This window comes from Helianthus annuus, chromosome 16 (assembly GCF_002127325.2).
Source record: "Helianthus annuus cultivar XRQ/B chromosome 16, HanXRQr2.0-SUNRISE, whole genome shotgun sequence".
Classification (NCBI taxonomy): Eukaryota; Viridiplantae; Streptophyta; class Magnoliopsida; order Asterales; family Asteraceae; genus Helianthus; species Helianthus annuus.
The window spans coordinates 30,958,660-31,030,748 of NC_035448.2; the positions used below are offsets into that span (position 1 = coordinate 30,958,660).

The window sequence follows — 72,089 nt, forward strand, 5'->3', positions numbered from 1 at the left end:
ACTCGCCTCCGCTAACAATTCATTCAGTGAAACTTCACGAATAACAATACTGAATATCCAAGAAAGCATATTAGCCATCTTTGATTTTTTTTTTTGGCGTTTTACAGTGAGTGGTATTTAGTAGTATTGCCGTTTGTTTTTTTTTTGGGTTGATCAAATGGAAGTTGCTGAGACGTATCATTTTATAGGATCTCTTTTTGGCGCCTAAGTAAGGCGGTGCGTTATTATAATAAAGTATTCGTCTTTTCAGTTACTGTTTGTAATTATTGTTTTTGACAAGCTTTATCTCTGAAGTCTGTAACACGTCCCATCTTTCAAGTTTTGCGTTTTAGATTCTAATATAATAAATTTTCCCTATCTTCAGTATTACTGATTTGAAGTTACTGTTTCTAGTTACATTTTCAAGTTTGTTTTTTATTTTATTTTATTTTATTTTTTTTTTTTTGGTTTTTTTATAATACTTGTCCAAAGTAATTTTATGATGGTTTGATAAACGCCAAAGATGTAAGACATTTGGCTTTTTGGCGTTTTTATTAGATATGGCGTTGTTATTAAATAACAATCAACTGAAAAAGAAAATTAAACAAAATAAATATTGATCTTCCAAATCTTCACTGTCACCAGTCTCTTTCTTCTTTTGAAGCATCTTCACTGGCTGTTTCGACTTTCGTATGATTTTTTTTTTATTTTTGTTTTTTGAAGTAGTTTTTTTTGTCGCCGTTTGGAAACCCAAAGTCTGAAATCAGCCTCTTTTTCTATAATTTTTGTCCATCTCATGCAACAAAATGTTATTGAGTTTACACCCTTTCAGCCAAAATGTTTTATCTTTTTTGGCGTTTTATCGAGAAATAGAACGCCACAAAATAAACCATCTTAAAACTGTAAATTTGATCATGCTAAAATCAATAAAGTGTTGCTGTATGGTGATGGATAACATTGTTAATCCTCAATTAAGAAAGATAACTGACAATGTTGTCCACACCATACAGCTACACTTTATTGATAACAATATATTTGATATTTGGGTTTTCTGGCGTTTATCAGACGAATGGTATATATTAAATATGGCATTTGGGGTTTTTGTGTGTGTCTTTTAATTGAAGGTCTGAGTTGTTGTATATATAGGATTTTTTTGGCGGGACTTTACTATAATTAAGTTTGACGTTTTATTTCTAATGGCGTTTTCAGTTAGAATGGTGTGTGATTTTTGTTTGGCGTTTTATTTTCATGAGATGGCGTTTTGTTTGGAGTAGTCAAAAGACGCTTTTACCCTTAATGAAGCGCGTCCATGTAATAGATTGATATTATTTACGAAAATGTCACCGCGCCAATCTATCCATAAGCGTTCTCACCGTTCTCACATTTTCCACCGTTTTCTCTAAATCCCGACCCTATATATATATATATATATATATATATATATATATATATATATATATATATATATATATATATATATATATATATATATATATATATATATATATATATATATATATATATGTTAGTTGCATTTTTAGACATGTTTTTATAGCATATTTATGTTAAAATTTCACCACATTTCATGCATATTTCATAGTCACACCTCATTATTCTGCGAAACACTTGTTTTTTTTGGAACGGAGTCTACTTTGGACCTTTTTAATAATTTTGTAGGTGCGGAGCGTTTGCGAACGGTAATGAGCATTAAAGAGATTGATCGATCAAGAGGAACATGAGCTAAACAAGGAATTCAATAAAGTATGGGCTCAAGTAAAAGTGGATAGCATGGATTTTTAGTTGGATGATTTACAAGGGCCTGATCATTGCAAGAATAAAAAGAAGTTTATTTGTTCATCAAATGAACTAACTGGAGATGACATTGGGCTGAAATAAACTTCCTAAGTTTGGGCCAATTGATGACACCGATGGGCTGCACATTGAGTCATGGACTAGAAAAAAAATAACAATCATCACGAAAAAAAGGGGATTGGTTTTTGGACGGCTGAAAGTGGACAAAGAAAAGAAGGGAATCCATCTTTTTTGTGTGTGGCTGGCATTCGAAATCAAGAAGAAGAAAAAAAGTGGCATTTTTTCTTTGGTGATTTTTTTTTCTAGAACAATTTGTTTTCGTAAGTTTTAAATTGTGGTATGCTTTATTTCGTATTTGTATTGATTGAATTAGCCACCATGTCCGGCTAGACTTTTATAGTTTCGACATCGGGGCGTATTTTCTTTGATTTGGTTCATAAACTTATGTGAAACGGTTATGTTAGATCCAATTATTTTAGTGGTTTGTTTGTATGATTCTTGTTTTTAATACGGATTCAATCCGGAAAATATTAGATTGTTAATAAACCTGATCAACTTATTAATTTTTCTAATAAAGTTCAATCAATTTTTAGAACCCTAATAAAGTTTTAATTTTTGATACAAGGAACAAATAATATTTTGAGTTTGTCTATGAACCCAAAATTATTATAGAATCATACGATATAATTAGGCACTCCGAACGGCGTGAGTGTTTGATTGTAATTGATACTTCTATCACGCAACCCGCACGCTAAAATCCGAACGGCGTGAGTTTAGAGTAGCGGGTTGGCTCTAATCAACGAACTGCGCTTGGTTAGACATTAGATAGAGTGGATGTCCGAACTGCGTGACGTCTAGTGTCGATACAAACTATTATTTAAAAAGGATCATTGCACCGTGACCGTTAATGATCGTAAGTCGAACCGAGTCAAGAAATTGCCCTGGTGTTGAAATTAGTTTTTAACATCTGAATTTTTCCAACCACTTTCATTAGCTTTTCTTTTTTTAATCTAAAGAATATAAATTGTTTTTTTTTTTTTACATTTAGTTAAATTTAAAACCCCCCTTTCAAAACAACCGTATTTGTGTTTAAAATATTTTGGCATAATCCGTTAATCTGTATCCCTGTGGACACGAACCCTACTTCCATTTATACTATTTTTAGTGTGTTAGTGGGTTTATATTATATTTATTTGCTGGATTCGACACCCAACAATATATATATATATATATATATATATATATATATATATATATAGGGGACCACTAGAATGAGAACCACCTCGAGTTGTAAGAACCGCGAGAACCACACCGTACGGGGCGAGGTGGACCAATTTTTTTTTTCAAAAACGTAGATGCATGTATTATAAACACATTCGTAAAAAAAAAAATTTAAAAAAATGCCGTGCGTGTAGTTTTTTACACCACAAGTTTGTGGTTTACAAGTTCCGTAAATTTACGGAACGGAACTCGTAAACCACAAACTTGTGGTGTAAAAAACTACACGCACGGCATTTTTGTTTAATTTTTTTTTTTACGAATGTGTTTATAATACCTGCATCTACGTTTTTGAAAAAAAAAATTTGGTCCACCTCGCCCCGGATCAAGTAGTTCTCGCGGTTCTTACAACTCGAGGTGGTTCTCATTCTAGCAGCCCCCTATATATATATATACATATATATATATATATATGAGTGGGGATCCTACAAAAAGTGTGTTTTTCCTAGAAAGTCTAGGAAGCGATCTGGGCCATCAAATGGGTGTGTTTAATGGTTGAGATCATCTTGGTGGTATTTTGGTAATATGTGTTTCTTAAAAATAGGATTATTTAATTAGTCAGGGGTAGATATGTCATTTAGCGTGTTTTAAATATGGAAATAATTGTCATTCCATAACCACCCCACATTTCTTGCGATTTCCCCTCTCTCTCTCTCTCTCTCTCTCTCTCTCTCTCTCTCTCTCTCTCTCTCTCTCTCTCTCTCTCTCTCTCTCTTTCTTCCTTCTATCCTTCATGAAGAAACACATCAAGAAAACACATCATATTAATCTGCTTGCTGTTAAAACACAGCGTCAAGAAATCCTCCAGCATTACCAGCATAGATGGTAAAACACAGCGTATGAATCTGCTTGCTATTAAAACACAACTGTATGAATCTGAATGCTAAACTACAACTGTATGAATCTGAATGCTAAAACACAACTGTATGAATCTGCTTGCTGTTAAAACACAACTGTATGAATCTGCTTGCTGTTAAACACAACTGTATGAATCTGAATGCTAAAACACAATTGTATGAATCTGTTTGCTGTTAAAACACAACTGTATGAAGCTGAATACTAAAACACAACTGTATGGATCTGCTTTCTGTTAAAACACAATTGTATTAATCTGAATGCTAAAACACAACTGTATGAATCTGCTTGCTGTTAAAATACAACTGTATGAATCTGAATGCTAAAACACAACTGTATGAATCTGCTTGCCTGTTAAAACATAACGTCAAGAACATTCTGGTGGTTTCCAGACATAATTAAAAATCGATACAGACCAGATAATAGTAAATAGAAAAAGAAGTGTATTTGCCATATCCGCAATCAAGAATTGTGTTTGAAGCCATAACTATCTCTCACGTAAAAAATGATTTACGAATAAAGTTGATCAAGATTGTGAAAGGAACGAATGAGAATTTGATTGATATTTACATCTGGTAGTAATTCGCAAATCATGGAGAATCAGTTACTATAAAATCGTGCATAGTTAGTCAATGAGATATAAATTCCAAAATTAAAATAAAATGTCAAATTACACAATTGCCCTTTTAGTTAAAATCCTTCAATGCCACATGTCACGTTCTGATTGCTTCCTAGACTTTCTAGGAAAATAAGGCTTTCTACCCAACTCCTACTATATATATATATATATAGAGAGAGAGAGAGAGAGAGAAACGGGATCAGGAGAAAACGCTCAAAAGTGTGAGAACGGTGAGAACGCATCCTACCCCAACACATGTCACGCGGCATAGAGAAGGGCGGAGGGGTTTTTTTTGTCCTTTTATCTTCTCCTTTTCCAGTTCCGCTTTTCACAATATTGTTATTTTTGGGGTTTAACATTTTTGGCGTTAACCAAATTCAATAATTAATGGCGTTTAATGGTTTCATTGTATTAACATTTTGGCGTTTATGGCGTTTTCAAATCCTATGCCATTGGAACCCCAGGGGGTGGGGGTCAGGAAATCTATCTGAATGGCGTTTTTCAAGGCGTTTTTATATACATTTTGGCGTTTGTGGTATCTTGGCGTTTTACAATTGTAAAATTATATTTCAACCACAGGGAAAAAAATAGAAGCCAAGAAAATAAATTAAAAATCCTAATCAGATCTCTTTTCACAATCTTCACTATCATCGGTCTCTCTCTTCTTTAATAGTATAAGAACAGTCACCAAATATTTGGCGTTTTATGTAAAACTTAACAAACCCATCGGTTTGATTATTTTGCCTGCTCGTCTGTTGAAGTGGCCTTTTGTGGATGTTTGGGGAGATAGATCTATGACGTGTGGGTGGGTTTTTCGCTTTTTCTTCATCTTGATCTTCATATTTATAATCATCCCACTCTTCAGTGTCATTGATCTCTTCTCCTCATCCAAACGTTATTCAAGAACAAAGAACACAAAATGACATTCGATTGTCATCAATATCTTTTTCTTAAAGATTTGTCCATCTCATGCAGCAAAATCTTTCTGAGTTAGTCCCCTCAGCTAACAATCCATTCAGTGAAACTTCACGAAGAACACTACTGAATATCCAAGAAAGCATATTAGCTATCTTTGATTTTTTAATTTTTTGGCGTTTTACAGTGAGTAGTATTTAGTAGTATTTGGCGTTTGTTTTTTTTTTGTTTGATTAAATAGAAGTTGCTGAGAGTTATTATTTTATAGGATTTCTTTTGGCGGCGTAGGTTAGGCGGTGCATTATTATAATAAACTATTCGTCGTTTCAGTTACTGTTTGTAATTATTGTTTCTGAAGTCTATAACACGTCCCGTCTTTCAAGTTTGGCGTTTAGATTCTAATATAATAAATTTTGAGTCTCTTCATTTTTACTGTTTTGTAGTTACTGTTTCTAGTTACATTTTCAAATTTGGTTTTTATTTTTTTTATTTTTAGGGTTTTTTATAATACTTTTCCAAAGTAATTTTATTATAGTTTGGGAGTTTTTGGGGCGTTTTACGGCATGATAGCGTTTTAACAAGCATTTGGTTGTCTGGCGTTTTTATTATATATGGCGTTCTTATTATATAACAATCAACTGAAAAAGAAAATTAAAAAAAAAGAATATATAAACAATTGATCTTCCTAATATTCACTATCACCAGTTTCTTTCTTCTTTTCTGAATCATCTTAACTGGCTGTTTTGACTTTCGTATGATTAATTTTGTTTTTTTTTTGTTTTTAAAGTAGTTTTTTTGTCGCCGTTGGAAGCACAAAGTCTGACATCAGCAACTTTTTCTTGAAGATTTGTCCATCTCATGCAGCAAAATGTTATTGAGTTTACACCCTTCAGCCAACAATCTTGAATTTTCCAATGAATGATGTTTGATTTTTTGATTTTGGCGTTTTACCGATAAAAAGAACGCCACTAAATAAAAGCAGCTTAAACCTCAAAATTTTATCATACTAAAATCAATAATGTTTTGCTGTATGAGATGGACAACATTGTTAATCCTCGGTTAAGAAAGATAACTGACAATGTTGTCCACCCCATACAGCTAAACTTTATTGACAACAAACCTCAATAATGTTTTTGTATGTTTTGGCGTTATGAATTGGATGGAAGTTGAGGATAAAGTCAATAAGATTTTTACTCAATGAAATGGGCAAAGTCCTCCCTTAAGGATTTTTGTCCATTACATTGAGTGAAACCCTAAAGACAACCAAACTGAATTTCAAATAAACGTTTTGGGTTAGAAGATATTTGATGTTTGGGTTTTTTGGCGTTTCTAAGATGAATTGTATATGTTAAATATGGTGTTTGGGGTTTTGTGTGTGTTTTTAATTAAAGGTCTGAGATGTTGTATATATAGGATTTTTTTGGCGGTTTTTTATGGCGGGATTTTATTATAATTAAGTTTGGCGTTTTATATCTAATGGCGTTTTTAGTTAGAATGGTGTGTGCTATATGTTTGGCGTTTTATTTCATGAGATGGCGTTTTGTGTGGAGAAGTCAAAAGACTTTTTTACCCATAATGAAGCGCGTCCACGTAATAAAATTGATGTTATTTACGAAAACGCCACCGCGCCAATCTAGTCCATAGATTGTTTTGATCGCACGATTCATAAGCGTTCTCACCGTTCTCACACTTTCCACTGTTTTCTCTAGATCTTGACCCTATATATATATATATATATATATATGAGAACCAATGTGAACACAACAAAAATACCTAAAAATAGCTAAAAAACACATAACTTTTTTTAATATTTTTTTATAAAAAAATCGCTGGATTTCGTTACCAAAAATAAAATAAATTTTTTTTTTGCTACTAAAAGTAGCGATTTTAATGTAAAAACTATTTAAAAAAAATTTGCGTGTTTTTTTTTAGATTTTTTTAGGTTTTTTGGGGGTTTAGTTTTTAGCATTTTGGCTTGGGTGGGGGTGGGGGGGGGGGGGTTAGGTATTTTTTAGGTTTTTTGGGGGTTTAGTTTTTAGCATTTGGCTTGGGGGGGGTTAGGTTTTTTTAGGTATTTTTTGTTGGGTTCACATTGGTTCTCGCGGTTCTCGTAATAAAGGTGGTTCTCGCATGAACCTTACCCTATATATATATATATATATATATGTAGTGAACGGCAAAAGATAATTTATTCCACAAAAACTAGCAAGAAGCTAGATACAACGCAACAAAACACCAAGAAAGTAAAAAACACCGGGAAACAGCAAGCCAAAACTAAAGCTCGAACACCCAAAGAAACAAACGCCAACATCCTAAGAACACGCAATGCTAACAAAAACCACCACATAAGGCAGAACCAATAGGACCACACGCATATCAAGGCGGATACGAAGGATGGTACATGTACCTCGGCTTAGGAAGCGTTCTTGAAGCCGGGACCTTACCATCCTTTGCGCAGCTGGATTTTGCTTTCCTTTTCGGTTTACGAACGGGATTGCCACCACCTTTGTTACCTTCGCCTTTGCCATAATCATAATCTCCCATTTTTTTAGACTCCCCCAAACCATTTATTTTGCAAACCTTGAGAGAAACTTTAGATTGATTAGGAAGGGCCTCCACCTGCTTCTTTGATAAACTACTTTGCAGGCTCAGATTCGGGTCAGAAAGCGAATCCACGGGCTTAGGAGTGTTGAGATCCAACATGATCGGGTTATGTAAATTCTTGAGGCCCAAGAGCTCATCAATAAGAGAAGGGTCAGAATCGATCCTTGATCTTTTTTTTTTTTGATTGAGGAATAAAAGATAGTGTAAAAGGGTTTAAAGGACTGCTACAATTAGTTGGGCTACTAGATTTGGACCTAGCCCTTTTAGGATTGGATGCGCCTGCACAAAAAAATAAAAGGGCCTGGGGTTTTCGATGGAGTTGGCATCTTTTTTCCTATAGGGCCTCCTACCTTCTTTTTAAGTTGGTACATCTCCCCATCCCCTTTTGACGGTTGAGATTCAAAAAAAGAATGTTCCCGAGGAGATATGCATGTAGGCTGAATTTCAACTTTGTTTGCTAGATCACACTTAGATGCCTTTCCCAAGTCCCCATAAGGCTTTTCACTCGCTGAACCAATCAAATTCCTAGGACCACCGGAAGAAGAAACGTTCGCCGCCCCATGTTCCGTTCCAGAATTTTCGACCGGCAACGATTGCATCCGATAGCAATCTTTAGCATAAGGATCCTTAGGCGTTGTGATCGGCTGAAGACAATTGGGTATCCACTCTCCCAGTTCTTCAATAATCCAAACCCGATAAGAATTGTCCCTCCAAGTTAGCTCAAGTTCTTCTCTAATTTGCCGACCATCCCGAACAAGAATTCCAATACCTCATGTGACCAGTTGTTGTCTTCCCATGAAATCTAAGCTATATATGAACGGGTCTAGCGTTGAATCGACTAATTTTTTTGAAGTATTGGATTTTTAATAATCTCAACTATTTGGCCGCCAGCAGTTTCAACTTAATAAATAATTAGTGGCAGTCTCAACTATTAACATATTGGTCTCCAATGGACCATGACTAATAGAACCCTAATTCCGATCGCCGGAAAAACATTTTTGGCCGGAAAACTCAATCTTTTGCCCTAAACCTCTTTGTAAATTTAGGGCTTAGATCGTTGTTGGACCCAGTTTGGCCTTAACAACTTTTTTTTTACGTAATATGGCAAGTGATTTTAGTAGATGTGAAAAAGATGCGCGGAAATGGAAATCAGACTTTCAGAAACAAGACCTACAGAATTATCAAGTTTATATCACTTTGAAACAAAATAGTTTACAAGGTGATTGTAAGATTATTATCTAATACAAATGACTCTTGAATTCTGTGGGTGAGAGGGCAATGGAGTTTATGTAGTATATATGAATGCTAAGCTTCAAACTCAAGTATCATCTGCTTGGTGCGCCTTATATTTATAGAAGGCTGGGTACATGAATAAACAATAGTTTATTCATGCAATAAGTCCTGCAAAAACTAGCAATTTGACATATTCATTGAATCCAACGTTCAAGTTACCTTTGTAATCATTATATCCAATAATGTCAAGTTGCTTCGGTCATTGTGGCAGGATAGAGTTGATTTTTAGACAAGTGGGGTATTCATCAGAATTTCTGATAAACCACTTCATCAGAAATTCTGGTGAACAAATCATCAGAAAATCTGATGATCCGAATCGTCAGAAACAGATGATATTTCTGATCATCAGATCCATCAAAAGTGACCTTCTCTGATAATCGTCTTCAGCTCTTGATCAACTTGTGATTCTTTGAAGTAGATGCTGTTCATTTCAGTTGTCCTATCTGATCTTCTTCTTCTTGTTGTGATCTTCAGGACTGTTGTCTTCTTCATAGATCCAGTTGAATCTGATTTTCTTCAATACTTACAAATAAAGTTTCCTAACAGTAGCAATTTGACATATTTATTGAATCCAACGTTCAAGTTGCCTTTGAAATCATGATATCTAATAATGTCAAGTTGCTTCGGTCATTGTGGCAGGATAGAGCTTATTTTTAGACAAGTGGGGTATTCATCAGAATTTCTGATAAACCACTTCATCAGAAATTCTGGTGAACAAATCATCAGAAAATCTGATGATCAGAATCGTTGGAAACTGATGATATTTCATCTGAAATATCATCAGATCCATCAGAAGTGACCGTCTCTGATAATCGTCTTCAGCTCTTGATCAACTTGTGATTCTTTGAAGTAGATGATGTTCATTTCAGTTGTCCTATCTGATCTTCTTCTTCTTGTTGTGATCTTCAGGACTGTTGTCTTCTTCATAGATCCAGTTGAATCTGATTTTCTTCAATACTTACAAATAAAGTTTCCTAACAGTTTCCCCCTAAGTATTGTAAGAAAATGAACTACCTCATGAACAAAAAAAATTTCCAAAAGTGGAAACATAACATTTGCAAATTTAAACCAGTTACTGATGTTTTGAAAAACAAATTACATAAAAGATGAAAATTCAAATAAACAAGTTCTTCAATTCAGCTTCACTTTCTTGTGCACATATCCTTTCTTTAACTGCTTCTTGTAGGAGATATACTTGTTGCAGATGACATACATATCTTTGTACCATGTTCTTGCTTGGATCCATTCTTCAATCATTTGCTCAATTTCTTTCCTGTGACCCTCCAAGTTCTTTCCTATCTCCTGAAGGTGTTCTTGTCTTTTGTTCATACCTTTCATGATAAACCTCAAAGTCTGATTTGAGTACTTGCAGATATCAACACTTCTGAACAGAGCTTTGTTTCCATCAATATCTCTGAAGATGACACCATAGTTGTGACTATCAGTTTTACTTGATAGTTCAATAATATCTCCAGATCTTGCATTTTCCAATATCTCTGAGGGGACTTTTGTCTTGGGTGATCTGACATACACCTTTTTGTTGTGTACATGCTCATAGTTGATGCATAAATCAAAGTCTAAAAAAGCCATTCTTTCAAACAGCAATATTCCAGCCTTTAATATGCCATTCAATGCCCTTCTGACTTCTTGGGTATTTTTATTTTCCTTTTCATAGTGATCCTTCATATACAGAATGTCTAAAGGATGCAATTTGTCAGCTATTTCTTCGTCAGACACCTTTTGTTCTTCCCCATTTTCTCTCAGAAGTGTGTACCTGTTTTGCACATGAGTTCCTCCAACATCATCGGTTGCAACTTTTACTTCATCCACTTTTAAAATTCTCTTTACTGGATTCTCATTCTTGGAGTGAATGCTACCTGAACCTCTTTTTATCCTTTCATCTCTTAAAGCCAGTCTGACAGGAGTCAGTGGTCTTGGTGGTACATCTTCTTTTGTTAAAAAATATTTCACCAGATTGTACTCAGGGAATATCATTACATCCCTGTCAATCTCTTTAACCAAGAAAGACTGAGTTTCAAAGATTTTTCTTTTAACAATGTTTGGTTTTCTTGAATCACCTTCTTGTTCCCATTCATTCATTGATTGCAGATTCATAAGTTTACTCATGGCAGAGTCATCAGACAATGTTGGTTTTGGGACAGTCTGAGAAGTTGTAAGTTTCAAATTTTTAACAACTTGAGGTTTTGAAGTTGCTAACCTTTTCAGCATTTCATCTCTTGAGACATTTGGAGGTGGACCCATCAGTAAGGTTCCAGCCTTGGTGCTTGGTGTAGCTGATGATTGCTGTTGGGTTGACTTTTGAGCTTCTTGGTGTGAACTTTCAGCAGGAATTTCTTTCATGATTTCTGTGGGATCCACTTTGGCCAATTTTGCAATGTTGAAAGACATTTTCTTCACCAGTTGTTGCACCTCTTTTACCTGATTTGAGTTGCTGGCTATGTTTTTCTGAACTTTGGTAAATTCAGTTTGAGCTTTCATCTGAATTGCAGCCCTTTCTTTTGACAGCTTCTCAAGGGCATCAGTGATACTGTTATTGCTTGCCCTTAGTATGGTAACTTCCTCCAAAACTCTGTTTGCACTGCTTGATTGTCTTGATTCCACAGCATTTGCAACTTGTGTCTTGATCTTTTCTATTTCTGTGAGAATCATCTGGATTTCTGATTTTGATGTAGAGATGTTGGATTCTGGTGCCTTTTCTTTCATCTTTTGAAGAGACTTTAGTGCTTCAGTGTTTTCTTCAGTTTGTTTCTTTATCACCTACACTGATTCTGACAAATTCTTCATATCAGCCCTTTGACCTTGTATTTCTGACAGCAACATATCAAGTTTTTCTTCTACTGGATTTCTTTTGCAGGCTTTGTAAACATTTTCCAGCACAGTTTCCAGATTTTCTTGGTTCATGGGTGTTTCAGGGATATTTGGAACAACAGATGTTCCTGCTAACATTCCAGCTGCAAACACATTTGCTGCTGTTTTGGAAATGATAGGGTCACTTTTGGCTTTACCAGATTTTGGTGCAACCTTAAGTGTACCAGAATCATCTCCACCAGTGGTGAGTAACATATTCTCATCCTGGATTTCCTTATGTCCTTGAATCATATCAATATATGATTCTCCATAAGTTTTTGAGGTAAACAGATTACCTTTTGCCAGATTTCCTTGATCAGTTTCCTGATCTCTATCTGTTTGGATCTCATACTCTTCCTCATTTTCTGATTCAGAGTTGAGATTAATGGAACTAGTAACCTCTTCATCAACATCAATCTTTTTATGTTCTAACTTGTAAGAAACATGAATTGAACTTTCTGATTTTGTTTCTTTTGAGTGAGTATCAACTAAAACAGTTTTTGAAAGAGATGTACCATCAATCTGAGATTCATCATGATGTATAATTTCAGTGGCTTCAATTGCAGCACCATCAAAGTGAGTTTCTTCATAATGTTGCTCTTCAGTATCTTCATGAATTCCTCCAGCAATGTGTGATTCTGCATAGTGTTCATGTACTTTCTCTTGATGAATATCAAATTCATGATGAATTATTCCTTCATGAATCTGTTGACTCTCAGCATGTTCTGTCTTGTTTTCTGGTGAGTTAGGTATCTCCAGAATTACTTCTTCTCCTGCAGCCTCTGTTTCTGATGACTCAGACTTCTCAACTTCTTCTTCTTCTGGTGATGAAGAACAGTTAACAACTTCTTTGCTGGGTTCTTCTGTTGGAGAATCTGATTTGGTCAGAAGTTCTTCATGTTGTATTCTGTATTGTGAGTCTAGTGCAATGAGGCATAGCATGCTTTCTGGTAACTCAGGGATATCTTTGTCAGATTCCCATCCATGATTGGAACTCTAGGCCTTCATGGTATTTGAACTCCGGATATCTTCCAAAATTGGAATTTCCATGTCTCTTTCAGTAAATGTTTCAGAAATAAAAATTGAGATTAACCTTGGATATGGCAGATGTGAGGTTATTCTTCCATTTCTGGTGAGGATTGATCTTTTGAGTAGGTTAAAGATTTCTGACTCATAATCAATTTTAAACCTAGTTATGAGTCCATGCATGATTGTCAGAATAGCTTGACTGACTTGATCAGTTCCTCCTATCTTTGATGTGAGACACTTGTTTAATACTTCCATCATCACTTGCCAGATAGCTGGCAATTCATTTCTTCTTATTGCTCCAATTTTATTGATATCCTTTTTCTTGTAACCAAGCTTAATGATAAAGCTTATCAGCTCTTCTCTGCTTGGTGCTTCAATGTAATTTTCAAGTTCTGGAAGTTCAAGCCATTCTCTTACCCTAGTAGGGGTTAATGTTACAAAAACATTTCCCCATACATGAGCAAAGACCTGATTTTCTTCAACTTCATCAAAAGTATGAACAAATTGCTGTAGTAGCTTTTCTGGTACTTCTCTACCTTTTGTTAGTGCTCCTGAGATTGGATATTTCATGAGATATTCTACCAGAAGTTGACATCTTACATCATACTCCGAATGCTTTGTATTCATCTGCAGGTTGTTTTCTTTCATTGGTAGAAATTATATATCTTCAACAAAAGGTACTTCATGTTGAACAATTGGGATGTTGAGGTTTACTTCTACCATTGTTGAATTTTGTGAATTAGGGTTTGAAATTTAGGGATTTTTGGATTTTGAGTGAGGAACAGGGGATGTTTCGGTTTGAAGTTTTTTTTTGTGAAGAAGGTGTGTGATTTTTGAATTTCTGCTAAGTGTGAGTTATATAGTGAGGGTTTTAGCAGAGAATTGTGTGTTTATGGAGTTGAGGGGATATGGAACGTGCCATGTAATGGCGGTTAAAAGATCATTAATTGTCTTTATTACCGTTAGATCGTGTGATGTGAGTTTTGGTTCAGAATGTAACCGTTGGATCGTGGGTATCAAGACATTAATGATGGTTGATCGTGTAATCGTGGTTATGCCCTTTCAACTTGTCCTTTCAATTTGTAGTTTCTTCAGTCATTCCTTCATCAAAGTGTTAAGCTGGATTTTGATTGGAGAAAGCTATCGGTTATATGACACCTTTTCATCTTTGTGGACCCCATTTTGTGAAGAGGTCCAATTAACTTTCTTCATCTGCATCCTCTCTTTCTTGTAAGTTAAAGTCCCATTATGATGATGTCATCAGAAATTCAACATAAATTCTGTTAAAAATATGTATTTCCTTTTGTTCTGACTTCTGTTAACCTTTTAGATGTGGTCAACAGAAAACAATTTTCAACAGAATTTCTTGGTTGTGTTTTCCCCCTAAACTTGTGACCCTCTTCAGCAGATTTTGAAGTTACTCTTTTGATTGATATAGAGGTGTACTGGCACCTTTTTTTAGATGAGAGGGAATGAGATAAGATCAGAAGACTTACATGTGATTCTCTGGTGCTTTCCAAGTCTCTTTGGCTTTTTCTGATATTTTCTAAAACTTTTTATTATGTTGAAGTTTTAACAGAAAACTAGTTTGGATTACCAGATTTTATCTTCTGTCATCAGAAATTCAGAATTTTGTGTCAAATATTTTTGTTTTCTGATGATCATGTTTCTCATTTTTCTTTACCCATTCTCCTTTTTCAAACCATAAGTCAGACAACAAAGCAATATAGGAAACATACTATATAAACATATTATCATGCAAAATTTCTACACAAACTAGGATTAAACAAATAAAAACCTAATCAATATCTACCCCTTCTCCAAGATCCATTTCAAGGAGCACCCATAGATCAGTCACCAAACCAGAGTTATGATCAGTAGGTCTGAGCATACTGAGATTCATGTTTTGTTGAAGTCTCATCTCAGTTCTGAGATAACCTGCAGGAATACCTCCAAAGCCTAGCTGGCTTGTGATTATCCTCATTAGAAAACGAGGATACATCAAGAATGGCCTGTCGGACCACATATTACTTGTAAAATCTTTCATTAAGTAATAAGAGAAATTGTAAGGAATGTCTAATATGAGTGCCTGAACATTCTCCATCAACCTATGGGATGCTTCATGATGATTAATGACCATCTTTGAGAAGCATGCACACATTTGTGTTTAGGATTGTAACCCATCTGCTGCAAGGTTTCTTCTATTTCAGCATTTGTGAACATCAGAACATCACATTAATCGTTGAGTTGTAGAACTGTCCTGATGATACCTTCATCTACTCGAACTTTTTGGTTGAGCACAATACTTTCAATAAATATATGTCCTCTATTCTCATATTCTAACAAAGTTGCATTTTGCCAGAACATTTGAAGAATTTCCGGGAAGACTATTATATTGGCTATGAGGGCATATTTCAATTTACTTCCCATGAGCAGATTTACCATTGTTTGGCATCCTTCCCAGTGAGGACCCTCAAAGTTGGCTCTTAGTTTGAGGTTGTGGTAAGGATGGTGAGGAAGTGGGAAACAATCAGCTTTTATGGTAAGCATTTTTGTGAGTGTGAGAAGATGTGAGTTAAGAAGAAGATGAAGAAGTTTTCTGGTGATTCCTTATGTGATGGTGACAGTCTTTGCTTAATGTGGTGATCATATATAGTAAACTTAAAGTTTACCATAAATGACATCTACCTACTTATAGATTTTGTTCACCACAATCTTTGTTATTAAATTTCTATCAGGTGGCATAAAGAATAACTCAGATAAAACTCTCCTGCATTAAATGATTTAGGCGGCCAGTTTCAGATTATCTATCATGATTACCTACTAATATGTCACTTCAGTGTATTTAATGAAGGAGAAAAAGCTTTGCACCCACTAACGAGTTCCCAGAAAATCTTCTGTCACATGACGTTATCCAACACCAAGGAGAAGAAAATTTGCAATAATAAAAGAGAAAAAAGAAAAGAAAAAGAAATAGACGCTTAACACTACAGATTATGAATATGCAGATATGAGATTTAGATAGAGATGATGACATGCATGAATATGTTCTAATGATCAATCAATGATTCTGATTTTTCAAAGTGTTTTCTGATGAATTACCAGAATTTCTGATGATTTATTGGATATTCTGATGAATTATCAGATTTTCTGATGATACATCAAATTTTTTGATAATTTATCAGATTTTCTCGTGTTTTGTCAGATATCAATCCTTTTCTTTTGATTATCATTGAGACAAATTATTCAGCATTTTTCTGGTAATAAGGTTATTTGAAACACCTTTATCATAGAATTGACCAAGATTTAGCAGATTGCACCTTAAGCCTACAACAAAGGCTACTTTCTCTATGGTCAAACATCCATATCTAATGCATCCATATCCCATAATCCTCCCTTTCACTCCATTTCCAAAATTTACCAATTTACCCAGCTTTGAAACAAAGTTGCTGAGTAAGCTCCTGTCCCCAGTCATGTGCTTGGAGCTTCCTGAATCGCAGTACCAGATCCGCTACACATGATGGTCCTGAAATGGAAGAGTTAGAGGGTTTTTGGTACCCAAGCTTGCTTGGTTACTCTTTCTGATGAAATTTTAAACAAATTATTTTCCCTTGTTGGCTTTTCATTAGAAATTCTGTTATATGCTGAGCCATAAACAGATTTTACATTTTTTTTTGGAGATGGTGTTGAACAAGCTTCAGTATGTCAACACACATACAAGATTTATCAGAAATTTATGATATTCTTTCTTGTGATGGAATGAGTGGATAATTTTGAAAAGATGAGTGAACTACTTCTGGAGTCTTTAAAGATTCTTATTTGCATTCACTTCTGTTTGGTTTAAAGTTGGGTTTTTCAAAAGAGTATTCAGAACAGGTTGACTTGCAAGATTCAGAATCAGATTCTGATGAAAATTTATCAGAAATCTGGTGAGTTTCTTTTACAAAGACAGTGGGTTTACTTTCTCTTGTTTTTACATATCCTAAACCCTCTCCTTTGTTCTTTGGTGTGGACTCAATGAAGTTTATGAATTCTTTGGCTTGTTGAAAACCTCTTACATTAATTTCTTTATCATTGATTTTCTTGTAAAGATCTTTTCTTTCATTTTCATAGAACTCCATTTTAGCTCTTTGATCTAAACTTTCTTCTATTAGTAATTGGTTTTCAAGAATGATTTTGTTCATGGTCCTTTGCAACTCATCAGATTTTTTACTATCTGATTGATGTTTATTTTGCAGATTTAGAAAATCTGACATGAGCTCATTTAGCTTGTGTTCAAGATCAAGATTGTCTAAATTTACCTGTTGTCCTGAAGTTTCTGGTATGTCATCAGAAAGTGCCATGAGGCAGAAATTGGCCATTTCTTCTTCTTCTTCTTCATCAGATAGCCATGTATCTATCCCTGCAATTAAGCTGACTTGCTGCTGCTTCTTAGCTTCTTCCAGCTTCTTCTCATAGTAAGCAACATCTTTCAGCTTCTTGGTCTTGCATTCTGATGCATAGTGACCTCTTTGCTTACACTTGTAACACACCACTTCAGCCTTCCCTTTATCCTTAGATCTACCTTCTTCCTTAGATTTTCCATCCATCCTCCCTCTGTCACTTCTCTGGTATCTCTGGCCTCCTCCCCTCAACCTCTGCTCAAATGTTTTGGTGAGCAGTGCTATTACTTCAGCAAAAGCTGAAAAATCTGATGAAGTATCATAATTTCAAAATTTTGGCTGTTTGATGGTTGTGGATCATTGGTAGGTGTTGTTCTTTGTGAGTTTGAGATAAGAGCTAAAGATCCCCCTCTTTGAATGGTTTCTTCAAATATTTCTTCCTCTCTAGGGATCAAGATGCTGTATAAGTCATGAAGACTCATATTCCCTAGTTCTAAGGTTGAGGACAAAGTCATGGTTAGACTTCTCCATTCTCTAGGTAAAGCATCAAGAAATTTTATGTTTCTTTCATCATTTGATTTTGTTATACCAAATTTCTTTAGCTCGTTTAAAAGTTTTGTAAATCTTTGATATGTATCATTTAATCTTTCATAGGGTAAACTTTTAAACCTATCATATGTGGAAACATTGTTTGTTCTCTTATTTCTTCTCATCCTTTCTCCTCCTTCACAAAGATTTTCCAACTGATCCCATATTTCCTTAGCTGATTCACATGCATCAACTTGTGAAAATATGTCATTGGGGATGGCCATTATTAAAAGTGACTTTGCCCTTTCATCCCCAGCCACCAGATCCTTGTCTTCCGTGCTGCAGTTTATTTCACTTTTGGGAGCACGGGAGGCAAGGATTCCTGGTGATTGGTCAGTTGCTGGAATAGCTAGTATTTCAGTCATTGGTATATGTGGACCCCTTTCAATGGATTGAAACAGAGCTCGGACATGACCATTTAGGAAATTGACCATCCTGATTTTCCATTGGAGGTATTCCTCTCTGACCAGAGTCGGAGGTTTAGACATAGAACCAATATTAAAAGCATTATTCCAGGATTGAAAGCTGGCCATATTTAGAGAAAAGAAGATGAGCGATTGATCGTTTGAAAATAGTTTATTCAATCTGCTCTGATATGAATTGTTAGACCCAGTTTGGCCTTAACAACTTCTTTTCACGTAATATGGCAAGTGATTTCAGTAGATATGAAAAAGATGTGCGGAAATGGAAATCAGACTTTCAGAAACAAGACCTACAGGATTATCAACCTTATATCACTTTGAAACAAAATAGTTTACAAGGTGATTGTAAGATTATTATCTAATACAAATGAATCTTGAGTTCTGTGGGTGAGAGGGCAATGGAGTTTATGTAGTATATATGAATGCTAAGCTTCAAACTCAAGTATCCTCTGCTTGGTGCGCCTTATATTTATAGAAGGCTGGGTACATGAATAAACAATAGTTTATTCATGCAATAAGTCCTGCAAAAACTAGCAATTTGACATATTCATTGAATCCAACGTTCAAGTTGCCTTTGTAATTATTATATCCAATAATGTCAAGTTGCTTCGGTCATTGTGGCAGGATAGAGTTGATTTTTAGACAAGTGGGGTATTCATCAGAATTTCTGATAAACCACTTCATCAGAAATTCTGTTGAACAGATCATCAGAAAATCTGATGATCAGAATCGTCAGAAACTGATGATATTTCATCAGAAATATCATCAGATCCATCAGAAGTGACCTTCTCTGATAATCGTCTTCAGCTCTTGATCAACTTGTGATTCTTTGAAGTAGATATTGTTAATTTCAGTTATCCTATATGAGCTTCTTCTTCTTGTTGTGATCTTCAGGACTGTTGTCTTCCTCATAGATCCAGTTGAATCTGATTTTCTTCAATACTTACAAATAAAGTTTCCTAACAATCGTACATTTAGGAACCCTTTTATGGTAAAAGCCTCAATTGTTGAGGTCATCGGAAAACTCCTTTTTAAACGGAAAACTCAACATTTTCGAAGCAAGCCTTTTTGTAACCTTAGATCGGACCTTTAGGAACATTTTTCTAGTAAAAACCCCAATTCTTGAGATCATCGCAAACCTCCTTTTTGGCCTGAAAACTCAATATTCATGTCCCAAACCTTTTTATAACATTAGATCGGACCTTTAGTAACCCTCACCCGGCCAAAAATGTTTTTTTTCCGGTGACTAAAGGCGTTAGGGTTCCATTAGTTAGGGTCTATGGGAGGGCCAATATGTTAATGGTTGGGACTGCCAGTGGTTATTTTTTAAGTTGGGACTGTTGACGGCTAACGACAAATAGCTGGGATTATTAAAATCTAAAACTCTTTAAAAAAACTCATTAGTTGTATTTAACAACGTTAGTGTCTAGTTCCGTTACCGAAGAAATGTTTTATTTAGATACACTTTAGGGTGAAGGGAGTGGTTAAACACTTGGAATTGGTAAACTCCCAAATCACCCAATCACATAGCGCCATGTCAATTGTTTACCTAATGCAAAAAAACGTTGACGGTGGTTTACCTAATGGGGTTTAGGTAAACTATTTAAAAAAAGAAAAAATGTGTGATTGGTGGAGAAAAAATGGACTCCACCACACACCCTCTCTCTCCCTATTTCCCTCCCTTCACCGAGTCGGTGAACCTTCACCGTTTCGCCCCCATTTCGGTAATCTCCATGCTTCCCCGATCGGTAAAAATGGTTGACATTGGAGGGGGATCAGTACCGAGTGGGTTTACCGCCCCCACTCCGTTCACCCTTAAACAAAATAAAAAAGGGGAGATGATCAACTCATCTTAATAGCATATCATCACTCACAACTTTGATAATTGGTTATGTTGAACGAAAACCACATCACTTCTTTTTTTCAATAACATAAACTCCTATAAGATAAAATATTTATCTATCATTATTTACCCCCTCTTTCTCAATATTAGATTTTAATGCAATATGCATTTTTTTTCTTTTCAATGGAAACACATGTACACAACACACACAACCGACTGCATGAACAATAAGTGACCATGGCACTTCACCATAGTCTAACTTCGTATGATCATATCTCAAATACCGAACAACTTGACAAGATTCTCGTAAGCATCGGCCGCTGCTTTGTTTTTCGCTGTCGTTTTCTTTTTCTTGTAGTTCCCTTTGCCAATTAATTCATTGTCTTTATATATTTCTATATCTCCCGTTTCAATCCACAAGTTTTTGTATTCTAGTTTTATCCCCATCTTTTGGCATGTTTCATTTAACTTCGTCATTGGGTTCAAACTAAGGTTTTCCGGTGTCGTCAAAGGTTGCAACAAATTCTTCACAACCTGGCAAATTAAGAAGTCCATCACCAACAAAATTATTATTGCTGTTAAAAAACAAAGTAACAAAATTCTTAAATTATCTATTTCTAAAATACTAGCAATTTACTGAGATTTTGTACAACCACTTTTGATGGTCGCTTAATTAAACCCTCGTTGATTTTTTAATACTTGCAACCAATTCCTTTGTGGACGACTTAATTACGTAACAGGGTATTATATATTACAGATTGGCCTTAAAATAAAACTTTTGCAACCGACTTTAAGACAGGCTAATTTTTTCCTTTCTTCAAAAATATTTGCGACCATTTTTTGATCAACTCAATTTACTTTTAGTTTTTGTTTTTATTTTAAAATACAACCCAACAGGGTATTATATATGACTGAGTGGCCTTAAAATAAAAATTCTGCAACCGATTTTAAGAAGGGCTAATTTTTTCCTTCTTTAAAAAAAATTGCCAACGTTTTTTGATAAACATAGTTTACTTTCTTTTTTTTTTTTTTTTTTTTTTTTTTTTTTAATACTGCGACCAAACCAACTTACTTTTTATTTTTTTCTAATTAGCGACGGCTTTGCGACCAGTTTAGTATTTGTCACTGTTTTCGCCACCATTAGGTTCGGTCGCTAATCCAATCACTAGTTTTGACCGGGTGTAAATTGTTGGTCAATTTTTACCCATTTTCAGACATGAAATGGATAACACTTTTGTTATGTATTTGAAATATCAGTTGACTTTATATATCTTTTTATTATACCTGACCTAACTCGAAACAAACTGAAATAATTTAATATATAGTGATAGACAACCAACCCCAAAGCCAAAAAAATTCCCGAGCTTGCCATCGGATTTACCTCCCATGTATCGTCGATTGATAACCCGGTATCAACATAGACCGCACCAACGACAGCTTCAACAATGTCCGCGAGTATTTTAGGAGAATTGATCAAACCATGAGAGTGCAACGGGTGTTCTTTGATTCCTTCCATAAGTTCTTGTACCTGAAAATCTTTAATCAAATAAATAAAATGATGAATTATTAAACATGTTTATACAATAAAAAAAAACATAATTATTACTCGTTCATTTAGTGAAGGATCTTCATGTCTAAGAAACCTATGTAACCCGTGTTTGAATGCAACACGAGCCAAGGCTTCGGTGTCCACATTGGCTGCACGCAACCGAGTCAACTCACCAGAGTTCATTTTTGGGTACGAAAAGTAATGTTGTTTGGCGAACATGAGATTCAAAACCGAGTCTCCGAGGTACTCAAGCCGCTCGTAAGATACTTGAGATTCGTTGTCTTTAAAAGAGTTGTGAGTAAAGGCTTCTTTTAGTAACTCTTTGTTTTTGAAGTTGTATCCGATGATTGTCTCCACCTCGTTGAGACTCGGTAATAACGGCAAGTTTGACTCGGTGATGGAATCGTTCATTTGTTGCTTGCTTGCTACTAATGTAAGACTTCCAAGTTTTCTGACTTAATTATTCTAATGGTGGGGGTGTGTATATATAGAAAGATATATGAGAGAGATACATTACAGAAAGAATATATTAACACCAAATAAACACTTTGTTAATTAAATCATCTATCATCATACTCGGTAAATCTCACCAATAGCGTAGCTGAGGTAAAGTCTGAGGAATACAATACTTATTCATTTTTTTAAGTTAAAAATAAATATATTGTGTATATATACAATTGTCAATACGTGTAAGTCATATGTAGGTTGTTATGCCTACACATATGCATGTAAATAACTAAAACAACAACAATCGTATCTAGTAAATATCACTAATAGCAAAACTATTGGTAGAGTCTGGGAGTGTATAATCGATGTAGCTTGAAATCGAGCTATGTGCACGTAAATAACTAAAAGTTTCAAAACGTATAAATAAATTAGTTTGATGATATTTATGTAAATAAACACAAGCATTTCTATGAAAAAGATGTAAAATTTTAAAAGTATTAACCATTGATCAACAGCTTATACGTTTGTTCATTTATTATCGAAATAATTTACTTTAGTGTTATATCGTCGTCTCATCATTATACTCAGGAAATCCCAGTAATAGCAAAGCTAAGGTAAGGTTTAAGAAGGGTAAGATGATGGCAGTCTTACCTCTACCCCGTAGGAATAGAGATGTTGCTTCTAGTGAGACCCCCGGCTCGATAGTAGTTTTGCATCAAGCCTTGGACATAAGACACATAACACTTAGCAATTAAGACAAAGGCCGATTAGTGCATGTACTCCCTTGTCTTTCGGCTATCAACGCCACCACATGATGCATGATTAACCATCCACCTCTTTTAACATTATTTTCACGAAATTAGTAAAATAACGTTAAAATTCATGCACTTTCACTTTTACCCCTCAAGCGTCCACACATATATATATTATATGCGCATACCGCAAGCGGGACATTTATTTTAGTGTTATTTAATAAACCTAAATAAATAAACAAAACATTCTTGTATTGGTAAACTTTTTCCATAAGCTATGTTTCACAGTGAAATTCACTAGCAATACGATGAAAATTTCAAATGCTTTTCAGGCCGCAATTTTCACGCCTGTTCATATTGATGCCGCTAATTGAGTCATGCCGTGTCAATCATGCCATTTCCATGTAATTACGTAAAATAAAATTATAAAAATCATATTGAAAACAGATATTTTTATGAATAAAAAGTTTTCTTTCAGAATCAATCTATATTGATTGACTCCCTCTATTATGTTGTTGCAAGCAAATAATTTTTATTTTTGGCTCTTCCAAATCATTCCCTCAAGAGATCCAGACCTTTTTTTCTAATCCTTGGATAAAAAGATTCGTTATCTTCATATAAAATAGGAAATAAAACCTATAAAGATGTCGTTTTTCCATTCATACCTAGGGTTGAATACCCCATTCAAGAATGGAGGATTTTTCTTTAATATATAGAACTTTGTAAATTGGTTAGTAGATGTAAAACATCTTGTGTAAATTTGTAAGTAGATGTAAAACATCTTGTGTAAATTACCACACAAATGTCATACGTTTTATGTTGGCGCCAAAGTTAAAAATACAATATGTAAAATGTTAAAATACCATCTTAAGAAGCCTACTTTTTTTAAAGAATATACCAATACTATACTAATATTAAAGATAAAAAAAAAACTCTTTTTTATGATATAAATTTATTTAAAAAAATAATGAGGCATAAAAAGATTACCAACGTTTTAAAAAATTGGTGAAAGTAAGTAAAGTCAACATGCCCATTTTATAAAGACCAGCATGAAGAAACTGGTCAACACAACACAATTACGCCCAATGTTTTAAATACCGGTATGGACCGGCCGGTTATACCGGTTAAATCAGATATCGGACACGAGTCCGGTACGATAAACGCCGGTAAAACCCAAATACAGTATTTCTTATGTACCGGCGGTAAATCCGGTTCTACTGGTTCAAACCGTTGTACCGGTTTGCATTATCTTAAGACTTGATTTCTTAATTTTGATAAAATACAATATTAAGGTAATATTGATCTTACATATTTCTGGAAATTAACTTAGTGTCTTCTATTCCAATATTTCATCGGTTGTTGAAATTGTTACTCAACTCGTACAATGCAATATTGTTTATAACTAATTAAAATATTCTTAAAATGCTTAATAGTTTACAATAAAAATAGTTGTTTTTAGATAAAACTATGATAAGTTACATAAATCCTAGGTGAGATTGAATTGTTTTTTTAGATGAATTCGTATTTTATGGAATTTATAGGGTTAACTAGTAACCCGGTTCAACCGCCCGATCAACCCGGTTCAACCGGTTGAACCATTTTAGAGCCCAACCCGGTATGACTTAAAAACCGGTTTTTAAAACATTGATTACGCCAGTAACTCTCGAACAACACTATAGGATTTTTTGACTTTTTCGGACAACACTACAGGATTTTTTGACTTTTTACCCTATCACTTGAATATGTTTTTTTTTTTTTAAGTAAACTTCATTAACACCAAACCAACCTAAACCAGGCCAGCCGAACACAACAACAAAAAATTACATATTACTCCCCCCAATTTATCGCTTTGTGTTTAGACCTATTAACAAACCAAAGAAACCCAATCGCTTTCACTTCACTAAGAATTTTGTCTATCCTAACCGGGGTATTAGAGAAAACCAAGTTGTTTCTAGTACGCCACAAACTCCAACAAGCAATCATAATAATACCTTGGACCGTGTCTTTCTTCCTTTCTGAAGCCCCGAGATCCTTGAAAATGCAAAAAAGATCCTTAATATCAAAAGCGAAGATGTTAGGGATTTTACACCACGAACTAATGCCATTCCACACGTTTGACGCTATGATACAAGCAGAGAACAAATGTTCAGCTGTTTCTTCTTCCGATTGACACAACCGACACGTAGTATCACCGACTTGAACATTTCTATTCCTTAAAGCAATAGCGGTAGCATTCGATCCATTCCCAGTCTCCACGCGAGGATATTACACTTCGCGGGGACCCATTTACACCAATAAAATGAATAGTTGTTACCTCTTGGGATGTCCGAATAGAGAAGCCTTTTCACACTTTTGACAGAAAATTCTCCATCCGAATCGAAAGTCCATTTCCATTTATCTCCACTATCTGATATCTGGGCCGATACCAAAACGTCACGAAGCTGCTGAAAGTTCGATACGAGCTCCGAGTCAGACAACGGCGACTTCCAGTTCCAAAAATACTCGAGATCAGCACCGTTTCTTCTTATCCGATTCGAGACTAGACATCTCTTCTCTGCTTCAATTCTGAACAAGTTCGGGAACTTCTGTTTGAGCGGCTCGTCTGTGATCCAGACACCGAGCCAGAAAGAAATTTTATTGCCGTCTCCAACCTCTCCTTTCAGGAAGTTCCGAAGGGGTAATACCTTAGCAATATTATTCCAAACACCGTTAAGAGACTTCTTGAAGGGAATGCATTCCCAACCGACCCGACAAAAATGAAGGGCGTCAATAATTCTTTTCCACAAGTTATTATCCTCAGATTTATAGTGCCATCCCCACTTAGATAAAAGAGACTTATTAACCTCATAGAGTTTGTTCAAACCTAAACCACCATCCTTTTTATGACAAGCAACCCGATCCCACGCCACCCAATGCATCTTCCTTTCCTCAATGGAACCTCCCCATAAAAACTTTTTAATCATTGCTTCCAAATCCATAATCACTTTTTTCGGGGCTTTGTAAAGCGAAAAATAATAATTTGGGAGACTTTCCATGACCGATTTGATAATGACCACCCTTCCCCCAATGGATAAAAAATGAGACTTCCATTTATTAAGATGGGCTCGGAACGTGTCATACACCGGTTGCTAGTTGATAATCTGATTCATGTTAGCTCCCACCTTTAAGCCGAGGTATTTGAAAGGAGGCGATTCCGGCTTACAACCCACTTCGTTAGCCATTTCCCCGATATCTTCCATTCCAACACCAATGCCATATAAATTGGATTTATCGATGTTAATCTTGAGACCCGAGCAAATATAGAAACACCTAAGAATCCGCACAATATTTACTACTTCACTTTTAGACCATTCCTCCATAACGATGGCATTGTCCGCATACAAGAGATGACTAATGACAGGCCCATTATTAGGAGTAATAATGCCTTTAATCACCCCCGCCTCTTTAGCACTATTTAGCATACAAGATAAAGCCTCCATAACAATCAAGAAAAGGAAAGGTGAAAGCGGATCTCCTTGCCTCATACCTTTCTCACAATTAAACTTAAAAGTCGGAGCCCCGTTCACCAAGACCGAGGAACTCGCGGAGGAGAGAACACCCATTATCCAATCACACCACTTTTGAGGGAATCCCATTTGACGAAGCATATTAATCACGAACCTCCAATTCACGTTATTGTAGGCCTTTTCGAAATCTATTTTGAGAAAAAACGCTTTCGACTTCCTTTTCTTAATCCATGAGATAATCTCGTTAACAATGAGAGGACCGTCTAAAATGAATCTACCTTTAAGGAATGCCGACTGCGAATCGGAGATCACTCCATCCAATACTTTCCTTATTCGATTGGCCAAAACTTTTGAGATCGTCTTACTAATGACCCCAACCAAATTAACTGGCCTATAATTGTTTAGCGAAATCGGATCATGAATTTTGGGGATAAGAGCAATGAAAGACGCCCTACTACCATCGCTAATCGTACCATTATTGTAAAACCAGGCGAAAATCCTTGAGAAATCATCTTTGAAATCCTCCCAGAAATACTTTATGAATCTAAAGTGAAACCCGTCGGGACCCGGGGACCGATCGTCTCCACACTCAAAAACGGCGTTTTTTATCTCTAGCACAGAGAAAGGCTCTAATAGCATACAAGACTCGTCATCCGAAATCCTTTTTATGTTGTGACAATAAAGATTCGGCCTGATCCGAATAGGCTCTTTGAATTTATCTCGGATGAAGGCAAATACTTGTTTCTTTATCTTGACCTGTTTACTACACCATTCACCGTCAATTGTAAGGTCGTGTATGGTATTCGATGCTTTCCTATTATTAACAAAAGCGTGAAAAAATTTGGAATTCTCATCTCCGTCAACAGCCCACTTAATCCGCGCTCTTTGTTTAATGTCCAAATTCTTCCTATCTTCAATGTCTTTCAGAATTTTTCTATTCTCCACCATCGACCACTCTTCCTCTTCCGATAAATCCCTCGATTCCATTTCTATCTCTATCTCCTCCAATTCCGTCAAAGCCAATTTTTCTATTTCATTCTCTTTGGACAAAAAATCATCTCTCCAATTCTTAAGGGTTGATCTAATGCAAGCAAATTTAGAAGTAAGACACAAATCCGGGGGATCAAAAGGCTGGAAACCCTCCACCGCCTCCTTCACAGTTTCCTCAAACCCCGGTTTCCCTATCCAAGAATTGTACACCTGAAACGGACGAGGACCGAATTTTAAATCCACCGTCTCCAAAATGATAGGACAGTGATCAGAATGCCGAGGAGACAAGACTCTCACACATACCGAAGGCCACTTATTAAAGAAATCCGGACAGACGAGAAACCGATCAAGCTTACTCAATTTTTTCCGTTGTCCCTTATACAAGTGAACATCCTTCCCTGCATCGGATATTCCAGCAATCCATTATGTGATATAGAGTTTTTTATACTTGGATAACAAAAAAATATACATTTTATAAAAACTATTCTGATATGTTTGTTTCATGTTATCTTTTGGTTTTTTTTAACGGAAAAAAACTTTTGAGTAAACTGCAATTTTACCCCCTGAGGTTTGGGGTCATTGGCATGTCTACCCCCCTAAGGAAATAATTGCAATTTTAACCCCCACTGTTCACCCTTATGTCGCATGTTTACCCCCGGACCAAGTTTCCGTTATTGTTACCGTTAGTTTGTAGTGAAAAGTCCAAACTACCCTTCATCTTCCCCATTAATAGGTTGTATCCTCATCCTGCCCTAAATCGCTAACGTTCTGCCCTCAATCCCTCAATTCACTGCCCTCAATTCTTTGCCCTCTGATTAGTGCCCTGAACATGTCTTCATCTTCGTCATCTGTGCTTCGATTGAAGGGCAAAACTCAACATTCAAACATCATATGTTTATGTGGTGCGAAAACAGTGATGAAACAATCAGAATCGACAGCTAATCCTGGTCGTTGGTATATTCGATGTGTAAGTTTCTTCTGTTTTATGCTTATTGAATCTTAACTTTGTTGGAAAGTCTTGATTATGATGTCCGATAATAGGTTGGAGGATGTGGATTCCTAAGATGGGCTGACAAAGGTGAAGAACAGGGATGTCCGGTTTGCGGAGAGGTAATGCCTGGTTTAATTGATGAGCTGGCTAAGTGCAAAGAACAGTTGGGTCGGTACAAGAATGGAGATGTGTTGAAACTGAAGATGTACTTTGTGATTACTTGGGTGTTCATTGTTCTACTGTTTTTGGTTAAGTAGTTTAAAGTGGACAAGAGTCTGAATTGATGTACTTTAAGAGATGATTGTTCTACTGTTTTCAGTTAATTATACTTTGTGATGCAATGGTCTTGTTCAAGTTCTTATTATATGTTTGTTTGGTGGACTGGTTGTAATTCTGTAGGTAAGGATGTTGACAATGAGAAAGATGTTGGTAAGGATGAAGACGTCGTTGCAGCCAAAGAACCAAACAGTTATGTCTACTTTGAGGATCAAGAGTCTGAGATACTCAGACCTTACATGGAGCAAGAAGCTGATTATGAAAAGATATTCGGAGATCCGACAAAGGATTATGACCCTGAAGTGCTGGAACATGCATGGGATTACACATATTGGGATGAAGATGATGATTGGTACTTTGACCCATATGAAGGGGAGCATGGTTCTGATTCGGATTGGTCTTGTTTGGATGATTGTCACTGGAAATAGGCTAGATTTTGTTTGGTTTTAAGTTTGTATGTTGGACCTCTTATTTGTACTAAATGTTGCAATGTAATGTAGTCGATTCACTTTCTGCCTCTTATTTGTACTAAAGCAGCCAAACATAAAGATTGTAAACCAACATGCAGCCATATTTGTATAGAACCCAAAATACAAACTTAACAAACCATACATAAAGGTACAAACCAAAGTTGACAAACCTAACATTGTCTTGAACAAACCATACATAAAGGTAGAAACCTAAGATTGTCTTGAACAAACCAAACATAAAGGTACAAACCAAACATTGTCTTGAACGAACTTGACAAACAAACAAACATAGTCTAAACTTAGAAACCATCCATCACTCATCAAGATTGTAAACTGGTGCACTTTGAGTGGCAGTGTGTGATTACTGTGAAGCAATGGATTGTTCAGCCCCTTGTCCTTTGTAGCTCCTGACATTGTGACCCATATTCCCACATTTACCACACTTGATGCTACTACCCTTTCTGGTCATTTTACCTCCTTTGTCGAACTCCTGCTCAAGCTCTTTTTCACCATATGCCTTCTTTCTTTTCTTCCTTGGCCTTCCAACTTGTGTATGATGCTTTGGTGGGATGAGTGTTGTTGGACACTCTGAAGGAGTCCACATCTCCGGCCCGTTGATTGGCTCTATGACATTGTAATAAACTTTCTTCCATGTTGAGAGCCAATACACTTCATCCACCCACTCTTCAGGTATGCCAGCATCAATGCTATTCCTTGACATATCCCATATGGCTGCAACTGCATGTTTGTAAGGCATCTCTGTCAAATCTCACTTCCTGCATGCACAAGTTTTATTTTTAACATTCACAACACACTGTGATCTCGGACCTGTGACTTGATACTTGTCCGAATCAACCATTAAAACAGACATTTCAGCAGCCTGTTTCTTGATCTCATCGAAGACCTCAGTGGCATGAGGAGTGAGGGGCCCCATACACTTTGCTTGTAATTTCTTGACATTGACTATTCTCTTGGTCATGTACTCCCGAATGAATTCTAGGCATGTGATAATCGGCTTGTCCCTTGCTCCGACGATTTGTCTGTTAAAAACCTCACATATGTTGTTCAGCAACATATCACATTTAGCTCTTCCAGAAAAATATGCTCTTGACCAAGCGGTGAATTGGATCTCATTCAGCCAGTCATAAATAGCTCGTTCTGTTGTCTTAATTTCTTCCATAGCTTTGTTATAGTATGGAATAGATGTCTTCCTTCCGGCTGACCAAAGCAAATTCTTGTAAAGATCTCCGCGCCACTTGGATTTCATGTTCTCATGAATGTGCCTCAAACAAAATCTGTGCTCAGCATTAGGAAAAACAGCTAGCATAGCAGGAATCAGACCCTGTGATACAAAATGCAATTAATGACAATATTTTGCTACAAAAGTTTTTTGCAATGTTTTAATTAAGACAATATGACCTTAAGAAGTTATTACCTTTTGTCTGTCACTGATGAAGGTGAAACAAGAGTTAACCGTACACCCTAGGTCATCTCTCAACAGTTGCAAAAACCATTTCCAGGTTTGTGTTGTTTCTGCCTCAACAAGGGCATAACAAACTGGATATATGCTATTGTTCTCATCAATACCAACAACACTCAAGATCTGTCCAGGAAATGGACCTTTCATGAAACAACCATCCACACCCAGCAATGGTCTTCCAATCATCTTAAATCCTCTCATCATAGAGGCAAAACAAAAATAAACCCTCTGAAACTGCCTTGTAGGACTAGCTGAGTTCCCACATGGCTCCACATCAATTTTAATTGTACTACCTGGGTTGGCTTTTAGAAGTTCATCACAGTATGACCTTAGCAGACCATACTGTTCTTGGTAATCACCATAGATCTTCGTAGTTGCTATCCTTTTGGCTCTGAAGACCTTATGTAGTGATATTTCAAGTTGATGCTTCCGAAGCAGTTGACTTTGGATTTCTTGAATTGGCATGTCTGGATTGCTTTCAATCATAGGTTGGATCTCTCTGGCAATCGAACTCATTGTATACAAAGAAACGTCCCTTGTTGTCAAACAATTGTGTTGATTATGAATGGTCTTCACACACCACTTATCCTTGTCTGTGTTCCTTGAGATGTGAACTGCCCAAGGACATGTGGGCTTGGTATGCCTTTTAAGGTGCTTGTATTGTTGCCCTACTTTGGTGCATTTACTATTTTGCCCCTCTTCTCCCTTTCCTTTTACAGGACCAAGTAGTGGTGGATTGCTTCCAAAACATACTACCCTATACCTTAACAATTCATTTTTTAGAATAAACACATCCCTCATTGCCTTAAGAGCATAATCTTTCACCATCTGATTCATCTTTTTCTTGTCATCAATAAGCTGACCAATATAGAATGGCAGATCATTTGGACCTTTTGAAGCACTCGTTTCTCCTCCTTATCTTCCTGGCAACCTTATCTCTAAGGGTTGAATTTTCATCCGATCCACTTTCAAAATCCTCCAGGTCTACAGGCACATGACCTTCTTCGCTTCTGTCATCATCATGATCCCCATCACTTGAACCATCCGGCTCTTCCCTAGTAAAATCAACATTAGCCCTAAACCTCTGCATATCCACCTCTATTTCATAAACCAAATTATCTTCCTCAACATACTCATAATCAGGATCACTTCCTTCCCTCTCTTCTTCATCTTCATTCATACTATGATTCTGATTATTTATTGTAAATGATGCTGGAACAATTGCTTTACATGCCCCTACAGGACCTTCACTTGTATTTTCCAATATTGTTGACATCCCGTGTTCAACATACATGTCTATCATGTTGGCTCCTTGACGCACATTAGCAAAGACCCCTAGTAAGTCAACATCACATTTTAATGTCCTAAGACCAAAATCCAACGAACAGTACGGTTCCTTGTAATGAATGCAGAAAAACAAACCATCATTGTATCCTAATTTCTTAACCATCTCCTCTAAAACATCAGTATTCAACACTCTACAATCTACATGATCAATGTAGTTCATCTTCCCACCAAGGTATCTCCTATTTGGGTTTCCTACAAAACTACCTCCATGGTGAATTTTAATGGTAAATTGAGATGGGGTTTCTCCTGTAAACACAAATCAACAACAAATTAACACATAAAAAGTTAAACTTTTACCTAATTCAGACCTCTTTGAGCTTGCATGTCACTTACGGTACATTTCACCCGGTTCGAAATACTGATCTTCAGCTCGTATCTTCCATAATCGAAGATCCATGCTCGTAACAGACTTCTAATCTGCTGTAATTGTTGAAGAATGCCTGATCGCCGGTGCAGAGGTCTTCAATTTTGATTTAGGTTTACTTCAGGGTTTCAAAGTGATGAATTGGTGATTAAATGAGGTTGCAGGTCAACACTAAAGAGAAATTACCTAATTGCCCTTTGACCATTAACAGAAGTCGCTAACATCTAACGGAAACTTGGTCCGGGGGGTAAAAGTGCGACATAACCCCAAACAGTGGGGGGTAAAATTGCAATTATTTCCTTAGGGGGGATAGACATGCCAATGACCCCTAACCTCAGGGGATAAAATTGCAGTTTACTCAAAACTTTTAAATATAACAACTAAAACTCTACCAAAAAGATGGAACAAACATACAAACACCAAACTTTCAAGCTGTTACTTAGATTAAAACGTAATAAAATTGAAATTACACCATATTTTTCATTCAACGATATTATATTTCGTCCGATTCTCATCTAAAGATATGCATGTGTCTTTATCATGTGAGTCGTACTTGTTCGGTTTTCTATTCAAGGATATTGCATTTCGCCCTATTCTTAGTTCAAAGTATACAAACAGCTGCAAAGTAAACAGTGATGTATCCAAGATTTTTTTTCTAATGAGTTCCTTTTTGTAAGTTTTTTTTAATTCTCACTAATTTTTTTTTCTAAATTCTATTGGGTTCTCACTATTTTTTCTCCATTTTTCCAAACACACTGAATTCTTGAGAACCCACAAACGTGAGCTGGATCCGCCCCTTAAAGTAAATGAAATGAAGTGTCTTCTTCACTGTTCTCAAGTGATTTAGTAGTAATTATAACTTGGAGTTTAAGGGTCAAGTTATTCTACAAAGGCTCCTAATTATAAGAAGTGTAAGAAAGATTTATAGAGTGACAAGTGTCCAATAACCTAAAATTAAACCCACTACATCACTACCCAAAACCTAAACACCCACCCCCCATCCCACCCCACCACCACCCAAAAACCTAAACCCCTCACCCCCCCACCCCACCCCCAAAAAACCTAAAAAAAAAAAAACTAAACACCCACCCCCACCAAAAAACCTAGAGTTTTTTCCTAAAATGGTGTTGGTGGAAAAGTTATTTACCAAAATGGGTGATTTGAAAAATAATTACCAAAATGAGTGTTTTTCTATATTTCTTCATTTTTAACTAATCTACTATAAGTCTTCTATTTTTATTTAATCAACCTATCACATTTATATTCTTTTCTTCAATGTAACTCATTATATAGATTTTTTAACCAACTTATTAGTTATTATATTTTTTTTTTATATAATGAAACCCAGGTTAAAACAAATTAAAATCGTTGAATTCATTTTATTATTAAATGCTAATACCCCTCATTTACTATTCTAAAATCGTTGAATTCATTTTATTTTTAAATGCTAATACCCCTCATTTACTGTTCTAATTTAATATTTTCAGGGTAATTTTTCATTTACTATTGTCTGCGTAATTTATTACCAATTAAAATGAAAACCCATAATATAGTGTTTCCTAAAGTTACATAAATTTTATTATCGGGAAAAATATTTACGAAGATTGATTGGTTCGTAATTTCATTGGCCAACTCGATACTTATTATTATTATTGTTGTTATTATTATTATTATTATTATTATTATTATTATTAACTTATTTTTAAATGGTCAGGAACAACATTTATTTCAATTTCGGTTAATGTAAACATGAACACATGTCTTGTTTACGAAAAAGAAAACCATGTTTGTATTCAATTTTTTGTTCGGTTAAAGTTAAATAAATGAACATGAACGTGTTACTTTAGTGTTCGTTTACATCTCTACACTTATAGGAGTAAGCTTTATATTAGAATGATTTAGCTTATATAAATGTAAAAAGAAATAAAAGAAAAGGTATTAAGAAAAAAAAGAATTGTATTTTGGTTAGTTAAAAAGTAAATAAAATATAAAGAGTAATTGTTTGGAGAAAAATAAATTAAAAACATATTAGGTTAACTGAAAAAAAGTAAAAAATATAACGGATTAATTAATAATAAAGAAATAAGAAAAAACACTCATTTGATAAATATTTTTTAAATCACCCATTTTGGTAAATATTTTTTTCACCCTCACCAATTTAAGAAAAACGTCATTGCAAAACACCTATTTTGGTAAATATATTTCAAATCATCCATTTTGGTAAATAAATTTTCCACCAACACTCTTTTGGGAAAAAACTCCAAAAACCTAAACCCCCACCCCCACCCCCTCGGCAAAAAAAAAAAAATTTTTTTTTGGGTAGGTGATGGGGGAGGGGGTGGAAGTTTAGGTTTTTGGGTGGTGGTGGATGTTTAAGTTTTTTTTTTTTTTTTTTTTTTTTTTTTTGTAGTGGGTTTTTTTAGGAGCATTTGTACCATTCTTACAATTAGAATCCTTTGTATTTGATCCTAATCCTAGAGTTTAATATTAAGACCAAAATTGAGATAATAAATTGTCTTTATTCTGATTGTCCGAACAAGTGGAACTTTACATCAATGTTACTCAAATAATTGGCTCACCATCAAAACACGTCTTGATCTTCGAGTCATAAATTAGAAGGCTTGACTCAGTCAGTACATAATTTAAAAGGGCTTGACTCAGTCCATAACCAGTAATGGTATTAGAACTTTTCTATTGACAAGTTATAATATAAGTATTTCCTGTTTCAACTACTAGCAACATTTATGCGGTGTATTATAGTGAACAAGAATCTTATACTGTAACGTCTTAGGTAAATTCATATCAGTCGTTGATACAAAAGATACGGGCCTAATAAGAAATGTTTGATCTCAAATATGATCAACGCGTTTGAACGTGTTCACCGAAGGTTCACCATCATGACACCGTCGCTGTTGTCGCCACGTTTCAGTGGTGGTTTTGTTGTTTGGGAATTTTTGCCTGAGAAGAGAGAGAACGGGAAGAGAGAGAGAGAGAGAGAGAAAGGGGAAGGGGAGAGGGAAGATAGAGTAGCGGTGACCAAAGGGTCACCACCATGGCCACCACAGTTTTTTTGTTCGTGATTTGTTCCGATTGACCTATTTGGGAAATCATCCTCTCTTGATACGTGTTTTCTATCTTTATACCTTAGCCCTCCTAAAAAAGAGGTCGGGGCGGTGACCGGAGGGTCACCACCGGTGGATTCAGACCGTCTTGGCGGCCATGATTTTTAAACCCTGCGATGATGTTGGCTTGCTACCCGGTATGGCAACTTCGATTGCAACCGTCACGCCACTGAGTGGGTTCAACGACGATGATCTTTTCAGATCTGAGTCGATTTGTATTGGTATTTTCGTTTTGCTTTATGAGATTAATTAGATAATTGTGTTAGTAGCGGTGGTCATGTTGTTGTTGGTGGTGATAAGACTAGTGGGTATGGTTTGGCTCATCCCCACGGGGATGAGCCTCCACGTAGGCGCCACGTAGACGGCTCGTGGGGGATGAGCCAAATGAGGGATGGAGGGGGATGGAGGATGGGGCCCCACCTCATTATTTTATAATTTTCTATTGTTTAATTTAATAACCAAGGTAATAAAAAGTTTATAAAATTTAAAAAACACCACATCAAACAACATAAATAATTTCATTCCATAAAAAAAAAAAATTACATTCCCTAAAAAAAAAAGAAACCGAAAAAAAAAAATTACATTTCCTAAAAAATAAAAAAGAAACCGAAAATAAAAAATAAAAAAAATTACGTTTCCTAATGCCTACGACGTCCATTTTTTTTTCACCTCTTCCTTCATCCTCCGATAAACCTCACGTTCATCCTCCGGAACCGAGTCGAGATCCAACCGCATAATCCTAAAATCTTCCGCTCGAGCATAGTCGGACGACACGGTTTTCTTGTGACTATACTTCTTCATCATCATCTTCAAGTTGAACCGGGGGTTGCGATTGGGATTGTAGTTGTTCAAACGTGTTGCGTTGCATGATTTGTTGGAGCGCTTGATATTGTTGAACTTGTTGTAGTTGAGACATTTGTGAGAAGGCGTTGGGTGTTTGTTGGAAACCCGAAAACGGAAATGGCGAAGCCCCCCACGAAGGATCCATAGTCGGAGTGTAAGCGGGACTAGAAAAAAAATTAGGTTGGTTCGGATTTGGATTATTCGGGTTGGGGTTGTTCGGGTTGGGGTTGTTTGGGTTGAATGGATTCATGTTTGGGAGAGAATGGTATAAAAAATATAGAGTTTTTTTATAAAAAAGGATGAGAAATGGAGAAGAATGGGAGTAGAATGAGAGAAATTGGTTTAAAAAAGGTGTGGGATTATGGTATTTATTTAAAAGGAAATTGATTTTTTTTTTTTTTTATTAAACTAGCCGTTTAATAACGGTCGGATTTTTTGAATGAGGCTCGGCCCACCCGGCTGTGGGTGGCCGATGTTGATGGAAGCCGGACCAGGGGGGCGGTGTGGGGGTCCGGCGCCGGGCCAAGCCGGCCCCCATACCCACTAGTCTAATGGTGGTGGTTGTGTTAACAGTAGCCGTGAAAAGGCAGGCTTTTTTTATGTTTGTGTTGAATAGTACAGGCTGTGTATATGTTGATTTGATGGGGATTTGAAACAATGTCCGACAATGATGGTTGCTTGCTACTTGGCGTGGCAACTCCGTTTGCAGCTGTACCAGCGCTGAGTCGTATTTGGCGATGATGAAGTGCCATTCTGAGCCTTTTCGCTTTGTCACGAGTCGAATGGTTTTGTAGTTTCTGTTTTATATAGGCCTTTTCGCTTTTTTTATCCATCAATAAGTTATTTATTTAGAATGTTGAAATACATATGTACAGGTTATATATGTTTTGTTCATCTTATTCTTATGTATATTTCTTTTATAATGCCATTACACTTACATTTGGTTATTTATTAATATATTAGACTATCCTATTTTCATGAGATTTGTTGTGGGAACACATGAATAGTTGAATGGCTAATGATTTATTTGTCATTTATGGGTCAAAGGTATGTCATGAGATGCAAATGAATGACCAATTTAGTGGTTTTTCTAATTTTCATGGACCAGGTTAGTAGTTCACTACCGTTTCTATATTGCATATATATGCAGTGCAATTTATATGGTAGTATAGTTAGCCTATTTATGCTTAAAAAGTGACTAACATGAATGTTATGGTGATATTGATTGTTTAACTATGTATTCGACTATTCGTTGAGATAATATTGTGTTGAATGATACACTAATAATGTGAATAGGAAATTCATAAGAAAGAGAATATTATTTTTTATGTGCAAAAATTTCATGTTAGAATGAAACTTATGTAATCACCTTATACTAAAAAAGAAAAAAGAAAATCCTAACATACTTCTAACATGTTAGAATGAAACATATGTAATCACCTTACAGGGAAAAACATGTATTTAAACCAGAGCCCTCGGTTCCATGAGGACTCTCACATCATGATTGTGCAGAGATATAAAGCCAGTAACATACTTCTTCTTGATGACAATTTTTCAACAAAGAATTGGAGATTTTGGGCTGGCCAGATTCTTCGTTAAGGATTCAGCTTATGTGAGCACCACATTAGCTTAGTAGCTGGAACATATAAGTTCTTATATAAATATAATATCAACGTATAATTATCATAATGTCCTTGCTTTGTGATCTGTATAGGATATTCAATTTTGTGGTTTTAGTGCTTAAAATCATTAGCTAGATGGAGAATACCAAACTTAGTTTACCATTAGAAATGCAATAGCTTCCCAAATATGTAGGACCCAATCCCATTTGCATATTTAATTTTAATCTAAAGCAACAAAATGAGATCTTTATTTATTTTGTCATTTTCCTTGAAAATAGGCATAAAAGTTGTATGAAAGATCAAGAATGAAGAGTGAAGGTTTTGTTTAAAGGGATGTTATGCAAACGATTTGGGTAGCTCTATTGTGCGTTCGGTTGTTCAGCCTCATGCTAACTTAAGGCCACCAATGCCAGAGATTGTATCTATGTTATAACATGGAAGGTGGAAATGGTCAAAATGAATGAGAAAGGATCTTGGGAAGCCATCTCTGATTATTTCCCTTCTCCACTCGAAACTGAATCACCCAACTTGACTCAACCTCCAAACTCTTGCAGCAAGGAAAGAGGGAATGAAAGCATGGCAGTTAAAAAACACTAATTGATTGCAAGGTACCGATCCGTGTGTTAATACAAGTAGGCATTGTTCCACGTTATCCCATGCGTTGATTTGCTTTTTCTAGACGAACATTTCAAGTAAATAGTATGTGTATGTGAAGAAAGTTTTAATTTCAAAATGTTTCCTCCTTTAAATTCCATATTTGTGTAGATAAATTCATCTTTTGGTTGATTACCTTGAGATGATCCATACAACGTGTTGTCTGTTTGATTGATTATCATGACATGAACAAGTTCTAATGCTCATTTATGAGCTCACAGTTTGATTCAGTATTTGGTTTCTCATTTTAATTCATCATTTGTTTTGATCAAGTATTTTTATTGCTATCGCTTCTTAAATCGTAAAAAAAGTTATGTCGCATACGTGGGTACAACTATTTCATAAGAGGTAGAAAGGGAGAGAAAAATCGTTGCTTTGAACTTGTGTAAAGGCCGATTAACCCGCTGGCGCCGCCGCGAAGCGCGGGCGGAAAAAGTCCTAGTTCTTGTAATTCTCAACATATTTCATGATTTTGATTTAAACACTCTCTATATGTATATATTCTTCATAGCCATAGCAACTACACTTCAACTACCCAATATTTATTGCACTCGACTCGAATGCTATTTAAATATTAGATGTAATATTTTGTACACCATCAACAGCCCACAATCTCTTATCAACCTTTTCTAGAATTGCTAGGTGACAAGGTATTTTGACGAGTTGGATTGATATAGTTTATTTATTTATTTATTTTAGTATAATACATGCTTGGATTATTTTTAGTTTTATATCACCGGTCACCATCCTTCTTTATAAACTACAAACTGATTATCAAAAATCAGACTTGTATTTATAGTGTTTGTATTTTAACACTCGCATGTTTTTTTTTCTAACTACTAAGTTACTCCTAAATACTCATATAGTAGGATCAGTGGCGAAGCATGAATTTTTCAGCCAAGGGGGCGAAAACGTATATACCCAAAAAAATCTATAGAACCGGGGGGGCGAAAACGTATATACCCACAAATTTCTATACGAAAACTACGTATATAACACTACTGAGCGAAAAATTCGGGGGGGCGGGCGCCCCTCCCCGCCCCTCTTATCCTTCGCCCCTGAGTAGGATATATATCTTACAAAATTTGAACCTTCCACCATGAAGAGGAGCCACCTTATCACCATACCATGTCCCTATCTGACTTTTTTTTAAAGCAGCCTTATATTAACAAGAACCAGGCCAACATGCCATACAACCAAGCAAATTATTATATTACACACAGAAGCTAAAGTCTAGCCAGCTACCTAAGGGATACGACACCATGAAGAGATCCACTGTCTTCGTTAGCAGCCGATTAAGATGAAGATGCCAACAAAAAACGTTCACTTTTTTAGGAAGCCAGTTATTCCAAATACCCACATCAATACTCGAGGATGAAGATGCGGAACCGAGAAGACAACGCATAGATTTTACTGAGAACCAACCATCAGAACTGGGCGCCCAAATCCAAGTATCAGGCCGAGAGCTAAGCTGAACCGAAGACAAGAGCGCGACACAAGCTTGAAGTTCGTTGAGCTCCGAATGACTAGAGGGTTGGGCACTCCAGTCCCAGGTTAGCTGCAGAAGGGCATTCGAAAAGTCCAACTGATCTTTAATGTGACATAGTTTGAATCGATCGAGCTTGAAAATTGAAGCAAACAACGATTTAAGTCTAGAATCCCCAACCCAAACATCCAACCAGAATCTAATCGAAAACCCATCACCCGGAAGCACTTTAATAAGGTTGCCTAGAGATAAATTTCTAGGCCTGAACACGCAGTCCAGTTTTATGATGTTACTCCACACACCCGTTCGACCCGATTTTGCTGGAAGAAATTCTCAGCGCCTAGGAGAAAAATGTAAACCATGAACAACCTTTCACCAAAACCTGTTTTGCTCAGTTTGAAGCTGCCAGCCCCACTTAACAAGAAGACTTTAGTTAAAATCCAGCAATGACCTCAACCCGAGACCAACCGCATTCAAAGCACGAGTGACATTTTGCCATTTTACCCAAGCCAGCTTGGACCTTTCCATAGAGCTTCCCCAAAAAAAAAAATTGCGTCTAAGTTTTTCATGCTTGTCAATAACACTGAAAGGAGCCCTGAACATTGAGAAATAGCAAGTAGGTAAACTATCAAGAACTGACTTGATAAGTGTGAGCGGTGAGCCTACCCCTGACCGATAGGGTGGAGGCCTTCCATTGCGAAACGCGCCTCTCAAAAAGTTCTATAACCGGACCCCAGTTGAAAATTTTGTTCATGTTCACGCTAACCTTGATACCAAGATAGATAAAAGGAAAAGCTCCAGCTTGGCATCGCATAACGGCAGCCAAACGGTCAACCTCAGCCACATGGACGTCGACCCCATATAAACAAGATTTTCGAAAATTGAGATTGAGCCCCGAAACAACGGCAAAGCATCTCATGATCCTCCTAATATTCAAAGCATTTATGTCAGACCAATCACCCGCAATTAAAACATCGTCTGGGAATATGAGGTTGGAGATAGTGGGGCTGTCATTTGGTATAGATATACCATTAATAAAATCGACCTCCGATGCACTCATCAAGAAGGACGAGAAGGCTTCCATAGCAAGTATGAAGATGAAGGGGGAAAGAGGGTCCCCTTGTTTGACCCCCATCCCCCTCTCGAAACTGAACTTGCGGGTAGGAGACCCGTTTACAAGGACCAAGGCACGGGAAGAGACAAGGATGCCTTTGACCCACATTCACCAACAAGCTGGGAATTGAATTTGTTCAAGGACGAAATCAATGAAGGCCCATGAGATTAAGTCAAAAGCCTTATTGAAGTCAACCTTGAAGAGTAATGCCGATGACTTCCTTTGTTTGACCCAAGAGAGGATTTCGTTGATTATCATAAGACCATCCAAATGTTGTGGTTAGAAAAAGGTTGATTGCTCTTCGGATATGACCGAGTTAATGACTCGCTTGAGTCTATTTGCCAAAACCTTTGAAATATTTTTTTCTTATGCATCCTATTAAGCCAATGGGTCTGAAGTCATTAAGACATGTTGTCACGCCCCAACCGATGGAGGAAACATCGGAGTGAGACGAAATAGATTGATCGAGACATCATAACACTAATATTTTTTACAAGTATTTAAATAATAAATTTCATTCCATTTCTAAAGAGTCAATTACAAGGATTTGAAACAAATACAACATGAACAATGAAATACGATACAATAAGAGTACAAAATTTAAAGGAGTTAATTACTGTTTTCGTCCTTATGGTTTGTCAAAAATCACTATTTCAGTCCACTAGTTTAAAAATTGCGATTTTAGTCCCCGTGGTTTCACTTTCATAACCATTTCAGTCCACCTCGTAACCATTTCAGTCCCTGTACTTACAGAATAAATGGATTGAAATGGTTACGAAAGTGAAACCACAGGGACTGAAATGGTTACGAAAGTGAAACCACAGGGACTGAAATCGCAATTTTTAAACTAATGGACTGAAATAGTGATTTTTGACAAACCACAGGGACGAAAACAATAATTAACTCAAATTTAAAACATGTATCTAAGCATCCTACTAGATTCCATGCATCACCAACATCATCGTTAAACCTACAACATGTTTTAAAAGCGTAGTTCAATACAAAAAGTATTGGCGAGTATACAAGTTTGGTGTGTAGTATATAAGTATAAAGATGATAAGGAACAATCCACATGGCAAACCTAGTTATCAAGATTAACGTATAAACTGGCATGTGATTTACAAGTCAGCCCTCTGTTTACGCAAGTATGAATGAATAAACCTAACATGACCTCTCGTTCACGGGTGGTGCGTTACTCCTATAGGGCTATACATGTTAAGTGGAGGCTCGTACGAAGCTAATGACAAGTTCATCACAAAAGAATCACCCAGAAAACACGAATCAAGCATAACAAATAGTGAGCATGTATTGGATTGTTTGTTTATGTATTTGCATAAGAATATGTATACTAAGTGTGTTTTGTATATAAAAACATTTTACACCCAAAAGTGTGAAAACGGTAAAACGGGTCAAGTATACTCACAAAATTGCTAAGTCTTCCGATTATCCAAGTGTTGACGAGTGTATGAGATTGGGAGGACGAATGTATAAGGGTTAAAGTTCAAGGTATGTTTAGAGTCGAGATTCAGAATTTAAAAAGGAATATGGAAAGTACATATGCAAAAGTAATCATCTAGTCATATAATATTTGCTTGACACTATGAAACCCAATGGGTTAGAATGCTTTCATGGGTAAATTACCCATTAGAATCATAACAAGTTATTAAGTCTTAGATGATGTAATCTAATACTTTGACAAATGAACACAAATTCATCATCAAAGGTTCGATTATTTGGATAACATATAAGTATTATATAATGTTCATAATGTCATATAGGTCAAGCATGAGGTAGGAGGATGAATCCCCCATTTAGGTACCTCTTTGTTTATCATAGAAGTCATGTAGGATGTAGGGAGAACAAGTCTTTCATTTAGGTACCTCTTGGTTCTCAGCACTACACTTGATGTTATAAACATTCAAGGAGGGTCATGAATATACAATAAGAATGGAAATAATTACAACTAATCTAAGAAATCATCAAGTAATGTGTGGATTTTTAGTAGGATAGCCCAAGCTTGTCCTATAATCACACAAACATCAAGCTTCAAGCTTGAACACTACTTGTGGGTAAAACCCTAAACAAAACAGAAAGTTTGTGAAGTTTACACCTCTGATTTTACATGTCTCAACCTTGTTTTTAAGCCCAAACAAACCATAGATGTAGTTATGAGCATAAGGACATAGGTTTGAGATGAGATAACTCAAGTTTAATCAAGTTTAATCAAGTTTAACAAAGATGGAATCAAAAACAGAAAGATCAGTCAAATTTGGAGCCTTTTTGGTGACATTCCAGACCTTGGTTTTCCATGGAAAACCTATGGAAATGTTCCTAAGGTCAATCCAAGCAAGTAGGAAAAAGAGTCAAAGCAAATGGTTAAGAAATGAGTGAGGTATGCTCACTTTTGTAAGATGTGATGAATCTGTTCAAACTCCTGATTTCAGCTACGATTTTGAGTGTTTGAGAGTGAATGAAGAGTGTTTAGAGAGTGAAAAAGGCTTGAAGGAGGCTTGGGTTTTATAGGGGATGGATTAGGGTTGGGTTGGTGAGGTTTAAATGCAAGAAACACACCTTAAACCAATAAAACACACCAAAAATCGACTAATCCAGCGAGCTGAATGGGTTGTTCCCGGATTCCCGTAGAGTCGCGGCCCACCAGAGAAGACCAGACGCTAATTTTGTTTTTTTTTTTTGTTGTCAAAACAAGTCCGTCATGTTTGTTGTTGTTAGTTTAAGGTGTTTCAAGGGTTTATTATGACACAAAAGCATAGTTTAAGGGTTCATTGAGTATAACTACCATAAAACAAACATATTGAAGTATGATTAAGTGTATAAATGTCGAGATTAAGTATTGAATTGCATAAATTGAGTATAATAGTCACGTGTTTGCATGTTTAACGTGTTTAGCACAAAAGATGAATAAGGTATCATATGATTAGTCGATTCAAACACATGAACATATATGAAAGGTGTATAACATGGATGTACAGAATACGAATGATTCAAATCTCGGATTTTACAACGATTAAAGTCTTGGTTTTTACGATGATGAAACGAGATACGATTTCGAAAGAGATAAGCTTGCAAAAATAGATTTACAAGATACAATTTCTAAATTAGGGAAGTTGTGAAAAAGAAGCGTTACAGTCTCCTCTCCTTTAGGAAATTTCGTCCCGAAATTTATTCAAAAGGAAGAATTTAAAAGGATTTTGGCAAGAACGAGATTGTTTACAAATCGATGCTTAGAAGTTTGAGACGTTTTGGAAAGCATGAAATTTGAGAAACGAAAGGATAGGTTTGTAAAAGAGTTTGTCTGACTGAAAATGATTTGAGATATTAACATAAGTAAAGACGTGTACGTATGTGTATAGGCAAAGTGAGCTTAAACAGTTTTGAATAACTCAAGCGGGAGGTGTATTAAAATGCGTTGTAGTAAGAAGGAAAGATTGATACAAAACGACTTGTATTTGATGAAAAGTGTGGTAGTTTGTATAAAAAGTTTAAGAATACTACTACATCACGTATTTGTAGAAAGTTGTTTTATTTGAGAGGAACGAGAAGTTTTTGACATTTTTACATAAAACGCTTTTTTTGGAGGCAGCGGCCAACTACGAGTGTTCGCATATGAAGAGAGGTAGTTTTAAAAGTACGGATGTAGATTAAGATTCGAACGTTTAAACAGACTTGATTGTAAACGAGGTTTGTATAAAAGAAGAAGGCTAACGGAGAATAATGGAGGTATAAGGGTGAACGATTGATCTAATAAACGAATATGAGTATAAGGATAGCATAAGTATTGGACAATGAAAATGATGAGTTAAGAGTGAAGTCTCGTCGTGGATAATCGGATATAATGCGTTTGTGAGTTGCTTTAAGTTTGTATTAGGTTAAAAGGTCTACAAAACACTGAACTTCTCATGGCATGTCTTACGAAAGTTTGGTAACATGATGAAAACACTTATATATAGGAATTACCAGCGGCGTATCCACCATGTTTTGACCATGTTACGTCCGTCTAGTTATTCAGTGTCATGTTATTGATGTGCTAAAATTGGTTAAATAAAAACTACTAAAATTAACCTAATCTAGACACTCTAAGCTTTAAATTTATAAACTTAGACTCGATCTAAAACTAAACCACGCAACCGGCAAGTGTACCGATCAATGCTGTATAGCTACAGTAAGTCCGAGTATCGAACCCACGAGACTCTCTAATTACGCTATTAGACTCTATCTAAACCTAGACTGACACAGACTCTAACTGTTTAATTGGTTGGGGGGGGGGTTACGGAAAAACTAAGGAAATCTATATTAACCTACTAAATTAACTAAAGCTAGACTAAAGACGAATGAAGGCTAAGGGCTTTTCTTATATGGAGAGCGAGACCACCTAGACAAGAATCCTGGATTACTTTTAAAGAATTACCGATTAAGTTAAATGCATGAATTCTGGAACCGGGATCTTAAAGTACTAAACCTATTAAGAACCAACTAAGCCCCTCGACCCTTCTCAAGGAGAAACCTATGGAACTACCTAGGCCGTTAATCCTACCGGTTATTAGACGCCTTCCCAGTTGTCTAATTATTGTGTAAGTACCTAATGTTGACCTACTCTTTCCCAATCATAGATCTAGGGTAGTTTGAAGTAATCAATTTGACTTGATAGACTAATAAAACCGACAGGTAAACCAAGACATGACCTTTTCCAAGGACTATCTAAAGCAATTCGCCGGGTAAGACCTACCAATAGCCCCTCACTTCCCAGGTATTAGGACTAGTAGAACACTAAAACTTAGCAAATTATTACCAATTACTTCTAGGGGGTTATTGGCCAATTTCACCCTAAAGAGTTAAGGTTTCTTATATGATATAGACACTTATCGAAATCCTAAAACCCTAATATGACTCTATGTTGTGATATAGACCGTCACTAAGAATCATATGAAGCAAATAATAACAATAAACCAAATCAAAGCATGCATATACATCAAATCATTGAACCAAACTTCTTACTAAACAAAATCAATCCATAAAAATCATGCAATTAACAAAAACGGTAATAACTTTATTCAATCCATTCAACTAAGTCTAGGTGGCTTAAATGTTTAACCAAGCATGGTTTTAAAAACAAATAAACAAAGTCTCAAACAAGAATTCATCAAAAGTTAAAACAAGAAACTATAAAATAAAAGTAATTGTAAGGTAGAACCCGTAAATTCTTTAACTTCCAAACTTCTCGCTTTAATCTCAATGATTCTCTAGCGTTGAACCCTTTGCAAATTATCTCTAAATTTTCGTCCACGGCTGACTTCGTGCGTCTCCCTGTTTTTTTTTAATATATTAGCAGCCGCCTCCCTTAAAAACTTGGGAACCCTCCAATAATTATGACAGCCTTTGTGGTATTATCAAAACGATGCAAGGCCCAAAGTCACTATTTTCCTATAATTCGCTGGGTCGGCATGATTTTCACAGCCCACTATGGGCTCAACCGAAATATTGATTTTCTTTTATTCGTCCAGAATGTAGCCTTCCATCCAAGTAAATAATATATGGCTTTCTTTTTTTTTTTTTTTTTTTCTAATAGATGTCACCATCCTCTTCTTTTAATAATAATGTCGCTGTCAATAATCATCATATATATGGCAGCTCTTTTCCATGTGTATATTGGGTATTTTAGCAGCTCAAACTTCATGCGACAGAAAATAGCTGTAATTTTTATTCGGTCTCTGGCATTCTACTCTGTCTAACTGGCTGGTCATTTCCATATTACTCGTTTTTGCTTCATTTGCACCATGACCTGACCCAACACAAAATAATATAATATAACACTAAAGCTAAATAAAAACAAATAAAACTTATACAAAAAAATATACAATTTACACGGGACAAATATGTGTATTTTACCCTACATCAGTTATGTTCTGTGTCTTACCATACACAGTAGTACACTCTATGGTTTTTATACGCCCATCACTATAATCCCGTGTGCACCCGCGATTATATTGATCGTCGTATGATACACATAGCTTGTACTAATTGTGTATGAGTTAAGGTATTTGAAAATAAGAATGAATACGTATACGAATCGTATATAAGCATGTTTATGTTTAAGCATGTATGGGACCCACGTAAGCGAATCCCTCGGATTCCGCTTACGTACGGGTATGAATGTATGAATCATGAGTATGAAAGAAAGTATGAGCATAAGTATAAGTGTAAGTGTAAATATGCATGTGGGTGTAAGTATAAGCATAAAACACATGTGTATGAGTGTAGGTACGAATAATAAAAATTGTGTATATAGTTTGTGTTGAAGCATAACGAACTTAGCATATAAAACGTTTGAGAAATTTGAGTATGTAAAACGAATGATGTAAACGAAAGCGGCACGAGGTATCGACTAAAACGTGTATGATAATATACATGTATAGTTGTTTACGCGAAATGTTAAGTTTGTCGAATAAAAAAAATAGGTTGAGTTTGATTTGGATGGTAGAATATAGTTTGTAAATGTAAGAGAATATAAAGTACTCATTGGTTATGCACAATGTATTTTGTAATGAATGGAAATGCTACTTTTGTTTTAAAAGAGTTTACGTAAGTTGAAGATTGTCAGTCCCTATGAAGTCTTCTTGCCCACGGGTTTTGAAATTTAAATGACAAATTGAGCGGTGTAGGAAAAGGTTTTCGAAAATAATAAGTCCGCTTTATTTGCATCAAAACAAGAAATTTTGAATTTTGGAGGTTCTTGTGAAAACTTTCATCCTTAGAAAAGAAATTTAGCAAAATGGACTTAGTGATCATTGAAAAGAGTTTTAACAAATGATTAGTTGGTGTTGAAAAGAGTCTTTGGTAAAACTATCTTATAATATCTATAAGATCTTATAATTATATGAGAAAGTTGGTTTGATTTCCGATTGGGAATGAAAGTCTTTAGTATGGTGATATAACGTGAGTGTGTTTTAGTGGATTAAGTCGAATATGAAGTTCATGGGCAAGAGATTCATCGGACCGATTAAATTGGTAGGTAGCATTTCGTAAGGTTTTGAAATTTGGGTAATAAAACGTTTAAGGTATGACCAAGAATTTCGTATACGTGATTTATGAGATCATAGGTTATAAGGTAAGAAATACGTTTGAATAAACAATGCACTTTGAAATCGATACAAATAGGTGTAAAACATGATTGTGTTTGTGTTGGTGGTGCAGTTGTCTGTCGACTACATCTTAGTTCGAGTCTTAGGTTAGGGCTGTTTGTATTATGCACAGAAATCGAGAAATCATCTTTTAGACATGGTTCCGCTTATGTGTCATAGGTAGAGGTTCCGCTTGAAGGTCATCATCTAGTTCCGCTTATCTGTCATGTAGGTTCGCTTATATGGACATGTCCATATAAGCGAAACCCCATGCCTATATATAGGTGGTCTTATAAGCGGAACCAGGTAGCAGTTGTGTGGTGTAACGGCGAAGCCCTGCCAGTTTGTCTCCAGAGCTTGTAAATTGTTAGAAGATTAATAAAAGAGACGTTAAAGTGTGAAATCAAGCTAAACAAAGACTGAATCAATGAATTCCGCCTCTGATTCAGTCTGAGTACTCTTCTGATCTACTCGTCAGGTCGTCTAACGATCCTACATGTGGTATCAGAGCTCAGGAGGAAGAGTTCTTACCGTTTAGCTCGTTTTCACTCAAAAATTCTGATTTCTACACCTTCTTTCATCAGTTCAGAGAGTTTTACCGGTCAAAATTGGATCAAATTTTCACAGATTGTGTGTTATTGGACATAGACAAACCCTTGAAAATTTCAGACCAAAATACGGACTAAAAATGGGTCAAACTACCTTCGGACTAGATTTCCCTTATTCGGACAGTGTATAGTCTCGCTTGTATGACCACCTAGTTTCGCTTGTACATCAACAAAATCAGGTAGTTTCGCACCAAATGTCAAGTGGTTCCGCTTGAGAGGTTCGCTTCAAGGGACATATTTTGATAGTTTCGCTTCAAAGAACATCAGTAGTTCCGCTCTTGTGAACATCCATAGTTCCGCTATTGTAAACAAATCAGTTCCGCTTGGTTGACCGTCAAGTAGTTTCGCTTGTTTGAACATAAGTGATTTCGCTTAATTGTTCATTACAAGGTTTCGCTTATTTGGACTCGACTGATTTCGCTTATTTGAACAGTACCGATTTCGCTTTTGTGAACAACAAAGATTTGTCGGGATTATTTGAAAAATGACAATGAGGTTTGATGAGCAGGAAAACAATGGTCTTAAAAGGTTGAATGATTGGTATCGAGGATATCTTAGTAGTTCTTATCAGAAATTGCCCAAAGAGGTTTGGTGTAAACGTTTCGAATGTTTTCTGAGTAAGAAAGATGAAAAATTGGATGATTTGGAGAAACGTTTTGATCATTTGATTGACTATTTGAAGGAAAATCAAATAGTAATAACAGAAGCTGATAAGATATCAAAGTTTGCTAATGGATTATCAGCTGAATGGGATGATTGCTTGAAAAATTTGAGAGAAAATTACAATTTTTCACAATTATCTCTGAATAAATTCATTAGAAAACTTAAAAATCACGATTATGAAAATTATCAAAAGAAGAGAGATGTGTTGGATAAGATAAAAATGAATTTGGAAGATTTGAATTTAGATGTGATAAAGGAAATAAACAAAAGAATCAATGTTTGTTGGGCAGCAAAAAGAAATTTGATATATGATATGAAAAGAGGTTGTTATATTGATGATAATGAAAATCCTATTGATTTTGTTACAATCTTTGGTGCAGGTACATATAAGATAGAGAAAGAACAAGTGCCAAAGATTGAAGAATCTGTGAAGTATGAAACTTCAAGTTCTGCATCAGTGTGCTTCAAATGTTACAGCTTCAAGACTGAGGATGACAAACTCTTGAAGGATGCGGAAAGTTTGACATTGGAAGTCAAGAAGTTGGAAGACGAGAAGCAAACTGATTTTAAACAGATTCTTATGTTGCAGGGAAATTGTGAGACACTGAAAGCTGAAAATGACAAATTGTTGGATGGTTTGAACAGTTTAAAATCTGAAAACAAAAGTGAGAAAGAAAAGGCAAAAGTTTTTGAAGAGAAGATTAAAAATTTTGAAATTGAAAAATCAAGAACTAAAAAAGAATTTCAAAATCAAATAAAAATTCTTGAAGATGGGAGAGATGTGTTTAGCAAAAATAACATTGAAAAACAAAAAATGATAAATTCTCATCTTCAGAAAATTATAAAATTGGAAAAAGAAGGTGAATGTGCTCAAAAGAAAATCAAAGAGTTAGAAAAAGAGTTTGAAAGCAAAAAGAAATCTTCAGAAGATGAGGATTTCTGGATTAAGCTGGAAAACAAGAATCTGAAAGCAAATGAAACGAAATTTCAAGAACAGATAAAAGTTTTGAAAAATGAAAAGTTTGTTCTTGAAAACATGAAGAATGAGAATGAAAAATCAATCAAGTCTCATCTTGAAAGAATATCTCAGCTTGAAAATGAAGCTGAAAATTCAAGAAACAAGATCGATGAACTTGAGAAGAAATTGATAGGTTTTGTGACTGCATCAGACAGTTTGAATTTTCCCTGTCCAAAACCAATCAATTCCGTTCCAATAAGTGACGATGTCACAAACTTTGACAATGTCAAAGTTGAAGATTGTGATGAGAAATCTGATGATGTAAAAGAAAAATTTCAGAAAACTGTTCTACAATCAACTGAAAAGGGAGAATGCTCTAAGCAAAAACCTTTGAAGAAGAAAGTGGAACATAAACAAAAAAAAAAATTAAAAATTTGAAAAATGTTCAAAAAGATAATAAAAGTTCATCAGATCAATCATCCAATCGCAATGAAAAATTACAAAAAGTAAAAAATGAAAACTCAAAAATTGTTGGTAATAAGTGGTGCAGGTTGGACCACAGTGCTCAAAAGCCAAATCCAGCAAACATGAGGAAGAAATATCACCAAGCCAGACAATGCTATGATCTGAGTGTTTGGTGTAAAGGTGGTACATGGTACGATAACAGAGTGTGTTACCGATGCGGTTATCAAGGACACATTGCTGTTAACTGCCAGAGAAGGAATTTTGAGACAAGAAGATGTTTTAACTATCAAATTAGAGGTCACATTGCCAGAGATTGCCCAAGGAGATCAAATGAAAGATTGAGAGCTAAGTTTTAGAAATTGGCAAAGATTCCAGTCAAAGTCAAGCCCCATGAACAGAAGGTTCTAAAACCTAAAGTTCAAGAACATATAATTCAAGAAAAGAAAGTTAAACTTTCACAGGGACAGAAAGACAGACTGAGGAAAAAGAGGAAGAAGGCGAGAGAGTATCTCGAGAAGATATTGTCCTCGGGTTCAACTGTTGGTAAAAATAAGAGTTCTGATGAATCGACTCCTTCAATTGCAAAGTCAAGCAAGACGAATTCATCGGATACAAATCTGAGGACGAAAGAGGAAAAGAAAAAGAAGAAAATGGTCGGCGATGAATCTGACATGTCAAAGTCAGACAAGCCACCTTCAGGCGATGAATCTGACATGTCAAAGTCAGACAAGCCACCTTCAGGCGATGAATCTGATTTGTCAAAATCAGACAAGCCATGTGCAGGCAATGATTCTGGTCTGTCAAAATCAGAGGAGCCTGGTGTTGAGGTAAAAAAGGAGAATTCAGGTTTAACAATGGATGATGCAAACTTTCCACCATTGTTGAACAAGAATTCGAAATCACCCAAGGACCGTCAGGCTTGGGTGAATCTGTTTAAATGAAAAACCTGACTTGCCGGAGTTCCCAGGTTGGTAAAAGTGGAACATGAATCGGCACATTTCTTGAGAAATCTCACTCTGGTGATTTTTCGCTTTAAATGTGGTAAATCAGGGACATTAAATTGTACTTGATTTTCTACATATGGTTTATGGTAAATCTAGAAATGATAAATCTTTCAAATGTTTGAAGAAAACAATGTGATGAAGTAACCCCGAACCTACAAATGTTTGGTAAACAAACTAATTTTTCCGGAAAAACCATTTTGATGTTTTGATATCATAATGGGAAAATAGTTTGTTGAGAGGGGGAGTTCTGATTGTTTACGTCAAGTGGATGGCGAATTGAAGTGATTCGATATCATGTTGTCAACTTTGTACAGTTTGTTTTAAATTTTCCCAGAAAATCAAAATTGAAACATATTTTGATTTTAGGGGGAGTAAAATTTAAAAAAAAAATTAGAAAATTTGAAAATGTCAAAAACATTGAAAAATTAAAAATGAGTTTTAGTGCGAATAGGGGAAATGATAGTACATCAGCTAGACTGGCACAATACACTAAAGATTTGTAATGTATAAATGCAATTAAGCAGTCTCGCTAAAGATGTGTCGATAGGTTTTCACAGAATTAGTAGATCAGTTTGGGATATAAACTAAATTTCACTTGCGTCTACGTGGGGAACACCTCCAGGATATATAGGTAACCCCTGAAATCCTGTTTGAAGGGTCCCATATTCTGAGATACTAGGTCTTTATACTCAGTGATATCTGAGGTATTATCCCGGGACTTCTGCTGTATGGAAGTACTGACCTAGTCCCCGGATAATGCTTTCTGCAAAAAGCTTTGAAATATAAGCTTCGCCCTCAGCATGCTGATGAAACAATAAAATTGATAGTCGCTGTTGTTGTAAATAAAAGATCCTCTAAAGGGGACACACCTTAAAGTCGAAGCCGTCATCTCTCTGCGTATACGGAAGTATCGACCTGAGCTCTCACGGCCCTCGCACATAACCCCTTTACAGATATCATCTGTGTTATATTCACCTGTAAGACTGAATATTGGGGTCTGGATACGGGAGTATATACTGAGGTGGAACACATGTAGAGGTTTAAGTTCTAAAACACTAAATCTGTATCCCGAACAGGTTGAACATTTTGTGAGAATTTAAGTGGATAAGAATATCGGCAATCTATGCGAATTGTTTAAAAGCTTAAAATGAATTAATAGCTTAACGGTACTTGTGTTTTAGTCAGCAGCTGATATGATCCTCTTGCACGAACTCACAAAAATATGTTTGTTCATATTTCATTTCTGCATTTAATTTTTGCGTTTATATTTTGAAAATCCAAAAAGATTTTCGACAACTGATGTTGGAGAGTTGATATTCAAAATCTCAAAGGCTAATCATGATGAACAGAGGTTTGGTTAAATTGGTTTAAAATGGTTAATCAGATTTTGGAGAGTTTAAAAGTTAATAAATTGTTAAATGTAAAAAATTCTCGAATGATTAGCTGATTCATTAAGTTGAATCACAATTGTGTTTTGTTTGTGATAGAGTGTTTGAGTTGTGCAGGTTTCTGATCCTGTTGCTACGGAAAGTCGGGAGATACATCAGAACCTGAGAAGAAGTTTAAACTGATAAAGCCAGGAGTTGATTTCAATGGTGATAACGATTTCCAGACGGCGATCCCAGCATGATGATAGGGGGAGTCTGATGAAAGTTGGAGCCAGAGAAAGATCCTGGTACTTAATTCCAGGAAGAGTTCCTGAAGAAGACCGATTAAGAGTGAAGAGCTGTTATGATTGAAGACTCTCACTGAAGATTCCGTCAACATTCAAAGGGGAGTCTGTTGGTGCAGTTGTCTGTCGACTACATCTTGGTTCGAGTCTTAGGTTAGGGCTGTTTGTATTATGCACAGAAATCGAGAAATCATGTTTTAGACATGGTTCCGCTTATGTGTCATAGGTAGAGGTTCCGCTTGAATGTCATCATCTAGTTCCGCTTATCTGTCATGTAGGTTCGCTTATATGGACATGTCCATATAAGCGAAACCCCATGCCTATATATAGGTGGTCTTATAAGCGGAACCAGGTAGCAGTTGTGTGGTGTAACGGCGAAGCCCTGCCAGTTTGTCTCCAGAGCTTGTAAATTGTTAGAAGATTAATAAAAGAGACGTTAAAGTGTGAAATCAAGCTAAACAAAGACTGAATCAATGAATTCCGCCTCTGATTCAGTCTGAGCACTCTTCTGATCTACTCGTCAGGTCGTCTAACGATCCTACAGTTTGCATAATAAAGTATTTTGAGGGAAAGTTTTGGTAACGATCACCTAGGTAAAGGAATCGCTCTTAACCAGCTGGCGAGGTCGTTTTAAGAAAAGAAAGGAGCGAAGTTAATCATTAAGGTAAGGAAATCACTCCTATCTTGATGATATGTCTCCATTTTGTGGTTATAAGTATGTAAATCTAATTGGTGACGTTTTCGAAATCATGCGTGTGTATAAATGTATGAAAGGATTTAGTATGATGTGTGTGTGTGAAGGAAAAGACCTCTCAAAATTAAATTTGAATTTGAAAAGATTGCATCGTGTAAGATAAATAATAGAAACACATGTTTAATTAAAATTTGGATGGTCCCAAAACGGAACTTTGACTAACCAAAGTGGTCGAAAAGTCTTTTGAATTTGAGAAGCATGCTTTGGCCTAATAGGTGGAATACTCTCGCCGACATGTCGGTAACAGTATTCACCGTTCCGGTTACTACATGTCCCAACTCAATCAAAATTTCGAGACTTGGCGGGATTTATGAAAAATCAAGGAGTGGAACTAGTCGACAAAGTGCGGGTTTCACCCCTAACTTGACGATTTCGTATCCTAAGTGTGGTTGGTACTCGTCGGGTCAAAAATTTAATTTCGACACTTTGACGAGGGTCCATTAGAATTTGAAAATGGAAATTCTCCATCAAGGTGAGGATCTCACTCCTAACTTGTGGGCGAATTTCGTGTAAAAAGAATAGGTGGATTGAGAGTCGTTCACCAAATTGTGGGTTTCATGCCTATTTTGGTGAAGTCATCTCGTTGGTATGATACGAGTGATTTCGAGTTTAGTATAAACAAGTAAAAGACTTATTGTCGAAATTATAGTAACAAGTATGAGCACATAAAGCATTTCAAGAAAATAACACGTAAGAGACATTTCAAGAATAACCTGAAAAGATGTTTCATAAAAGTAGCATGTGAAGCAAGTATGGTCGAATTTGGTACTTAACTATAGACTAGGTCAAAAGCATGGCAATTTTCCTAATTCCCTATAGTTATGGCTTTGATACCAATCTGTCACACCCCAACCGATGGTGGAAACATCGGAGTGAGACGAAATAGATTGCTCAAGACATCATAAAACTAATATTTGTGACAAGTATTTAAATAATAAATTTCATTCCATTTCTAAAGAGTCATTACAAAGATTTGAAACAAATATAACAACATGAACAATGAAATAAGATACAAAAAGTATTGGCGAGTATACAAGTTTGGTGTAGTATATAAGTGTAAAGATGATAAGGAACAATCCACATGGCAAACCTAGTTATCAAGATTAATGTATAAACTGGCATGTGATTTACAAGTCAGCCCTCTGTTTATGCAAGTATGAATGAATAAGCCTAACATGACCTCTCGTTCACGGGCGATGCGTTACTCCTATAGCGCTATACATGTTAAGTGGAGGCTCGTACGAAGCTAATGACAAGTTCATCACATAAGAATCACCCAGAAAACACGAATCAAGCATAACAAATAGTGAGCATGTATTGGATTGTTTGTTAATGAATTTGCATAAGAATATGTATACTAAGTGTGTTTTGTATATAAAAACATGTTACACCCAAAAGTGTGAAAACGGTAAAATGGGTCAAGTATACTCACAGAATTGCTAAGTCTTCCCATTATCCAAGTGTTGACGAGTGTATGAGATTGGTAGGACGAATGTATAAGGATTAAAGTTCAAGGTATGTTTAGAGTCGAGATTCGGAATTTAAAAAGGAATATGGAAAGTACATATGCAAAAGTAATCATCTGGTCATATAATACTTGTTTGACACTATGAAACCCCAAGGGTTAGAATGATTTCATTGGTAAATTACCCATTAGAATCATAACAAGTTATTAAGTCTTAGATGATGTAATCTAATACTTTGACAAATGAACACAAATTCTTTGTCAAAGGTTCGATTATTTGGATAATATATAAGTATTATATGATGTTAATAATGTCATATAGGTCAAGCATGAGGTAAGAGGATGAATCCTCCATTAAGGTACCTCTTTGTTTATCATAGAAGTCATGTAGGAGGTAGGAAGAACAAGTCTTCTATTTAGGTACCTCTTGGTGCTCACCACTACACTTGATGTTATAAACATTCAAGGAGGGTCATGAACATACAATAAGAATGGAAATAATTACAAATTCTAAGAAATCATCAAGTTATGTGTGGCTTTTTAGTAGGATAGCCCAAGCTTGTCCTATAATCACACAAACATCAAGATTCAAGCTTGAACACTACTTGTGGGTAAAACCCTAAACAAAACAGAAAGTTTGTGAGGTTTACTGTAACAACCCTCGTCAAAACTATTGCTTATTATATTATTTCATCCAATAGGAAACCCTAATTAAGACACCCAAGTGATTCTACACAAACCCTAAAAGTTTCAAAGCAATCGGAATCAGGATCAGGGCCCCTAAAACTCAAGGGGGGCAAAACCTAGTTAACGATTATCCTTATAAATGATTATAAAAATCGAATTTAATAAAATCGTCGACTCACCTGAGCTAGTTGGACACGTACCTACCCTACCCTAGAAATGACTTCCCAGGCGAGTAGCGGAAGATTCCCCGGATTCTGTCGCGACAAGCGGGAGATGCCAATTTTCAGTATAAATAGAAGGGCCTGGGACTTGATTTCTGGCATTCGTTCGACGATAAAATTCGTCTCACACTTCGAGTTATAGCCGTTTTACTACACAAACACACACAAACCTCGAAACGCTGCCGCAATCAGGGTAATAACTCGATCGCTATTACGATACAACATCCGATCGATTATAACTATCCGACGATTGTCCGAGTGCTGCTCGAATTGAGCTTGTACTTTGATTGTTCATCGTGATTTCGACTTGAATATTTGAGTGCTGTTCGAATTCGGACTATGCTCTGTTATTCGTTGTGAATCCGATTGAATTATTAAGTATTATACTTTATCGTTTGTCGTCAATTCGATAAATGAGTTGAAGTATTGCACTTGTTAATCGTTGTGAAGGTTTAATCTCGTGAATTGTCGTAACCGCTGTATTAGTTACAACCTCGTTTGTGTGAAGTGTTATTAGGTTAATCAAAGCAATCAATAGACTAGATTCTGCTCAAAATTGGATCAGCAAGGCTTATCTGTAGACTAAACTTTGCTCGTAGAAATCTGCAATGTGAGTTCATTTCTCTTTTCTCACCGTTTGTGAGTCCAATCTCTTTTCTCAAAGTTTTGTCACCTTTTGTGATATAATTATATTTACAAATATTTTCCAAAAGCATAAAGGGTTACCAGTTATACTTACAGTGATTAGATTTTTGTATTCTTTGCTGGTATAGGAAATTATATATATTATTTAATCCTTGTTATTATTAGCCAGAAAGATAGCTAATAAAAGTATGATCACAATCACAGTAAGAATTATACTTCAGTATCCATAACATATAGCCGTTTAACAGTAAATCATTAATAGATTCATAAAGTATTATAATAATTAATCAAATATAAAGGTATCGTACCATACGAAGATTAGATTGTTAATCACGTGAATAAGATCAAGTACTAATATAGTTGACATATTATACTTGATAAGTAATAATAGTCTGATATGAATTGATATGTGTCATTCTATGGATTGAAAGGCTTTGTGCCATAAGCAATATAGTTGACAAAGTAAATATCACCGGGGACAACGAAGTCCAGAGTCGCTAGTTGAAAGAACGATCAACAGTGACATGACCAGGAGCACTAGTTGAAAGAATGATCAACAGTGCCATGAATAGAATCACTAGTTGAAAGAACGATCAACAGTGATATGACCAGAGTTACTAGTTGAGAGAATGATCAACAGTAACATAACCAGATGCACTAGTTGAAAGAATGATCAACAGTGTAATGAATATAGTCACTAGTTGAAAGAACGATCAACAGTGATATGATCACCGTCACAGGAATTGCCTAGTGACAGATAAATTGAATAAACATACAATATAATTACTGGATAAGATTCACGATTGGACGAAAGTATGCCAATACGTGATATGATTATTGTTACATCGGAATTACCCTATGTGACAATTACTGACTGAGTTGTGTAGGTATAAAAATCGTAATGCTGTAAAAGTATAACAATATATTTCCTAAAACTGGAATGAATTCACCAGTAATTATTACTGACAAAATGTTTTTCAAAACACTTTTCAGGTAATTACATTAGAATGGAATGAAAGCTGGATACGGCACTGAAAGGCATCAAGATGTGGCTTATTTTAATCAAATTAAGAAATATTATTTTATGAAATAAAATTTATCTTTACAAAAGCTACCATTATAAAACCAGGGTTTATCCCATTTATTTAAATAAAATCCGGTGTTTTCTAAACTCTGATATTTTTCCTAACTCACGGTCCTGATGAAAATTCCGCTGCAATACTTTTCAAAAATAATCACCGGTACCACGGGACTGCTCGCGACTCCCGATTCCGTCCAGGGTGGGTCGGGGGTCGTGACAGAAGGTGGTATCAGAGCTAAGCCACTGATCAGAGCCACTGATCAAAGTCATTACCTTGAGCCTACAAGTGTTGTGCCAATTATACTTAAACTTAAATAAAAGAGTTAGGAGATTGCTATTAACTGGTAGCATATCTAAGATGAACATAAGAAAAGATGCCTTAGTATAAGCTAAGCCACTTGTTTAAGTTAATTAGGTATTGTTTTAATACCTAAACAATAAAGTAGGAAACTGATACAAATTAACCTATGTGTTATACATGAATATATGTATGTTAATATGCATATATTCTGGAGGTATTATTTTGTTGTTCTGTGATATTAATAAGTGAAAATGTTTGCAATCCAGATGTCGAATGAAATACCCCATAATCCAGAAAATCATGAAAATCCTTTGGATAAAAATGCTATAGAAAATCTAATAGCTCAAGGAATAGCTAACGCTTTCCCTTTAATAATTAAAGCTGTTAAAAATCCCGTAGAACCTACCAAAGCTATGAGTAGCAAGCATACTCGTGACGATAGTTTTAACCATAGTGTCAATAGTGATAATAATAATATTCCCAAAACCCCATTTCCCAAAAAGAAGAAGGCGATGACTCTCGGCTGCACCTACAAAGAATTTCTAGCCTGTAAACCAACAGAGTTCGCAGGAAGTGAAGGTGCTACATCTACTCTACGATGGATAGAAAAGACAGAAGCTGTTCTGACAATCAGCAAATGTGCTGAAGAAGATAAGGTGATGTATGCATCTAACCTCTTTAAGGAGGAAGCCTTAGAATGGTGGAATACTATTGTTCAAGCAAAAGGAAGTGACATGGCTTATGCCATGAACTGGGACAAATTCAAGGAAGTAGTCGAAAGAAAATTTTGTCCTCCTTATGAAAAGGAACGAATGGCTAACAAGTTCCTAAATCATAAAATGATAGACGTGAATTGTCGTGAGTATACGACAACGTTCTTCGAATATGCAAGAATGGTACCAACTCTGGCTTCGCCAGAACCCGTATTAATTTCTCGTTATATTTGGGGATTAGTTAGCGAAATCCGAGACATAGTTAAAGCCACTAGACCACAGACGATCGAAGAAGCAGTTGAATTAGCCAATATGTTGACAGATGGACTAATCCGTACAAGAGAAGAAAATAAGAAGAAAGAATTCGCCCAGAAGATTGTCCAAGAACTCAAGAAGAAAGAAACGGAGTCGTCCTTGGAGCAACCTATCTGCAAAAACTGCAACAAAAAGCATTCCGGACGATGTCGTATTAGGAACACACCCTACTGTGACTTCTGCAAAATGACCGGGCACATAGAGGAAGAGTGTAGAAGGAAAACTAACGTCTGTTACAATTGTAGGAAAACAGGACACATTAAACCATATTGTCCGAAACTAACCAAACCACTAAACAACAAGGCCAGAACAACAGACGGAGCTAAGAACACGCGAGCATTTGTACTTACTACGCAAGAAGAAGAAACGATTCCAGACGTAATCACTGATATATAAGTTAAGTTATTATTTAACCCTAAGATAAGTAGAAGCGTCTAAATAAATCTTGTCAAATACTTCATCTATTCGAAATCATAATAGACTCATTTGATCTTTATTTCCATTGAATCATTTATTTGGTCTCGATCACCTTGTGGTGACGTTTTCACAAATTTAAAGCTTGTGCTAAATCTCGTTGCACCTTTTACATACGGATTTAATTATTTATTCATATTGAATCCGCTCTAATTTATTCTATCAAATCAATCTTAACACAATCGTGTGCTAAGATAATGATACACAAATTCATTTCATATTTCCGTGTATCTATCAAGTACTTCGTAATCTTTATTGCCTTATCATCTTTGATCGAAAAACTTTCTTCAAATCCAAAACAATTCATTTGAAACATTCGAACTTACTTCATTTGATTTAAAGCATGGTGAAACTCGTTTCATTCACCGCTATTATTTTCATTCCTATGACACCTTGTGGCGTCATAATAAATTTGTAGCTTGCGCTATTTCTAATTTCACTCCTAACGTACGAAATTTTAATTTTTGGTTCATATTCTTAATCAGTCTTAATACAATTATGTGTTAAGATAACAGTACACAAATTCGTATCATATTCCGGTGTACTTCTTAAACATTTCTTTCATCATATTCATTTGATCATTTCATTATCATTTGAAAATCGTATTCAGTTTTACTTCATTAGCACTTTCAGTTGAATACATGGTGAAATTTTCGATCACCATAATTCTTGAATTATTTCAATCATTACGACACCTTGCGGAGTCGTTATCAACTTGTAGCTTGTGCTAATCCTAATCATACGAACCATTCCAAAACCATGTATGTACTTCGTTTGACTACATCATTTGAAAATAGTCTTGATACAACTATGTATTAAGACAATGATACACTAAACTCTATTTTATTCCGGTGTATCCTTGCAATGTCAACACATTGAATTTTCTTTTGTAATAACTCGGTAGTTGACAATCATTTTCATTTCAAAATTACTGATTCCGAGTCTTTCTCAGTTGCCAATCAATTCATATTGGAAATGTTATCATTTCATTTCCTCCATTTGACATCAATTTCTTAAAATTTCAGCTGAACCATTAAATCCTAGCTATGGTATAACTTGTATTTACTTCCGTGTCATTTGTTGACTAAGTTATGACATAAATCTAACAGAAATATCATAACCCAAATCTCGAGGACGAGATTTTTATTAAGGTGGGGAGGATGTAACAACCCTCGTCAAAACTATTGCTTATTATATTATTTCATCCAATAGGAAACCCTAATTAAGACACCCAAGTGATTCTACACAAACCCTAAAAGTTTCAAAGCAATCGGAATCAGGATCAGGGCCCCTAAAACTCAAGGGGGGCAAAACCTAGTTAACGATTATCCTTATAAATGATTATAAAAATCGAATTTAATAAAATCGTCGACTCACCTGAGCTAGTTGGACACGTACCTACCCTACCCTAGAAATGACTTCCCAGGCGAGTAGCGGAAGATTCCCCGGATTCTGTCGCGACAAGCGGGAGATGCCAATTTTCAGTATAAATAGAAGGGCCTGGGACTTGATTTCTGGCATTCGTTCGACGATAAAATTCGTCTCACACTTCGAGTTATAGCCGTTTTACTACACAAACACACACAAACCTCGAAACGCTGCCGCAATCAGGGTAATAACTCGATCGCTATTACGATACAACATCCGATCGATTATAACTATCCGACGATTGTCCGAGTGCTGCTCGAATTGAGCTTGTACTTTGATTGTTCATCGTGATTTCGACTTGAATATTTGAGTGCTGTTCGAATTCGGACTATGCTCTGTTATTCGTTGTGAATCCGATTGAATTATTAAGTATTATACTTTATCGTTTGTCGTCAATTCGATAAATGAGTTGAAGTATTGCACTTGTTAATCGTTGTGAAGGTTTAATCTCGTGAATTGTCGTAACCGCTGTATTAGTTACAACCTCGTTTGTGTGAAGTGTTATTAGGTTAATCAAAGCAATCAATAGACTAGATTCTGCTCAAAATTGGATCAGCAAGGCTTATCTGTAGACTAAACTTTGCTCGTAGAAATCTGCAATGTGAGTTCATTTCTCTTTTCTCACCGTTTGTGAGTCCAATCTCTTTTCTCAAAGTTTTGTCACCTTTTGTGATATAATTATATTTACAAATATTTTCCAAAAGCATAAAGGGTTACCAGTTATACTTACAGTGATTAGATTTTTGTATTCTTTGCTGGTATAGGAAATTATATATATTATTTAATCCTTGTTATTATTAGCCAGAAAGATAGCTAATAAAAGTATGATCACAATCACAGTAAGAATTATACTTCAGTATCCATAACATATAGCCGTTTAACAGTAAATCATTAATAGATTCATAAAGTATTATAATAATTAATCAAATATAAAGGTATCGTACCATACGAAGATTAGATTGTTAATCACGTGAATAAGATCAAGTACTAATATAGTTGACATATTATACTTGATAAGTAATAATAGTCTGATATGAATTGATATGTGTCATTCTATGGATTGAAAGGCTTTGTGCCATAAGCAATATAGTTGACAAAGTAAATATCACCGGGGACAACGAAGTCCAGAGTCGCTAGTTGAAAGAACGATCAACAGTGACATGACCAGGAGCACTAGTTGAAAGAATGATCAACAGTGCCATGAATAGAATCACTAGTTGAAAGAACGATCAACAGTGATATGACCAGAGTTACTAGTTGAGAGAATGATCAACAGTAACATAACCAGATGCACTAGTTGAAAGAATGATCAACAGTGTAATGAATATAGTCACTAGTTGAAAGAACGATCAACAGTGATATGATCACCGTCACAGGAATTGCCTAGTGACAGATAAATTGAATAAACATACAATATAATTACTGGATAAGATTCACGATTGGACGAAAGTATGCCAATACGTGATATGATTATTGTTACATCGGAATTACCCTATGTGACAATTACTGACTGAGTTGTGTAGGTATAAAAATCGTAATGCTGTAAAAGTATAACAATATATTTCCTAAAACTGGAATGAATTCACTAGTAATTATTACTGACAAAATGTTTTTCAAAACACTTTTCAGGTAATTACATTAGAATGGAATGAAAGCTGGATACGGCACTGAAAGGCATCAAGATGTGGCTTATTTTAATCAAATTAAGAAATATTATTTTATGAAATAAAATTTATCTTTACAAAAGCTACCATTATAAAACCAGGGTTTATCCCATTTATTTAAATAAAATCCGGTGTTTTCTAAACTCTGATATTTTTCCTAACTCACGGTCCTGATGAAAATTCCGCTGCAATACTTTTCAAAAATAATCACCGGTACCACGGGACTGCTCGCGACTCCCGATTCCGTCCAGGGTGGGTCGGGGGTCGTGACATTTACACCTCTGACTTTACATGTCTCAACCTTGTTTTTAAGCCCAACTAACCATAGATGTAGTTATGAGCATAAGGACATAGGTTTGAGAAGAGATAACTCAAGTTTAATCAAGTTTAACAAAGATGGAAACAAAAACAGAAAGATCAGTCAACTTTGGAGCCTTTTTGGTAACATTCCAGACCTTGGTTTTCCATGGAAAACCTATGGAAATGTTCCTAAGGTCAATCTAAGCAAGTAGGAAAAAGAATCAAAGCAAATGGTAAGAAATGAATGAGATATGCTCACTTTTGTAAGATGTGATGAATTTGTTCTTACTCCTGATTTCAGCTACGATTTTGAGTGTTTGAGAGTAAATGGAGAGTGTTTAGAAAGTGAAAAATGCTTGGAGGAGGCTTGGGTTTTATAGGGGATGGATTAGGGTTGGGTTGGTGAGGTTTAAATGCAAGAAACACACCTTAAACCAATAAAACACACCAAAAATTGACCAATCCAGTGAGCTGAATGGGTTGTTCCCGGATTCCCGTAGCTTGCGGCCCGCGAAGACAAGACTGGGTTGGGTCGCAACCCGCCAGAGAAGCCCAGACACGAATTTTGTTTCTTTTGTTGTCAAAACAAGTCCCTCATCTTTGTTGTTGTTAGTTTAAGGTGTTTCAAGGGTTTATTATGACACAAAGCATAGTTTAAGGGTTCATTGAGTATAATTACCATAAAACAAACATATTGAAGTATGATTAAGTGTATAAATGTCGAGATTAAGTATTGAATTGCTAAATTGAGTATAATAGTCACGTGTTTGCATGTTTAACGTGTTTAGAACAAAAGATGAATACGGTATCATATGATTAGTCGATTCGAACACATGAACATGTATGAGAGGTGTATAACATGGATGTAAGGAATATGAATGATTCAAATCTTGGATTTTACGACGATTAAAGTCTTGGTTTTTACGATGATGAAACGAAATACGATTTTGAAAGAGATAAGCTTCCAAAAATAGATTTACAAGATACAATTTCTAAATTAGGAAGGTTGTGAAAAAGCGAAGCGTTACACATGTTGCCTTGCTCGATTTGGGAATTAGGGCAATGAAAGATGAGGAACAACCTTGGTTTATAACCGCTGTATCATAAAACTGAAGCGTAATATTATAGAAATCTTCCCCCTATAGAGATCCCAAAAATGCTTTATGAATTTGAAGTTAAATCCATCCGGGCATCCATCGTTCCCACAATCCCACACAGCATATTTTACCTCCATGAAGGTAAACTGGTCTGAGAGGAAATTCTTATCATGCTCCTACAGTACTCTAAGATGTTTGCATACAAATTTTGGGCAATTAACGTTCGACTCAAAGAAGGGGTTAGAGAAGAAATCTTTAACCTCTTCTTTTATACGAGTCGGATTGATGCACCATCCGTTGTTAATATATAACCCATTCAATCGACTTCTACCTATACGACAGTTTATACATCCCTGGAAAAAAGAGGAATTTTCATCCCCCATTGAAGCCCAACAAACCCGGACCTTTTGCTTCAGGTAGGCCAATCTAGCATCATTTATCTCGGTTATCAATTTCTTCGTGTACAAGCCTTTGTTTGCTTCATCATCTGAGACATCTCTAATTTTGACTAAAGAATCTAGATCTTTGATTATTTCCTCTGCTTATAAAAGAGCAGCTTTATCATTGTCATTTTTCATTGACCAATTTTTAGCCTCTGTCTTGATAGCTCTAAGTTTAGAAGGCAAAGCAACGTCGGGCGGTCCGTCGTGATAAAACTTCGATGCAACCTTAGTGACTAAGCTAAAAAGATCAGGATAAGATATCCATTAATTGAAGAATTTGAAAGGGATACCAAAGTTCGAGTGGGCTAAAATAAGCATGATAGGGTTGTGGTCCGGGAGATCGCGTGCAAGAGCCCTATACATCGCTTTTGGTCATTTGTTCCAGAATTGTGAGCATACAAGAATATGGTCAATGTGACTGAGTTTGTTACCATCAACAAGTTTGAAGGTGAACATGCGTCCTCCCAGAATATACTCGAAAAGGTTTGAGTTATGAATAAACTCGTTAAAATGCCTAGTTGCGCAACAACAAAATTCGAATTTCTTCTATCTTCTTGACATCTAACTGAATTGAAATCACCAAAAATCACCCAAAAACCAGCCTTCGATTGCTTGACTGCAACGATTTTGTCCCAAAGAGCTCGTTTTGTTGCTGATGTTTGCGGGGCATAGATGTTAATAACATTAAAAACCTCTAAACTCCCATTCAAGAAACCAGAAACTAGAAGGAAGCTCTGGTCCTTCACTATATCAGTGCGCGTGAAGACATCCGGGTCCCAAATGCTAGCTATTCCCCATGATCGCCCAGCCGAGTTAACCCAATCAATTTTATGATTTGTTCTACCCCAAAATTTTGTTAATTGGTCTTTGTCAATATCGGCCATCATTGTTAAATGAAGACAAAGAAAAGAAATACCAAGATCCTTTTTAGTCGGCTGATCCAAGAGGCTTTCCCAGAGCTACCGACTCCCTTAACGTTGATACTTAGGAAGTTCATTGTTGAATGTCACCCATCGCCTCACCCACCGTAATCGTCGCGTCGATTTCAGAATCCAGAACAGCCTCCGTTGCAACCGAGTTTGAAACATTTTTTCCCCTGCTGCTCATGAAGCACGTCTCCGGATAAATCCAATGGGATACTTACAGGAGGCGTTATGGATTTGGGTTGAATCGATTGGGTTTTGAGGGTTGGCGATATCATTAGTGTGGCTTGATTGAGTTCTGATAGAGTTCTGAGTAGTATTGAAGACCCATGGAGCATGTGGGAGTTGAAGAGTGAAAGATTATAAAATGGGTGGGTTAGTATGTTGGGCTTCAAGTGACCTGTGGCGTTTTCTCTCCCTGGGCCCATCTGAACCACCAGGTGAACAACCATTGGGCTGAGTATTGGGCTTAGCCCTTCTAAACCATGTTTTCGTGAGTCCACCACGTGTATAAAGCGCCGTCACAGTTGCACGTCCAGCCAAAAAACCAATATTGGGATCTAGAATGAATGACGAAGTCTCTACATGTTCCTAGTTGGTTTCCTCGTAGCCCGAGCCATTAAATTGAAGTGCCTGTTTCCTCTTTTTCATGCGACCTTTCAAGTTCCGAATTCCCGCTACCCAAGGAGTCATCGACCTTTTCGTATTCCATCTTTTCCGGCTCTTTCAACAGTTCATTTTTCGCTAAAGTTTCACCGGATTTATTGAAATAACCTAGAACCTCGTCGAACGTCACATGTTCAAAGTGAAATGGCGTGTGAAAGAGTGATGAAATATCTTCTAGAAATTAATAACAGGTGCTTGGTATGGGCTACGAATAAGGGAAAGATGCTTCATAAAAAATGACATGTCTAGAGAAATGTACTTTGTCGGTATTAAGGTTGAGGCAACGGTAACCCCTATAATGTGTCGGATACTCGATAAAGACACATCGACTGGAGCGAGCATGTAAATTATGTGGCTAAGTGGCCAACATATACGCGCAAGTGATCATAAGATGGATTTCGATGGTACAAGGCAAAGGTTGGGGTGTAAAATTTAGATGCTTAGTTGGTAGAATATTGTGAAGATAAGTTGTGGTGTGTAGAGCTTCAACCCAATACGAGGGAGGAAAATGAGCATGAATAAGGAGTTCCCACACAATGTCATTTAACCGTCGAATCATCCTTTTGGATTTCCCATTTTGAGAAGATGTTTGTGGGCAAGAGAATCGAAAGATTAAGTCGTTATTTTGAGCAAAGGTTCTGAATGTATGGTTATCGAATCACCACCCAAATCGCATTGAAAAGCTTTGATATTTTTATTAAACTGAGTGCAAATAAGTTTGTGAAATTTAGCAAAATTGGTGTAAGTTTCAAATTTATATTTGAGTGGATAAATCCAAACAATTTGTGTGAAATTGTCCAATCAAAGCATGTAATGTTTGTATCCTGAAGGACTTGTGATGGAGGAAGTACATAAATCATAGTGGATGATATCAAATGGTGAAAAAGTAAACGAATTTGAATCATAAAATGGCAAACGTTTGCTATTACCAACATGACATGATTGACATAAATTACCATAATGGTTCATATTACATGCAATACAGGAACGAGACGAAAGTAAATTTAAAAATTGTGCTCTTGGATGGCTAAGTCAATTGTGGCAATTATATGTAGATGAAACAAGAAAATATGTTGAAGATGGTCTTGAAAGTGCGGTGAATGGATATAAGTTACTGGAACTATTGTGGCCGGAAAACACCCTTCCACTCTTGAGATCCTTTAAGTAAAACCAAATGGGTCAAACTCTATTGAAACAAGATTATCACGTGTAAATTTGCGAATGGATAATAGATTTTTAACCAAATGAGGGGTAAGTAAAACATTGTTAAGGTTATAGGTCCGTTTGGGTGTTTTGTGGTAACTTTTTCCCGATCCTGAAATTAGTAGTTTATGACCATTTCTAACAAAAATATATCACCATGATTAGATAATGATAAAGGGGAAGAGATCTTACCCGGTTCGTTAGTGAGATGGGCCGATGCGCCGGAGTCCATGTACCAGTTCGGGTCTTGAATGTTGAGGTGCAAGGTATTGAGGACAACTCCAAAGTTTGTGGGATTTAAAGCATCCACCCCCGGAATTGTATTTGTTGCATTTGGAAATGGTTGAGGTGCTGTCATGTTAGCTACTTGCGGGTCATAACCTGCTGGTGTTTTGTTATACCATGGGGCGGCCATGCGGCGACTTGAGTAGGGTAGGGGCATGGCAGCAACGCCCAAGGTTGGTTGGAAGCCGGAGACCCCCACGGGGCGTAGGTGTTTGGCAGCTGACTTGAGAAGCCCGGTGGGTGTGGGAACATGTTTGGACCGATTCCGATGTTCTTGAATGTACAATTGATTGCTATGATCTCGTATCTTGTGCGGAATCCAAGTACGAGAGTGGATTGAACAAGAACAAGCTAATTATAATTGGTTTCTATTGGTTGTATAACAATACAAAACCACGAAACCACTTTGACAGAGTTTCCCCTCGCTAGCCAAAGTTCTAAATGAACAAGACACAAGTGACCTATTTATACTATAAGCCCATCCGCACAAAACCCTACTTACGGATGGACGCACATCCGTGTGAACCCACTGTTGTGAATCAACAAACACATCCTAAAATCTTTTTGTGATTTTTCTGTAATGAAATGCAATAAAGAAATATTTACATACATATTTTTGTTGAGATTGCGTTAGAGAATTATATCAGTTTATGACACATCACTAACACCGTTGATCAATATAAACTTTAAGTTTTCAACGATTCACTTAAATTGTCAGTATACTGATCCACTTAAATTTTCACACAAACTTCAGTTGATTCAATATACGAGATTAGTGTTTTAAGAACTTAAATTAATCGCGTATCCCATCTCAGAATATACTCCCGTATCAAGATTCCCTAGATTCAGTCTTACAGGTGAATATACCTAAATGATATCTGTCTCTGGGTTAGTGCGAGGCCTTGAGAGCTCAGGTTAGAACTTCCGTTCAGTCAAAGAGATGAAGGCTTGACTTAAGGTGTGTTCCACTTAGGAATCTTCTTTACAACTGCACTTGATATATATCTTTCGATATTTTCTCAATTTTATGCAGATGGAAAGTTTTAAGCACGAAAAGTATTATACGAGGTCTAGGCCATTGCTGACGCAAAATTAGAAGACCAGGTATAATACCCCAGATATCAATAACTATAAAGACCTAATATCTCAGAATCTCTCAAACGAAATTTCGGAGTACTAAGTAGGGGTGTTCTTTGGGTTTTTTAATCGGGTTTCGGGTTTTTCGGTTCTGGTTTTTCGGGTTTTCAAAACTAAATATTTAACCCGATAACCAAACCTTTCTAGGTTCAGTTTCTTCGGTGTTCGGGTTAAATGGTTTGGGTTAGAACGGGTTGAGTTAGATTAGGTTTTGGGTTAGAAAATGAACTAGGTTAACAAATAAATACAACCTTCTAAAATTTAAAATATCAATATTATTTATTAGCGAACACTACAAAAACAATTTTATAAAACAACTCTTCTATAGTAATTTAATACAAATTATAAATTGTAAAATGCATCCTGTCTTTTAATTAGAAACAAAATATTATAAGTTTGATATTCTTCTTCATTGTTCACGGTTGACAACTTGACTATTGTAGAAAATATGGAATTAGTGATTTAAAATTCTTAGAAGATATGGTTGGTTGCATCATGGAATAGGAAAGGATTATTAGTTCCTTTTAAAAGATATGACTATATTTAGAAAATATGCTAATTGTTTTAAAGTTATTTCGGGTTTTTCGGGTTAAACCGTTTACCCTTTATTCAACCCGTTAACCAATCCATAGAACTATATTCGGGTTCGGGTTTACAGTTATTCGGTTACTAGTTCTTCGGGTTTTGTCTATTTCAGGTTCGGGTGACTTCGGTTTCGGTTTGGGTTTCGGGTTTCGGTTAAAAAAGACAGCCCTAGTACTAAGTCCATATATCCGAGACATGTTCGCCACGAGATAAGAAAGTTATTGAATTTATATCTCGAAATCAATTTACTAAATGTGTAAAAACCTACTGGCATATCATCAGTGAGACCGTTTATTACTATTTGACTTTCCATTTCTTTAGCATGTCGTGATTGTCTTACTGATGTACCATCATTTCCTCTTTTTGCACAAAACTCTTTTGAATTTTTCACGTTTTTGAACTTTTTCAAATTTTCAAATGTTTTTGTATTTTTAATATTTTTACTCCCTCTAAAATCCAAAACATTCTAAAGAAAATTTGACAAACGGGTGTAGATAGCTTTATCTCGCCATCCGTTTTCTGCTTTACATTCTCTGTTTAGCACACACACCCATGATCCACAAAACACTGATATTTTAACTTTTTGAAACCATTTTTCAAACTTGTTTTTATCATGTTTTGATTGTACATCCGTGAGTGTTTCGGCGTATTCCTACAACTTTTTCAAAATTTTTGATTTTGACAATTAAGATCAAACATTTTTTGAGTTTTTCTATTTTCTATTTTTTTTTTATTTTTTTATTTTTATTATATATGTTTTATTAATTATTATTAACCGAAAACTTCATGTTTTCAATCACAGGAATCCTCCTCATGTGCCAGGCTGCTCCATTCTCCATGTTGAACTTCGATTGATTTCTGGAACACCTGCACATTTAATCAATTCAATTACTTGAATAATGCAACCCATGTCTGTTTGACCTTGGGTATTTTGACACAATACGAATCATTCAGTTTCGAAAAATCTTTATCGTTTTTCACAAAAACTTTTTCATTCTTGACTTCAATCTTCTGATTGAATCAATTTTCCTTTTCTCATCAACAGAAGTACTTTGTTTCTTTATCACCCTAATTTGTCCTTTTAAAACATTCTTTTCATAAAATCTTGGATCATTTTCATTGTTTTGTTTTGACAAATCGATTTTCGGTTTCTAAATTTGTTTTAGTTTTGACATATCAATTTTTGTTTCTAAATTTGTTTTGGCTCAATTTTGGGTGACTTCTGTTTTTCAACCACATATTTCTTTTTTTCTTTCTTAACATCAACAGGATTCAGATTTGGACATTTACAACCAATGTGTCCAAATTGTTGACATTTAAAACATGTTTTCTTTGAAACATCTTTGGCATGTTGTTGTTTCTTTTTCTAAGCATAGAATTCGTCATTAGTCTGTCGACTAAATCGGAGTTCTTTCTCTTCTTCAGAACTTGTTCCGTGAACAAAGTTAATCTTTTTCTGAAATTTTGTCTTTTCAAACCTTTTCTATGTAAAGGGATGTTTATTATTATTTGTATTTTTTAATAAACTAGTTGAGTTTCCGCTCGCTCGTTGAGGTGGAGATACAACGTCTGTAAAACGCGTGCCGACAACAGCAAGTAGATACCGAATATCAAAACATAAATAAAAGTGACGTAGTAACGGTAGTCACTTCGTCCTAAAAAAGCGATTTTAAATAATCTAATATATAACAGAATG

The 72,089-nt window shown here is 35.8% G+C and overlaps 3 protein-coding genes and 1 long non-coding RNA gene across 5 annotated transcripts; 1 reads left to right on the top strand and 3 right to left on the bottom strand.

The window, feature by feature from the left end:
* Nucleotides 1–20,538: 20,538 nt before the first annotated feature.
* On the bottom strand, nt 20,539–22,475 carry LOC110916311 (ribonuclease 3-like protein 3). Of its 2 annotated transcripts, none has more exons than XM_035985765.1 (3): nt 22,210–22,475; nt 21,869–22,023; nt 20,539–21,021 (listed from the first exon to the last, which is right to left on the bottom strand). In XM_035985765.1, exons 1-3 carry the CDS (start codon nt 22,445–22,447, stop codon nt 20,764–20,766), a joined length of 651 nt encoding a protein of 216 aa, XP_035841658.1. In that variant the 5' UTR covers nt 22,448–22,475; the 3' UTR covers nt 20,539–20,763. The 2 variants fall into 2 exon arrangements, with proteins under 2 accessions (XP_035841658.1, XP_022016746.1); XM_022161054.2 differs by having other exon boundaries at nt 21,869–22,015; nt 22,094–22,475.
* Nucleotides 22,476–29,829: 7,354 nt separating this feature from the next.
* Nucleotides 29,830–30,225, bottom strand: LOC110919173. Its single transcript, XM_022163450.1, has one exon. It carries the CDS (start codon nt 30,223–30,225, stop codon nt 29,830–29,832), a length of 396 nt encoding a protein of 131 aa, XP_022019142.1.
* A 6,952-nt stretch (nt 30,226–37,177) lies between these two features.
* Nucleotides 37,178–39,029, top strand: LOC118488348. The gene is made up of 2 exons (XR_004884312.1): nt 37,178–38,236; nt 38,525–39,029. It is a non-coding gene; the product is annotated as an uncharacterized LOC118488348 (long non-coding RNA).
* Nucleotides 39,030–41,014: 1,985 nt separating this feature from the next.
* LOC110919174 lies at nt 41,015–41,521 on the bottom strand. The gene has a single exon (XM_022163451.1). The coding sequence runs from the start codon at nt 41,519–41,521 to the stop codon at nt 41,015–41,017; it is 507 nt and encodes a 168-aa protein (XP_022019143.1).
* Between the last annotated feature and the right edge of the window lie 30,568 nt (nt 41,522–72,089).

Coding starts and splice junctions, on each gene's coding strand:
- LOC110916311 (XM_022161054.2), bottom strand. CDS start 22,447: ATGAACGATTCCATCACCGAGTCAAACTTGCCGTTATTACCGAGTCTC. Junction 22,016..22,093: donor ATCCTTCACTAAATGAACGA/GTAATAATTATG, acceptor AAAGATTTTCAG/GTACAAGAACTTATGGAAGG. Junction 21,022..21,868: donor CAATCGACGATACATGGGAG/GTAAATCCGATG, acceptor TTAATTTGCCAG/GTTGTGAAGAATTTGTTGCA.
- LOC110919173 (XM_022163450.1), bottom strand. CDS start 30,225: ATGCCTTACAAACATGCAGTTGCAGCCATATGGGATATGTCAAGGAAT.
- LOC110919174 (XM_022163451.1), bottom strand. CDS start 41,521: ATGGGGGTCAAACAAGGGGACCCTCTTTCCCCCTTCATCTTCATACTT.